The following is a 72089-nucleotide window of genomic DNA, read 5'->3' on the forward strand; positions in this document are numbered from 1 at the left end:
ATAATGACATGCCTACTGCTGAACCAGGGTCAGTGAGTTCCTCAGCCTTCTTGAGGTTCAGGTTGAGTGTGGCTTGGGAAAACTGGTCCTCTTTTTGTAGTTAGGGACAACATAAAGAAAACTGCTTAATATTTGTATTTTGATCACAGTGATTTAGTTGCATGTTTCTTGCAGTGGTCAAAAAACTTCTCTTACAACCCTTGACTATGAGAATAAATAGCTGCCACCCATGCAGTTGACAAGGCGCTTTCTCTCTCTCACCATCAGTGCAGCAAGCTCAAGGCCACATGCCCTTTTTCATTACTCCAAACAGGCCTGCTGTATTGTAACTACAACCAATTTCCTTGCAGTCTATAAAGCTGTCACTCAAAATCATACAGAACAGGGAGTGGAGGTGGGGGGTGCAGGGGCGGAGCTGGGTGGGCTGTTGGGGAGGGCTGCAGGGCTCCAGACCAGATGTCAGTTTTATTCTGCAGAACACAATGGAGGGAGGGAGTGAAGGTCATGTTTACCTGTAGCTATGCTTAATAGGAAATATTTTTACTTGTGTGGAGGTGATGTTTGGAGTGCCTGGCTATCACTAAAACAGCGTAAAACTATTTATTTAAATCAGAAGGTAAACAAATGGTTCCATATTTTTGGAAAATACGTGTATTCCCATTTTTGCAGTTAGATGAGAAGATAGTATGGTAAATATGAATACACTGCTGGCAGAGGGATGAAAGCGCATTTCCCAAAATGTTTAAGTATAAAGCACAAAACCCTTTTGAAACAATCAACTCACAGTCAGACCAAAGCAATCGTTTTAAGTTTCCATTTATTAAAGTTATGAACAAAGAGACAAATAAGTTATAATATTTTTATTTGTTAGAATTCTATCAGTGTTTGAACATTAATATTTAGAGAGCTAGTACAGTTTTCTACTTTCATGGCTAGCCTTTGACAAACCCATAGAAACAGCTGTCTCTCTCCAAGGATCGGAACATAATACTGAAGGGGAGGTGTCAATGTTGTCTCACAAGACAGTTAGCAGTGAAAGTGTGCACCTTAAGGTTTTTTCTGTTACGGTATGATATTACATATAAACTCTTTAAAAATATACTTCTGTCAAATACCTTGACAACTACTATGTACACTACAAAAATAAATTTTCATATAAATAAATTATATGGCATACATTTATCTTTGTAACTGAAAACAGCATACATCCACGCCAACCGAGACCAAAATGGCAGTCTGGAAGAACCACTGATTTTTTTTTCCTTTTAAAATCCTCTAAGAGCTATGATGAGACCTGTAGTGTAAAATGTTATATACTCTTTTTTTTCCTATTTAACATTAGTAAGCACTTTATACAGATCAAACTCAAATTAATGTAAAAACATTAAACTGTAATAGTGTTGTTTTTCAATAGACATAAAAATCCCTGCATTTGTTATCCACTGGCATCATGACAATAATGAAAGAAAAAAAAACATATTTTTGTATTACAAAAATATAAATATCGCAATTGAACGTTAAAAAACAAGAACAAACAAACAAAACATTTAAAAATGAATAAAATAGTTGCCAGCTATGATTCTCTCCGCTACTGCCAATGTGACATTTGGGAGAAAACTAAACGAAAAACACACAGAACAACCTATTTCATGCAAGCAGCTGACATGGTGGACAGGAGGAAAACTGCAAAGACTTCTGGGAAGAGCTATAGGTGTTCAACAGGAAGTGAGAGTGTGAAAAGGGAGGCAAACTGAGGTGTGGATGGGGTAAGTGACGGTGTCAAAGGGTCCTGGGTCTGGAACTGAGTGGGGTGGGGTGGGGGGGCTTACAAGTATGCATGCATTGACACACACACATGCAGATATAAACTGGCCATTGCTGGTGGAGAGAGGGGCTGGCAGTGTACACTCTGACCCCTGGGGCTCTGGGCTGTGCCATTTGGCAGTTGAGGGGGGACGTCCAATTAGTGTCATGGCGTTATGTTGTGTATTTTTATTAGCTGAGGTCAGTGGTGACGGCTGAGGCCAAATTGGGGCCAGTTGTCTTTTTACTGTCACAAGGAGAGCTAGGACAGAGCTGAGTGAGTGGACCAACACACACATACAGTAAATGTTTATACATACATATACATTGAGACACGCATAGAGCACATTGTCAGGCCATATAAGGGTTATCCCTTAGCAGGATGTGTGGGCTAGCTTATTGGTTGGCCAGAAATAAAGAGCTACTTGAGGCAAGATATTCCTGTGAATGAAGTTTAAATGCAGTCAAGTGCCATGTTGAATCGGGTCGTACAGTATACAGTATGAGTTTTAGCTTATCCACTAGACACAGAGTTAGTGCCCCGTGTTTGACCCTGTTCCAGAATCAGTAATGTGAATGTCCCTGTAATGGCAGAGTGAGTTTCTGAGGTGGGTTTACTGCTCGTATGTCAGTATACAAGACAGAACCTGTTTTGAGCCTGCTAGGGTTAAACAATACATAACCTCTTACAGTAAAATACAACCAGAGAACAACCTAACAGACAGTGATACAAAGCTGAGAGCAGAAACAGGTTCCAATGCAGAGGCGATAACTAAAAGAGCACAACAAAACAGCTTTTAAAATTTCTTCATATCTGCTCGTCTTAAATAGCACGCATAGCGTGTCAAGTTAAACAGTAATTGTTTCATAACTACCACAGGTTTGTGATAAAAAATTAATAGTTTAACATGCGTACCTTTATACAATAACAAACACACACACATAAACACGCACACACATATACCATAGCCCTGTTTGATAATTCTAACAATTCCCTCATGTTTTAAATGAGTGTAAATGTCAGTCTGTTCTGAATATGTATCTGCTGAATAAGCCATGGGGGTGTTTTACATCATACAGCCCTACACACAACTACTAGTACAAGCACACACATGCAAGCACACACATACACACACACATAGACAGATCACTTCTTTTGTTTAAAGAGACATTTGCATAGAGTTATAAATGTATATTATTTTAAAAAAATATTTTGAGCAGCCACAGTGAATGCTGACAGGTATTTTTTGTCTAGATGAAGCTTCCTAATGGCACAGATCCACAGATGAGTGAACAGTAATCAGAGATCTATCTCTCATACACACACACACACACACACACACACACACACACACACACACACACACACACACACACACACACACACACACACACACACACCATATAAAATGGCAGCCCCAGTCTGTTAACATGAGGAGTTGTACAGCTCCTAAAATTATAGCTACTTTTTGTTCATATTTACATATGTATACATCTTTTAAATATAGATAGAAATATCTAAGGCAATAGTCCACTGGGTTACAGTAAGAATGAGCACCATGACGGCAACACTGACGAGTTTCTCGCTGCTTAGGGCCGTGGGCGAGTCGGGCTGAGCCATGCTGGGCTGGGCTGGACTGTGCCAGGCCAAGTCAGCGGCTTAGTAATACAGAGGAATCCATCTTTGGCTGTTGTACTTCCGTTCACCACAACTGGAAACAAAAAGGAGATTATACTGTCAATACTTTACGATCAAACAGACTTTACTAAAAGGACAGTTGTACTACATATGGATCTACTGAAGTAGGTAAAAGCTCACCTCAGCTTGCCCGTCTACCACTGTTACTCTCAGCATCCTCAAACTCCAAATCTTGGAGCTCCATAGCCTCCATGTTGACTCCTCTGGCACCTGTGTCGGTGTCCAGTGGCACATGTGGGTCCTGAAAGGCAGGCTCTGGCCCCTCCGCCCCTGATGGGCAGTAACTGTCTGTTGCAGTGTATCCTGGGTAAGAGGAAGCAGGGGGGCCCTGGTTAGACAAGGGGGCTGGGTGCACGGCGACAGTGACGGAGGCTGACGCTGTTACCGTGGTGATGGGTTGGCAATATGGGGTGGGGTTGGGGTGATGGCGCGGGACATGGTGATTGGATTGTGGGTTGTGGGAAGAGCGGGCTCTGTGGCCTGTTGAGTGTTCTCTATGACCGTGTGAGCCATAATGCCCCCCAGCCTCAGTAGCAGTTTCAAAAGCGTCCATGCGCGGGCGGGCTGGGGGCAGGGCCTGCCAGTGCAGCTGGCTCTTGGGGTCCCTGCTGCTGTTACGCTGAGTAGTCCTGGGCTGGGGCCCAGAATCACAACCCTGAGAGGACTGTAGAGCAAGACAATGAGATATTTATTTCTTTAATGTGACAAACGAGAAAATCTACTACTAGAACTACATGCAAAACAATGGGGGGTATTTTCTTACCGAAGACACAGAATAGGCCGGAGGGTCAGGCTGCCTAGCTGAGCGCCTATGCCCTGATCCTGCTCTCCTTTCCTCATCTGTCCTGGCTGCTCTGCCCCTGTTGGGCTGGAGGTGGTACTGCTGCTCCTCTGCTCGAGTTTGTCCTCTTTGTGAGGGCAGGTTGTAGTTGTGCAGCTCCTGGCTAATACCGGACACCGTGGTGTTAGAGCTGTACTCCGTGTCTGACGAGTCAGAAGCTGCACCAGAGGTGGTGGTGGCCACGGTGGTGTGGTGAGGACGAACTGAGAAGTGGACCACGTGAGGGGCTTCTGGGGACGGGGTGGGTAACCTGCTACGACCATCGACTGGAGACACCTGAGAGGTGAGAGGAGAGAAGGTAAAGAGGCAACAGTGAGTATTCCACAAAAAAGGCTACTTTTTCTAGTTTCTAGTTAACTAAGATTAAATTTTTTGGGATCTTACCTCTGGATAGGGCCCAAAGTAGGACAGTAATACTGGAAGAAGGACCAGTCCATTCAGTACTCCAAGAACTGTTAGGATGGCCAACACGGCAAAGAAATACCTGCAACACACAAAAGTAGTTGAGCATAGGGCAAAAACTTTAATCCCAGGAATAATTAAACTAAACACAGCATGTAAGGATGAAACACCAAGCCCATAACCACTTAAAATTTTTGTTACTGGAACATAAAAAAATAGGTGCCCACGCTAACACAGACAAACAAGAACAGAAAGCGAAGAAAAAAAGAAAATACCCGTGCAAACCACAGAGTTTTAGACGTTGGGAGACACGTGCAAAATCAACCACTACACGCGTCCGAAATAATACTTCCACAAAGACACACACACACACACACACACACACACACACACACACACACATATATATATATAAACCCCCCCACAGACGGGCAGGCATGCACTGTGGTTTTGAGGAGCAAAACAGAAATGTACCTTGTGTGTTTCTAAGTCCTGCCAAACAGGGTTAGTCTTAAAGAAGCCCAGAGAAAAGAAAGGGGAAGCATAATTAGCCAGAGCTGGTTAATTCAAAGGTACAGGAGGAAGGGGGGTTATTGGGGGCGAGGGTACTCTCTCTTGGGTGTGTGGTGTATAAGCAAACATGGAGAAAACAAAGTAGTGAGGAATGTGAAGGGAGGCGGGAAGGGGTAAGGGAGGGTAAAGGGGGGGGGATGTTAGGGTGGGGGGCACCTCTCCTCTCGGCTCTAAAAAAGAGTGAGGGAGAAGCAAACAAATGAAGTGAAGGGTATAGAATTCAAACAATTTAGACTAGGAAGAAGAGAAGGGGACCCTCAGAGCGCCACCCCTCCCTGGACTCGCTCCCTCTCTTTTATTTCTTTCTCTCTCTTTTCTGCCTCGCTTCTCTCTCCCTTCTTTCCAGCTAAGCCCCTGTGAAATTCCCGGCCACTCCACAATCCCCTCCGTCTAATTAAATCTCCAATGTATCAGGTAAGACCCCCCGAACTCCACTCTAACCCCCCTCCTCCCTTGATTCTCCAGTGAAAGCTCTCAGGTTATCAGGGACACACTGATGAACCATGAACCCCTTCGCCTGACTCTTGACTATGACTTTGTGTGTGTGTGTGTGTGTGTGTGTGTGTGTGTGTGTGTGTGTGTCTGTAAGCTTAAAGTGGGCTAATTGAGGTGTAGATGCGCTGGTATGCTATGCAGCTGGGCCTCAAACTAAACGCACACTCATTACTAATCTGTGTGTGTGTGTGTGTGTGTGTGTGTGTGTGTGCGTTCGGGTAAGGTTTAAGTGAGCTAACTGCGGTGTAGATGCGCTGGTATGCTATGCAGCTGGGCCTCAAACTAAACGCACATTCATAACTAATCCGTGTGTGTTTGTGTTTGTGTGTGTGTGTGTGTGTGTGTGTGTGTGTGTGTGTGTGTGTGTGTATGCAGGAAGGCAGACATTGTACAATTGTACAGAGGAGCCACAAGTGAGGAGAGCTGGTTCTTGTCTACCCAGCATGGGTGGCCTCACCTTCACAATACTGGTACACTGTGTCTGACTGTGAAACAGGATGGAAGCTTATTAAATATGCAAAATGCCTTCATGACAATTTGGGAGTGTTTATATGGACACACACTTTGGCTGCTCCACACTAAACTATGCCATGTGAGTTATATTCCAAAACATAATACATTCAGTTTATAGAAATAATGTACCCTAAATGCATCATTATATACAATTGATAAGATCTAGCCTGTTTTATATAAGCCTTGGTATACTGTATGTTGCCTCCCATTCTCACATGCAGTTTCATACCACAGGCATCTGAATTCCCTCTCTCAGTACTTTCTCACTTCAGTTTACTCTCAGAGGGTAACGGAGAAGCTGAGTGAGAGAGTCAAAAAACCAGAGCAGAGCCAGATCTATCCTGCAGACAGACAAATGAAGTAACTTGGTGAAACACTTCCCATGAAGAACAATAAGACCAGCTAGAGTAATTTTTATTTAATATTGTTGCTGGTACATGAATGTGACCTGAGAACCGGGCTGCATGTTGTGAGCAGCAGTGCTAAGCTGGCAGCACATTGGTAAATTCAAGTGCAAACATTTTTTTTTCAAAAAGGTACCTGTGCTTTTGCATCTTTCAGGTAAATGTGGAAGGACAATTGATGTGTTAGGTTGATTTATTATGGCTGTACTTTTACATTTCCTGCTGACCCACTAAAGCGACAGAAAGCACCTGATCTGTAGGTGTACTTAGCACCTTTCAGGTTGGTTGGTTGGTTTAGGGAGGTGGTATTGGTAATCAATAGAAACCTTTAATAATCAAGTTTGACCTTAATCAAGGCTGATATTTACAATATTAAAAAAAATGTCAGCACATGAGCCAACACTGATGGGAGTCCTCTTAACATTAAACAAACGATTACATGAAGTACTTTTTTTCAATGCAAACTATTGCTTCTTAAACATATGATGGGTGGATAGGAGATAAATACCTATCTTCTAAATAAATAAATAAATATATATATATATATATATAGTATTTAAAGCCCACCTACCCATCCTTCATCTACCTACTGTCATCACTACAGTTAGCATATCCATAGGCACCCTGAGGGGTAAACGCCACGTCACCTTCGGATACACACATTTGCACACACATCTACACATGCACGCGTGCAGCCCACATACCAGGCTGAGTGCCCTGCCGGGGTGTTTAGAGTGAAAACATTCACAGGGCTGACAGGGAAAGCCAGGGAAACATTTCTTTCAGCGCAAGCAAAAAAATACGAGCTGGGCCTGTTGTTATTGCACCGTCTTGGGGCGCTGCTTTGTTTGCTCAGACAACAGCAGAAACTTTAAATGGAGGCCCGGGACGGGGCCAGAAACCAGAGCACACTACTGCAGGTGAGGAGAGACGCTCTATAGGCCTCCCTGTGTTTGTGTGTGTGTCTCTCTGAGTGTGTATCTGTGTGTGCTCTCACTGGCAGGCACGCCATCATTGACCCCCATGATTACAAGGTCAGGGAGCAGGTTGGTGTGTGTGTGTGTGTGTGTGTGTGTGTGTGTGTATGAGGGGGACCATGTGTGATTGTGTGTGTGTGCATGCATGCAGGGGTGTGCACATGACAGAGTTTGCGTGCTTACAGATCACATGGACTTCTTTCTGCGCTCCCTTTTCTTAAAGGAGCAGGTCAACCAAATTATACAGCTACCTCAGCTACTTTAAATTATTCAGTGAGCTCACTGGAAACTTCTCATAATACTCCAGGCTCAAGAATGTACAGAATCATTAATTTTCCTCTCTTGTATGGCGGCTGGTCGATACCTTGCTGTCTGATGCTTACAAGAGCGCGCACACACAAGGAGCCACCGATGCAGAGCCCCCACAGTGTGTCGGTTTTAATTTCCACTTCTCCTGTCTTTTCACAAATGCCCTGTAACCCCTCACCCCGTAACTCCTTCCCGTGCTTATAAATGTCTAGCGAGGGCAGTTAAACTAGCTGAAGGAGATTACAAAAGCCAGAGGACTTTCCTGCTTTCTCGCTCCCCCTCACTCTATTTTACTTTTTTTCCCTCTGCTTCTCCATCTACTCCCTCCAAGCCCCTGTCCTCCTCCTTCTGCTGACCTTCAACTCTCCATCCTTCCCCTGGTTTCCCCTAAAATGTCAGGCATGAGAGACACTAACCGGGAGAAGAGAAGGATGAAAGAAAAGACACAGGGGAGAGGAGGGTGAAGAAAGATAAATGCCTTGTTTATGAAGTTTTTTTGGAGCGCAAGCTCCCAGAAATTGACCAAAAAAAACAACCAGGTATGTCACTGGTAGCTGGAAAAAGGGATGAGGTTTACGGCAAGGGAATATGAAAGGGAGATGTGGGTGGAAGACGAGAAAGAGATTGAGGGAGGGAACAGAGGAAGAAAGTGAAGAGCCTTCATGCATGATTGGTGGCTCAGGAAGATTACTGTGTGACATACAGGTTGAGGCATGGTCTCAACGGTCTACTGATGCCACAGAGACACCATACGATAACCTTTGTACGTGCTTGTATATTTGTCTCAATGAATGTAGCATTTTCTCATAAGGCTTGATTTTTGTACTCACCTGACGATAAAGTCAAACTCAGAGCCAGCGAGCATTAGGACACCTAATAAGGTGGAAAAGGCTCCATCGAGTACTGGAGCAAACATGTGCTCCAATGCTAGCACTGCCCGCTTGTGACGATCCCCTATGGCTGTCAGGAACGCCTATAAAACACACACACACACACACACACACACACACACACACACACACACACACAAACATAATTTATGTCTCGTTCTCAAGGGGATCGCTGATTCCAAAACCATTAAACAAAAAAAAAAAATTTAGTTATTATTGACATAGTGACGACTGTTTGTTGCATTATGTGTATGCCTACCAAGGCTACATGGACGGTGAACTCCACTCCAATGCCTACAGAGGCGATGAGAATGACCACAGGGACAGCACTCAGCTTGATTCCCATCAGCCCCATGAAGCCAAACAGCTCCACAGTCATGAGAGAAAGCACCAACACCTGAAGGGGAGAAGAGGAGCTTCTGTTAAAAAGGAAGGTGCTTGCGGGCACCCAGATAGCTCAGTTGGTGGAGCGGGCGCCCATGTGTGGAGGTTTGCTCCTCGGCGCAGTGGGTTCGACTCCGACCTGTGGCCCTTTGCTGCATGTCATTCCCCCCTCTCTCTCCCCTTTCATGTCTTCAACTGTCAAAAATAGAGGCTGAAAGTGCCCAAAAAAAATAAAAAAAGGAAGACGCTTGATAAATATTTATGAAAAGTGACTTATGACTTTCTATACAGTATGTTTAACCAAACACAGGATAGGACAGAAATTGGTTAGATTCAGGTTGGAAGGCACCACATGGAGGATCCCAAATTTAAATATATATATAAATATTTAAATATATATTTAAATATATATATAAATATTTAAATATATATTTAAATATATATATATATATAAATATTTAAATATATATTTAAATATATATATATATATAAAATAATATCTTATATAATATAATATATAATATATAATATCTTATATCCAAAATGGTAAAAGAATGCTAATCAATATATTATTATAATGCACATTTCCCAAGTGACAGAGCTGAAAAATATATGCAGGCATAGCGGATCAAATGATCAAAAAAGCATAAACATTCTTCTACTTTATTGTTCTATAATAAATAAACTATTATTCACTGCATGTGATGTGTGAATTTACAGGCGACCTGGACTTTGAATGTAACCAAGACAGACAGGGGGCAATAATACACAAGGATGACATGTGTGAGTATCTATCTATAGGTGTTAAGTAGTAAGCATACATGTGCGGGACAGGAGCTGGGAATAAATGCTATTATAAGCTGACATGTGTCAGGTTACATGGGGCCCGAATCCTTTGAAGAGGTGGGCAGGGGAGGGAGCTGTGTGTATGTGCGCATACAGTGAGTTAGCACAGAGTATGTGAATGTGTGTCCAGGAGGGGATATTTGTGTGTGGTGTATGTGTGTGTCTGGCTCGGTTTTCAATTTAGACTGATCATAAGTGGAAAGATATATTAACAAAATATTGGTCATGATCACATTAAGAGACTTTCAGGGATCTTAACTTGCAACTACTCTATACTATTTTAGTCTTTTAAGATCTTAGTAGACTTAGTTCCTCTGAATATTTTATGACAGACAAAACTTAAGCAAAATGCTAAATTATCTACCTGTATTTTTTTCTTTTAAGTCAGTTTTCTCACAGATAAAATGTCAATTGAGAACATGGACAGGAAGCAACACCAGATCACAAGTGATCACTCTAGATGCGGTTGAGAACTATTCTTTTTTTTAAAGATTCTTTTTTTGGGCTTTTCCGCCTTTAATTTTTGATTTTTGTATAAACCAAAACACAAGGCATGTGTTTTAAAACAGGTTTGTCCATGTAGTTAAGATGGATTCCAATAGCTAAGAGGGGTTGAAAGGGCTTAAGGTTGAGTGTTTGATGTAGTAGGGCTGGTGGTGGTCTGGTCCTGGACAGAGCAAATGGTTAAGCTTGACGCCTCTCCATAACTTGTCTTTTGATCTTGCTAGTAAAGCCTGAAGGATGAGCATGAGGTCCCCTCCTCCCCTGTTTAAGGGCTCGGGTGGCCTGGCCACTGCCCGTCGTAAAATACAACCCACCAGAGAGAAAAACCAGAGCACTCTGTGTCTGTGTTTCTTGCGTGAATTATGTACCTGTGTGTTTACACGGTTATACTGTATGTGCGCAAGTATATACATGTCTGCATGTGTGCTCAAAGTGTGTGTCTGTGTGCCTGTGTATGTGAATGTGTTTGCGTGTATCCTTGGAAACTCCTTTTGTGAGAGGAGGGGAAGAGTAGGATGGAAATAAAATCTAACTTTTTATAGTTTGGAGTGGGAGCAAGTTGTCAGAGCAACTTTGTGCTCCTCTACACATTTATTTCAGCGGTGGTGTCTGGGAGTGTTGGACTAGACTAAACAGACGGGCCATAACAAAACAGCACAAGATAAACAGTAGTGACTGGGGCTACAATAACACACAGCACCCCTTCTCCTTTTTGACTCTGTTCTCTCTGAGATGCCTTCTGGACCACACATACAAACCAGGAAATAAAGGGTGGAGAACAGGAAAAAAGGATTTTTTAATAATTGAAGGTTGGGGGGTTATGCCTCTTTATGTTAAGAAGTGGGCCTGTTTGTAACATTATCCAAACCAGTGACATATTACGCTTTTGAAAAGTAGGTAACATGAGTACATGGGTATTTTTTCTTAACAATTATCTGACATCTGCTGTAGTGTATGAATATAATGTCTGTTTATCCGGCCATTATCATTATTTTGTCTATTTGTTTTCTCTAACACTTACTATGATGCCGGCGGTCCACGGGTTGAGCAGGAAGAGGGCACAGACCAGAAAGGTGCAGGCGAGCACGACACTGATGGACAGCAGGAGCCAGTGGCGCAGACTAACATATTGTTCCCAGAACAGGAAAGGGTATCCGTTGGGGTAGGAGGGTAGGCCTTGTCGGCTATAGTTGCTGCAGATAGCCCGCACGCTCTCGATGGCCTCCACAAACTGTGGCGTCTCCCGGAGCCCGTTGAGGTAGAAGGGGAACTGTGCGTATTCGATGGGCTCAGCAGCTGGGACTGGATGGAGAGACAATGAGAGGAAGGTCAACTTGTTGGAAGTAAAAAAGGAGCAGAACTATATTTAGTTGTAATCACCACATCATTTTTGTAAGAACCTATACAGCAATTGATGATGCACTTTGGGGCCTTGGAAGCAGGGGCCACACAGCCTTGCAAGATGATGACATTTTAATTCAGAGAAACATATTACTGAGGAACATTAAGAAAGTGATCATATAAATCAACGATGGCAACGATGACATCTGCAGATGATATTTGTCTATTCTGATTAACTAGCATTAGGTTCTGATAATTTTGTGTATCTGCAGAAATAATTTAAGACTCTTCAGCCAAACCACCAATATCAAGACTTTCCCTCCCTAATCCAACCTTGTTCCAAGAGCAGCTACATCTGTGGGCAAGTGTGTGTGTGTGTGTGTGTGTGTGTGTGTGTGTGTGTGTGTGTGTGTGTGTGTGTGTGTGTGTGTGTGTGTGGGTGTGGTGGGGGTGGGTGGAGCAGCGTGAAACAGAGCTCCATTGACTCAAACCCAGCCAGTCTGTGGCCCAGCCTGGCTAATGAGGGCCTATCAGTTCCAGACACAGCAGAGTGTCAGAGCTAACGTTGATTCACGGTAATTACAATGTCAGAATCATGGCCATTACCACACCCTAAACTTAGCACCGCCACATAAAGTGTAATATAGATGCATAAACACGCATACCTGTCTGTCACCCTGCTATGAAGTCATATTTAGTGCTGTCAAAACAGTGTGTTCATTCAGATTTTTGCTTGCAGTGTAATTAACAACACATTGCCGCATTCGGCAGATCGAAAAGACTTACTCTGCAACTATCAACCTTTTTTCTTATAAAAATACATATTTTTGGACTGCCTTGTGTTGGTGTGAGTGGGTATATATCCGACAGTGCCTGCAGGGTCAGACAGGAGCACTTGCTAACGAGTGATGAATGATTTGACCCGTTATAATCTCAACTATAAATTTCCATCAGGACACCAGTTGGCTCCCGCATAGCCACGTAAAGGACTTCCTGCTTGTTATCCAATTGTGCATCCCACTCAAACCAAGTATCTCCTTGTTAACTAATCACTTTCCTCCCCCGTGGAGCACTTCCTGACTTGTACCAAATCAAACAACAATATGACTATACTTTTTTATGTGAGTTACAGTCTGTGTGTGTGGCAGGAAAATGAGAACAGGGTGTGTGTAGTGTTTGGGGTCACTGAGTTTTAATAATAGTGTGTGTGTGTGTGTGTGTGTGTGTGTGTGTGTGTGTGTGTGTGTGTGTGTGTAATGTTCAGGCCCCATGGTAGCCAGGATTATAGCATTCACCACAGGCACCATTAGAAGAATCACAGTTAGCTGTGTCTTGGTCCTGAGCCTTGCAACCTGCGCTCACCCATACACAAACATACACACATCGCATTGGTACAGTAAAGTCTACAACCTCACTTAATGCTAAGAGGCAGACAAGGAGCAATAACTCAAACCACAAGAGGTAAACACTGGTCACATGCAGCCGAGTCCAATAAGCCCCACAAAAAACTGTACCGTGTAGAAGGTATGAACTTTTTATTTTAAATTAGCTTCATTTGTTGGAGCAAACATTATTATTATTATTATTATTATTATTATTATTATTATTATTACTATTATTATTATCATTATTTCCTTCCTTGTGTTGAAGCAAAGCTTCATTATATTACACTATAAGACTTCCTGCTTTTACTTTTAGCATATTTTGTGAGCATGCTGACTTACTGCTGAGGCGTGTCTCAGGCATGGAGTCAGTACGGTCGTGGAGCCACTCAGGAGGGTGTGGGCGAATGTTGGCCTGCGAGGCGGCATACGCCACTGGATCATTGCTGACCCAGGCGGTTAGGTAGATGTAGAAAGCCCCGGGGTTGATGATCCCATCTGCATCCACAAGCCTCTGACGAGTCAGCTACAAAACCCACAAAAGAGATGAATTAGTGATGGTACCATGATTATTAATTAGGACAAATAAGTTCTGTTCTATTGTATTCTCTTAAAACATTCAGACACATACTCGCATGCATCTAAATTAAATTAGGTCCTTTGGCTAAGCCAAATTTTAAATGTTAAATATGTAATATTTAGAAAATGGATAATGTGCAATTAAGGTTTTAAAAAATTAGGTGGAGCTTGCATAGGAAATCATATTTGTGGCTGTTAAGTATACATTGGACTAAAAAAGGTATTGTGGAAATAGGACATGTTTAACCAAAACATTCTACAGGTGAACTGACCACAGAAATGCTTACTTATACACATGCATGAGTGCAAGAGAACGGAGCAGCTTTCAAAATAGGAGTCAAATAGTAGTCCCTCTCTCTTTCCAACCAAAGAAAAATCAACAAGTCAAACACTGGTCGTCTTTCTGAAAATTCCCGTACTTCTCATCACAGCTTCCCAGAATTATCATGCCACATTAAAACATGGAAAATGTTGAATCAGCTTCTCCCTTTACATACAGTAGATATTGGCTGGCCCAACCTCAGGCCCAATGTCCTGACCACTCTGAATACATTTCTGAAGAAAGCCTGTAGCGCTTTTCTGTCAAGAAGCAGCTGTCGAAGATAAGTGTACTACCAAGTCTTAATTCTAATAGTGAGAAATGTACCAGTATATTGATATGTGTTGTATGAGACAAACTCTAATCTCGCATTATTATAGTATTATGATTTTGACTTTCGAACAGATGAGTGAAATGGTATGTCAGTAAGTCAGTCCACCATTTTGGTCCAGACTAATTATTATACAACTATTGGATGGATTGCCCTGAAATTGGTACAGACATTAATGGTGGTTAGAGGAAGAATCCTAATGACTTTGGTGAACACCTGACTTTTCTTCTAGTGCCACCATGAGGTTGACTTTTTTAGTTTTAAGTGATTGACATGACATTGGTACAGACATTCATGTCCCCCTAAGAATTAATTGTAATAACCTTAGTGATCCTTCGAGTTTCCTTCTACCACCATCATCAGCTCAAAATATGTGCCCTATACTTTGGTTTGTAACCAAATGCCTGCAAAAAAAATATAATTTCTAACATATTGCTAATTAGCAACATATAAAATGATGAACATGGTACACATAATTGCTGCTTACTGTAACATCAGCATATAAGCCTTGTCAATGTTAACATGTTGATGTTAGCTTTAGCTTAAAGCACTGCTGTGCCTAAGTAAATCCATGGCTATAGATTTTGTTTATGCATGCGATCATGCCCAACATTAGGGGTGTGCAAAAAAAAATCTATTCACATTCCAATCGTGATTCAAGCTCTACCGATTCAAAATCGAGTCATAGAATTCCAAAAATCGATTAATATTTTTGAATAAAAAAAATAAATAAATAAAACTTACAATTTTTTTTTATTGTATGTCTACTGCAATCACATGGGAAAAGTAACTACATTTACATACTGTGAATCGTTTTTTTAAATCGAGAATCGTTTTTGAATTGAAAATCGATTTTGAATCGCATCTTGAGCCTGAAAATCGATATCAAATCGAATCGTGACATTTTCTGAATCGTGCACCCCTACCCAACATATCATAACATTAATACCAAGGTACTTTGTCAAAACTATATTAACTCCAGCAACATTGCTTAGCTCAGGTTCCTTTACATTGTAGTTACCCTCAGTCTTAGAAACCAGAGCTAGAAGATAAAAGATAAACAAAGTCTCTATTAGCCTGTGGCTAACCTTCTGACATCCAGAATCAGACCAAACCCACAGTGTTTCTGTCTGGTTGCAGACTGTTCCCAAGCTGTTTCAGTCGGTGTCATTTGCTGTGGCAGCTGTGGTCAGTAGGAAGAATGGCTGGTTTACTCAGAGCCATTACTTTCGCCCTCCCATGTGGAACCAGAGGAGTGTAGCCTAGCATTGCTACCTCCTCCTGAGAGGTTAAACCATTACTGCACTCTGCTCTCCCTTCAAGGAACTATAAATTTCTAGTTCTGAGGCAGGGAGAGTTTTGGGGGTGAAGCTGGACTCATGGGGTTAGGTGGATGAGGAAAGGAGTAGTGTTTTTTTTTTTTTTTGTGATGGGGGGTGAGGAGAGAACAATTGCTTGAGTTAGCGTAACAATAAAGAAATTGGCTCAAGTCCCTGAGCGCGTCTGTGTGCAGTTAACCTGGTTGTTAACACTAAAGGAAATGCCACCCAGCAAATGGAGTAGAGCTATAAAAATAACACAACATCTGTACAAATGTTGCTCGCACTTGCTTCTTCTGACCCCTACAGGTACCCAGAATGCCCGGCGCCACAGACCAACCCAGCCCTGAGAAGAAAAGAACTCTTGATAACATTAGCATGGCCTCCCTGAACACTTGTAAACTTTCCACCTCCTCCTTCACTTCATACCCACCTCCTTATGTATCACTCTCCAAAGCTTTATCTTTCTATTGCCTTATTTTCAAACCACACACACACACACACACACACACACACACACACACACACACACACACACACACACACACACACACACACACACACACACACACACACACACACACACAGCTACCATATGACTCACAGACAATGTTTGCAGCAGCAGATCAAAGCCAGAACACCTCTGCACAGATCCATGGAGTGGCATATCAAAATAAAACATCTAGCTTTGCAATTTGCCAGGGATGGAAAAGATCTGGTCCTCATTTTGAGACACAAAAACAGCTACTGCCGTAAGTGCACGCACAACAGACAAAAACAGAACACACACTCAAAATATACAAATGCGCACACACAGAGCTGCCTCAAAGAAACCACGTGTTTCAGCTCCCCTCATTGAAAAAAGACACAGCAGTGAAGCACTGAGAGAGGGAAAGGGAGGGAGGAAGGGACTGAGAGAGAAAGAGCAAGAGTGGTAGTGTGAGCAGGATTGGGTGAAGGAGAGTTGCAGAGAGAGAGGGGGCAAGAAAGAGAGCCAGATTCCAGAGGATCTGGATTGAATTTAACAGCGGGATACACAACAACTGTATGTCTTTAAGCTGTCACGGGAAGCCCAGGCAAATACACTTCCCTCACAGGCAGAGGAAGTGATGTCACAGGGCCGCACACCAGGCCTGCCTCTGCTTCCTGCAGGTTAGTGTAAGGGATGGGAAGAGTAGTATGCTGTTGCAATGAAGCTCAATGGGTAAGATAAAAAGACAAAAACAAACAGCTAAGAGTAGAGGGGGGAAAATAGTTTTTGTGGACATGCACAACTTGAGCACAGACTCACACACAAATCGTAAACATAAATAAACACCAGACACAGCAGAGCTATATGTTAGTTAATTATCTCTAAGGGAAATTATCTCAGTGTTAAAAAGGACCTGGCTTGTTTGGAGTTTTCAGAAATCCTGGCCAAGAATTTTCTTTGTTTATTTCTCCAGTGCCTTATTTTCTGTTTTGCGCTGTTTCCTGCCAAAGAATGCAGCCATGTATCTATGTATGTTATTTTTTGGAGGTGGCACTAAACTCAAAAACAGCGTGCAATACCTAGTTGAAGCTGAGCAAGTTTCCTCTGGACATCCTTCTGAGACCTTAGCTGCTCATTAGATTGACTTGTGTCATTGTTGGATGTCAAACACTTCTCCAATTCCACACTGAACTGGTGCTTGTCAGAAGATTAAGATTACTACCTCTGTTGTATACTGGCATTTACAGCATTGTGTACAGAGTGATGAAATCTGGGTGCTTTTTTTACCCAAAAAGTCATTTGCTGCACTGAAAACACTGGACAGAAAAAAATGGTGCACAGTAGCCTCTCTCCCAAACCAGGGTACACAAATGACATGATGAGCAAATGACACAAGCAAATACATTTTCAGGCAATTTCCGTGTGTTTAATATAACATTTTGTTGTAATATATCACATAATACACACATTTTGTATGATGTGTGGACTCCTGAATTGAGCAGAGGGAAACGAAGGAGCTTTTCCTCTGCATTTGGTGGATGATATATTTGAACTTAAACCCCTTTTAAACTATCTCATTGCTTTTTTTGTCAAAGTAACTGTCACATTACTTTCAGCGGGCCCTGGTGTTTAAATGCAGCAAATAAGCATTTCTCTGACACACTAGTGAACCTAAAAAAGTTTAACTAATTTAGCTGCATAGTGAGGTCAATTAGCTCAATTTATCATTTGTCAAACATGCAACAAATATGCAAATATTTTGTAACACATTGTTTTAGACATCCGCTTCAGCTCATTTTCACAATTCTAATTATTTTTTACCACTGGGCTGCAGAATCCAGACACATTATTTATAGACCCATTGGGGCCTGCATTAGTTTCTCTGTTGTGGAATCACTAACAAAGTGTCAAACTCAAAAGGGACGACATCACACACACACACACACACACACACACACACACACACACACACACACACACACACACACACACACACACACTACCAAGTGTGGCAAATGGTTTAAATAAAGAGTTAATAGGTTTTTCAGAGGCAGGCTGCAGCCCCAGTGAGAGCTTTAAAAAAAAGTCATCACAGAGAGAAGATGGAGACAGACACAGGGAAAAAGAGGTAAAGACGGATAGAGAGACACAGTTTTTAAGCCGGGTGTGGCTCTTCCAACCCTCCAAACACATGACACAACACAGTGAACACATAGATATACATGTACAGCTTTGACACTGGTGTCAGTATCTCTCTCAAGTCTATCCTCAGATCGCCGTCCATGTAATACAGTTGTGTGTGTGTGTACAATTCCTCATATCTTAGCTTTGAATCACTTTTAATTGTGGGGAATAACTAAAATGTTCTTAAATCCTGAACATACCAGGTTGAAGTTGATGGGCTTGTCCCTGCGTCCCGTCTGCACCAAAAGCTTGTATGCCAGGACGCCATCATCAGAGCCATTCCTGTAGCTGTTGAGGGTGATGCGGCCGGCCTCCCAATCCTTGTCAAAAGCCTGCTGGAGACCTGCAGGTAACCACAACAAGACAAATTGGTTAGATGTGGATGTTTGAAAAGGTTACATGTCCTGTTATCTTCATTCTTCCTCTGCAACACAATCACAAAGCAGAGTTCAAAAGAAAACACAACACATAACCCAGCACGGTACAAGACAATATAACACAACACTGCAACCTAATAAGCCTGATTGATTTAATATGATAACTCGGTTCCATTCTCAACCACCAAAGAAGACTTCAAAAGCCTACAATCTTCTGCTTTTGATTCAAAGCCATCATTAGAGACTATATCAGTAACATATGTCTCCTTTTCTGTATTACTCTCTAATCCATATGTGTATCACTCCCCTCCTCTCGGCTCTCCCCCCAAGGCCCATGCTGTGGTCTGTCTGTGGGACATGTTGTTTTGGGTCTCGTTTTGGCCTGTCTGGCTCCAATTTGTCCCACCATTGCAGAGAGCAATATCAGACACAGTTCTCTCTCTCTCTCACCCACACACTCCCTGTGTGGTTTCTAGCCGGCTCACACACAGTCTCAGACAATGTGTTTTATCGTTACGGGCAAGTCAGTGAGTGTGCTTCCTCACTGAAAATGACCCATTTCCAGATTTGGGTTGATATATGAAAGATAATATACTGGTTCAGTGGCACTTTACAATTCTTGGGAGCTATCAGTGCTGGGTATACAACCAGCAACCCATCCAAAAGTGAATCCTGCCATCATACAAAATTAATTCAAGGCCCCATAAAACTTAAGATGTGGTTTCAGGTGCTTGTTATATATGCCAAATATTTCAGATATTCGAGTAATAGATTTTAATGAAAAATTACAAAACTAGCAGGAGCAGCACTAATATGAGTTGGATGAGTGTATTTCACTGTCAGTTTGCGCTGGCATCATCATTTGCAACTTTCCTTACTGCCAAAGGTTCTAACATTGTATATGTTGCCTGAGGCCAAGTATAAAAATATGACCTACCACTTCGTTCTCCTCTATCAACGCCACTAATGGATGACACGAGTGATTTTAATCAGGCTACTGTCAGTGTCCATTTTGCAATCCCACCTACATCTGAACTCAATGCCCAACATCTTGTTTCTTGCAGATTCATGTCAAAACACAGAAGAAAATTATGATCTCAAAACGGTTTCGTGAGAAAGTAAATTATTCCCATGCCTAAAGTATCTTGAATAGTGATGTTAAATGAAGCATTAATAACAAAATAATCTGGAACATCAGTATTAGGGTAAAATGTAAGTGATCTAACACGGAGTATGAATCATACTGCTACATCGGACCTAAAACAAGTTTTTTCCTTGGTGTGACCCAATCCACTTTTGGTCTGATTGGGATGGGAATTACTAGGGGTGTGCAACATTTTTTTTAAATTGTATGTCTACTGCAATCACATGGGAAAAGTAACTACATTTACATACTGTGAATAATTTTTTTAACCGAGAATCGTTTTTGAATCGGAAATCGATTTTGAATCGAATTTAGAGCCTAAAAATCGATATTGAATCGAATCGTGACATTTTCTTTACTGTATATATCAAGCTTAAATTTACCTTGCAGCCAGTCCCTGAAGTAGTTAAGCCACATGCGGGGCAGCTGTCCGTTGTCCTCCTTCAGCACGTAGCGAACAGTGTGGAACCTCTGGTGGAGTTGGTGCAGCAGAGGCTGTTTCTGGGCGTAATCAGCCCGCTGCGTCACCACATACATGTTGTAGAAGGAGAAGAACTTGAACTGGGCACCGATGAAGTCGTACTCGCTGGTGTCTCTAGGCACGATGTCTGTCAACTCCAGGCCATCCCTCACCTGGGTGGTCCCATACAGACTGACTCCCAGCAGGCAGAGGAACAGCACAATCACAACCACCTGGAAACAGAAGGACAAAGATGGAAGCTTTATCGGTCAATTCACTGCACAGAGCAATGGCAGGGCAGCTTCCGCTTGACCTAATTGCTCCCTAAACCATGTTGCATATTCTGAATGAGTGCGGAGCAAAAATGTGGATAAAGTACACAATCTAAGGTGTATGTTAGCAACATATTCCAAAAGTCTACATTTAAAATAGCACCAAGCAAGGCACTTACTTTAAATGAACTACAACAGTAACACTGCTTAAAAAAAAAAAAGCTTAGACAAGAAACACAAGCAGTCAGACTATTGTACAGATTTAAAATAAAATCCAAGGTTAGCCACATTTATTTTGAAGAAAAAATAAGACGCAGGTTGTGATCAACCAGGTTTTTTCTCAGGTCATTCAGCAATAAGGGGACTGTTGGATTAAGGCATCAGAGGAGTGCAAATTGGCAATATGGAAAAACATCTGACAGTGTGATGAAAAGACCAAGATTTTTTAATAATGTCAAGTACAGGGTACTGGATGATTTCAGTTCTGGAAGGCTTTTAGGACATGACCACAAACTCCACCCCAGATTTCCTCCTGCTATTTGCTCTAGTGACTAACCCTCTCTTTCAAATTATCACCACTATGAGTCAGCACAATCCCAGTCTTACCTCACACAGAAGCTTTTACCTCCCTTTCTCTACATCTCTTTTTTACAGAAATGCACAAAGAAACTAAACTCACCTTGGTAGTGGGCAGCAGAAGGAACGGAGCATAGTGCCTCTCAGCAAAAGAGGACAGGGTCCAGCGGGAGCAGGGAGGCTCGAGGCAGCGAAGGCCCAGTGAGCTTTCTCCGTACTGGGACAACAGGTCCCGTGTGGAGCTGTTGTTCTCCTGGCCCTGGCCAGTCGATGAGGCTGCATCACACTGAGGAACTGAGCTAGCACTTGAAGTTGGGGCAGCAGGAGGAGGTGCAGGATGATGATGGGAGAAGGTGGCAGAACCTCGAGATCCCCCATTGCTTCGGCTCCCGCTGTTGTTGTTGTTGAGATTGCCATGATTGCTGCTGCTGCTCCCGCTACCGCTTGCGTTGCTGCTGTAATAGTCGTTGTTAGGGTTGCTCCTAGTTGGAGCTGGGTTCATGGGCTGCACAGAGATCTGAGATCTGGGCTCAGCCGTGGTGTAGAAGGCCTGAGTCCGGGGGTCGTACTCTGTCCTGAGCTGCACCGTGGATTGCATGGTGATTTGGGTCTGTTGGGCAAAGCCATGGCTGCTGTAGGAAGGAGGGGGGCTGCTGTAGCTCGGGGGAGGCGTGTGGTATGAGGGTGGAGGGGTACGATAGGATGGTGGAGGGCTGTAGCGACTTCCGTCCGACCCATCCAGGTACGCATGAGGCTCGATCTGGATCACACGATTGGCACACGGACTGAAGACATAAAGACAGTGAAGACATGTCTGACTATGGACTGCTGGGAAAGAAAATATATGGAGGGACCAAACAGGGGAGCTTTTGACATCATATTTTTTTTTATATCAGATCAGATTTTGTAAAAAGGTTTCTATCATTGAAACTTTAAAGGTTATGGTATTCTAGAAAAGTCTCTGCAGAAAAATGTATACATTGTATAAGATTAACTGCATTAAATCTGTTAAAAACCTTTTATCAGCCCATGTTATTATTGTTATTATGAATCTTATCTTTCTCTTTGCTAACAGCATGAAATATAGAGCTGAGACCCAATGAGGGAATTTAATAGTCTGTGTGCACATCTGTATGATCGCTGGGCCAACAAGCATGTCCAGACTGGTTAAGTTTAATAAAGACTGTGACAGATAAACAGACAGTCAATCAGCACCCAGACAGAAACAGACAACTTAAGCAGTAATTAGGTTGTGACTAAGGGGGATTAAGGTGAAGCTATCTCAGAGATAACTGTGTTAAAGTTATTCATCGTCAGATCAGAGATCAGAGGAAAACATAAAAGGAAAAATTAATGAACAGGAGAGCAATAACCTTCATCAGAAATGAAATAACTGTATGTATGTATGTATGTGTGTGTGCACACACACCTGTAGAAGCAGCAGAAAATGTCAAAACGTCTGTCTTCTCGTCGGTAGAGGTCCATGCTGAGAATGGCGGGGAAGATGAGCAACACCATGGCAAAGTTAAACACCACCACCACTGCAGCCTGTAAGAAACACAGAAAACATGATGTTATTTTATGGGAAAAGTTGATTTTATCTCTTTGATTTATTTATTTTGAGTTGAGAAGTGATGGTGGAGACAGAGTACACACAGTCGACACAAAGTCTAAAACAACTGGGGTTTCAAAAACGTGGATTCATAAGATTAACATCCAACGAAAAGCCCTAAGGTAAAAATGTAATTGAGTGTAATAAAACTTATTTCCTATTAAATATCCCTGCATCTCCATTCATGCACAAGTTCCAAATTGCAGAATGATTGTGAAGATGTTGTCTCCGGCCTCAAAGAAGGATTGTCTCTTAACACAAACACTGGGAAGCTTTAAATATACCTTGAAATAACACAATCTGAATAAGCTGCCGTCAAGGCAAAAAATTGTCTTTCAACACATTTTCAATTCCTTTCAAGACAAAAACACTGAGTGTGCAGAAAAAAGCTAGGCTTGTGTATATGTGTGTGTGCATGTGTAATAGAAGCCAGTGCAGTGTTGTGGTTAAGTATTTGAAGGTGGTGCACTGGAGCAGAGGGTGGGGGTTGGGGTTAGGTTGGGGCCCTGCCCAGAGTACAATCTGGATCTTGCGTAGTTGCCAGATCACCACACACACACACACACACACACACACACACACACACACATCCTGTGTGTGTGCCAGACCACCCAAGGAGCCAGAGGCCTGTGGGGCCTGAGGTGATGAGCAGGCGCTGCGGCTGTACAGACAACACACACCCCTTACACACTCACACAAAAAATGCACATACACACACGTATCTACTGCCAGCTTAAAAAAACTGCACAGCCTCCTACTTAAACCACACCTTAACACTAACCACACAGACACACACACACACACAGACACACACACACACACACACACACACACGCACATGCGTGCACACACACACACACACACACACACACACACACACACACACACACTCCCCTCCCTCATTCCTCAGCTCACAACTCAGTCAACAAGAGAGAGAAATAATGTGAGAGAACAAGAGAGACGAAGCATCTGTAAGTAGAGTAGAACACAGACTTCTCAGTTGGTCCACTAACATCCAGACAGATACAGTGTGACTCCACTCACAATCACATGCACACATAGTGACTGCTAGCTGAGAGAGATTAATCATCGGCGCATGATTGTGTGTGTTCCTATGTGTGTCTGACATAAAGAGGAGGAAAGAGAGAAAGAGATAAATGGAGGTGTTGACCACAGGAAGTGCTTAATGCTGATAAAGAGACACACGTGCACATACTAACACACATCTTTACGAGGCTGAGAGATGAGTACCACTGATTGCGGTTGTGATTTGTGTGTGTGTGTATGTGTTCCATAATAAAGATGAGTATCAGTATGATTGTCTGCCTCACTGCAAGTCTGCCCTCCACCAGTCACAAAACCAGAAGTGTAAAGTATGCATGCTATGTGCGTGTGTTATGCATGTGTGTGTGTGCCTGTCTCCAAGTGTGCTTATTTGTGTGCATAAAACAAGGCTGCATGGATTAGACCCATGGGGTAAATGGATCATGTTTGACAGACTCGCTGTACTAAAGCCATCTATCCACACATGTTAATATTGTACTCACTGTGGTGACATCTTGCAGCCCTGTGTGTGTGTGTGTGTGTGTGTGTGTGTGTGTGTGTGTATTTGTGTGAGTAAGAAGAACAGGGGGTAGTGTATACAGTACTTACAGTACAATTTTATATAACTGTAAAATAATTGCATACATTGTATTGTGTATGTTTGTTCAACTAATATGTTAAATGAAGTTTGAATTTGCTGGAATCTGAAAAACTTCGCAAGCTTTTAATGTTTTCCCCAGAAGGTAATTAACAAAGAAAGCCTCTAAACTAGGACTAATTTACATGATATGTTTAGGTGTTGCTTCATACTTCTCTGCAGTCTGGTAATTAGGAAGGGACAAATCCTATTTAACTTCGGTCACACTGGCGCCGATTCTTTTTCGTAAGGCTACAGCTGCCCCCAAACAAGTGTACCTACTTTACACCTACTTAACATACATAACATAGGCTGAGGAGACAGAAAAAATCTAATGTGAAAAAAAAGGCTTAACACGGTTTAAGAAAAGTCTTTAGTATTTCACAAAAGCTATGATAAATTTAGTGAGAAACCCTGTTGGTGATGGCCCAATACTATAAGTCCAACATTGACCCAATCACCAAGCTAATATGTCTGTCAAATGTCTTTTGTGCAACCCTTACTTGCTTATATTTTATAGTTTATATAGTTTTTTTCTTGCTCTATCCTTCTATTTCATATACTGCTGTAAAGACTCTTCATACAGGCGCCGTCAAAAGTTTAAGCTCATATTGTCTTCTCCTTACAGTGTGTATTGCTGTGATTGAGTGAGCGTTTGTATGAATTAACAATTCAGTGATTATTAGAGGGATTTTGTCAGACTGAAGGATGTCTCTTTCTGTCCCAGTTTTTACTGTTCTGGTGACGTCTATAATTACTGACAGATGTTGGAGAAGTCAGCTCCCCTCTGGATTCCCCCCCACACCTTTAAACACACACACACACACACACACACACACAGCGAGACTATTGCTTTTCAAACCTCCCACACAGATACTACAACTACTACACTCACACATGTACATGAGCGTGAGGATATGGACGGACACACACACACACACGCAGAGGGATTCAGTTACATGGACCTCAGCAACAATCTGGACAGACACCGGGCCCACCACTAAACAGCCTCAAAGACGGAGGGAGAGGGTTGGATGGATTTAACAAAACACATTCTCGTCGTCGTCCTCCACACACACAGTTTGATGAAAGAAATCAATAAAACAACTGTCTGGAGAAATAAGGACTGGAACAGGACTATTAGTAAGAGAGGGGCCCCACACAACTGAACTCACACACACACACACACACACACACACACACACACACACACACACACACACACACACCTGTAGAGAAAAGGCTCTGAGTGCCGGGATGGGGATGAGGGCTGCCATGAAGAATGCTGTGACGTTACTGATGGAGGTGAGAGCCACGCTGGCCCCTGTCCTCTTCAGACACTCCCCCGTACGGTCCTGATAGAGACAGAGAGAGAGGTAGATGAAAGAAAAAGCAATGCAACTCAACTCTTTTGATCAGAATGTAGCCAAAGGCAAATGTATAATACTTGAGATTATGTACAATTATCGTAATACTGATATGACTGACAGTGATTGCAACATTTCAGCCCTGAAGCACTCTTAAATAATCCACCTGGGCCTGTCTACTTCTGTTTGAACAATAAAGGTAAAAGTAGAAATACAGAACATGCTGACCCTCTAAACAAATACATTGTTATTGTAATCATGACTGCTGATTTACTTCTTTTTTTTTTTTACTTTTAGTTTTTTTACCATTTAATGATAAGCATGCCAGACCCTCGGAAGGTTTGGCGGCAATTGTGTGAAGATTTGAGGACGTGCAGGACCACACAGGGAGTGTTTGCAGGTGTGTGCGTCTTTGTGTGCATCTGTGTGTGTGTTTTTCAGACAGGAGAGATCAGGTTCAGCTCTGTTTAGTTTTCAACTCAGCCACAAAAGGAAGTTGGGGGATGAGGGAAGCATAGCGACAAGGGCTAGAAGGGGAGGGAAGGAGGGGAAAACAAAAACAAGCAAATACATGCCTATGTTTTCCCCCCCTCTGGAGATGAAAAGTTATCCCGCTCCACAAAAACACACGTTTGTAAACTTTGGTTTCTGCCGGTTTTTTCTTTTGGTATGTTTAATTCTGTACGTGCCTTAATCTGCTCGTAGTGAATATTTTGGGTCTCTATCTAATATAGATCGCAACAGTCACCGTTCTGTTTTTAAAAAGGAACAGATTTAATATGGAGCATTGCTTAGATAAGCGGGCTGAGTGTGTGGCACATAGTTGTCAGATGCTACATCACAGGCACAGACAGGCTTTCACACATTCCTCTATGGATGAGATAAGTCAACAGAGGAGTAAGGAACATTGTGGATGTTTTCCTCACCTCGAATGGGATCCTCTTGTTCTGTCCAGTCTCACTGAAGGCATGAGCAAGGAGGAAAACGTCATCCACTCCAACACCCAGAGCTAAGAAGGGTAGCACCTGTGCGGAGCAGCCAAGTAGTCGAAGGATGACAATGATAAACATTTTATCTCATTGTTTTAATCATTTCAACATATCAATACGCGCCAGTGGCATGTGTGTGCGTTACCTGTGTGGTGGCAGCATTGAAGGAGATGCCCAGGAGAGAGCAGAGGCCCAGGCCAGCTGCCACAGACAGTGTCACCAGCAGGACACCTGCCAGCCCTACAGCCCCCTGAGACTTGGCACAGTCCCACCGCAGCATTGTCAGACACGCATAGGCCAGCTGGGCACAAACAGCAAACAATCCATTTATCAATTAACCTGTTGTGTGTGTGTAAGTCAAACATTAAATACAATATCTTCCCCCCTCTATTTACTTGTGTCTCCTTCAATCCAAGCATAGATTTTGGTAGCATAAAGCAGTTTACAAAATGCATTTCCCAAATAAAAACTCTCAAAAAAATGTATTTAGTCTTTTTTCTGGCTCTGCTCTCACCATCAGCAGGTATCCACTGGCCACACGGATGACACTGATGTCCGAGAAAGACTTGAGAATATCTTCTAGAGTGGTGGTGGTAAAAGACAAGACCTTCTGAGACGAATTTGCTGCCACACTCTGCAGCACCGCCTACAGAGAGAGAGAGAGAGGCAAACAAAGACAGATAGATAGAGAGAAAAGGCAACATTAAAGAATTTCCCATAAAAATTGTAAATTCCGCAGGAGCATTTACTCTCCCACAGTGCAGCAGCTGTCCAGTTAGTCATAACTACCTATTTTAAATGTTCAAATATTGTGTTAATTTATAATGAGCTACTGCTCTCTTGTTCCTTCTAAGAGGTTTAAGAGGAACTTAATCAGTGTAAGTCTCTCCAGAATAAAGGCCAATTAAATTTTCTTTTTTCCACCACATTCCTACCTTAATATACCAGCGTACATTTGCACCAATTTTCCACGCAAAACTGACCCTTGCAAACTGCCTGAGTTCCAGTAGCAATTAACCCATTCTTAATATAACTTAAATGCTTATTGCTGAATGCATTTGACTGATTCAATAAAAGCTGCCCCTTAGATGACAGCCAAACTGCGCTTCCAATCTGTTCTCGAGCCTGTTTGATAAAACATGTAATATACAGTATGTCTCAATGTATAGAAGAAGTAAAGCTCACTCTGTGTGTCTTTGAAAAACAAATGAACAAACAATTGCAGCCCTGAATAGCGAGCTCTGCCTCTGTAGTAGGAGGTATTTGGAAGAATCTGCAGACAGTACCATGACCCATCCTCTCACTATCTCAGGGTAGACAGATGGCTTCAACATTGAACTGCAGTTACTGCTCAGTGGGGAGCAATGCTGGCTGACACACATTAGGAAACACGCACTAGATCACACACACACACTCACACCCACGTGTGAACTCGCACATGTGTCAGGCAAATACAGACATGCATGCACATACTATTCTTGCAGACACGCCAAATCATGCATAATACACACCACAAACACACACACACACACACACACACACACACTAGGGCTATTTGGCAACTTTTTTTTATGATTGCCATTGATAAAAACACTATTCGAATAAACAATCACAGCTCTTTTTTTATATATTAGTGATCTCTGGGCCCAAAGATGAATGGTACACACACACACACACACACACACACACACACACACACACACACACACACACACACACACACACACACACACACACACACACACCAAGGTCACACCATGTCGAACAGAGGTTGGGGCCCCCAAAACAAAGACCAGATGATGTCACACATGAGCCACCAATGGGGCCACAGCTGGGAAAGCAATTGTGTGTGAACGTTTGAGTGTGTTTGCATGTGTGTTTGTACGTGAGTTAAAGAGAGAGAGCAAGAGCGCGGGAGAGAAAGAGATATCCAGCACTCCCTTAATGTATTCCAGACATGCTCACCCTGTTGCTCTATTGCTCTATCCTCTCTACTGAGCAGTGAAAGGAAAGCTTTAGCCCTTTACCACACACCAACAGTGGTTCTAGTGTCTATCAGGGGCATGGGCTTTGGATGGGGCCTTTCCATGTTCACCTGTATCCGGTCGGTGATTTACAATGTGGTTGTAGAGGATTTAAGCTCTCTCTCTCTCTCTCTCTCTCTCTCTCTCTCTCTCTCTCTCTGGCCCTTACCTCAGAATATCTCCTCTGCCAGGCTTCCAGTATAGCTGCAGCCTTTTCTTCATTCCAGTTGATGTGGGAAACCTCCTCGTAGCCTCGAAAGTGCTCAAACATCTGCTTGGGAGTCATCAGCTGGAACATGGTCTGTAAGGCCTGGGCACTGGAAAGGAGGGAAGAAGGGAGGGTGGCAGAGTGAGAGGGAGGAAGAGATGGAAAGGATAAAAGAGGGAGAACAAAAAGATGGAGGTCAATGAGGTGCAAGCATTCACTGACAACATAATTTATTTATACAAGAAGATCAGCATGGTGAGGAGCTGGCTTTCTGGATTGTGCAAATAACATCAAGGGTTGAAACTTGGATTTTGAAATGTACAAGACACACCAATCAGTATTTTGTTTGATTCCCACCATTGACTAGCATTAAAAGCTTAGGGGTTTTAAAACTTAGTCCATAGACAAGAAGTGCAAATACTGTATCTTAGGCAAGCTTTGAACCCAAAATACAGTATTTGCAGATTGGGTGACCACTTGCCAGCATATAGTTCACCTAGTATATGGAGTTTGCATTTACCTATTTACTAATCTGATACTGAACAATCATCATTATCATTGTTATCATCATCATAACAACAACAATCACATTTCTCATTGTTCTACTACCCATTAAAAAAGACACTAACAAAGACAAAATAAATGTGTTCTAACATATTTATTTGTCCGAAACAAACTATCCTACTCTAACCTGCTTTCCCTAAGATTCAAAGCTCTACTCCTGCAGCCAGCATCACTGCTAATATTCCTTGCAGTTATATGACATGGCAACGGAAGCCTTCTAAAGAAATATACAGTGACCTTGTTTTCCATCCAGTGTGCCCTTTTTGGACGACTGCAGTGCTGAACCAAGATGCCTCAGAAATACTAGATAATAGGTCCATATCTGATCTCGTCTTTATTCCAAACCAAACAAAGAAGTTGAATGGCACAAAAGATTAGTATTTCAGAAAAAGTATAGACTGGATTTGATAGTGACAAAGGAAGTGCCAGGGTATCTTCCTGATCATGTTCTGACACATTTTAAGAGGGCCATGGTATCCAGTATAATGAGAAAAACACTGTCTTGGTGCACATATTAGAAGGGTTATAAAGAAATAAAACATATTAGTCATTAAAAAGTGACTTTGGGATAAATTTCAACTTCAGTCTATAATTTCAAATCGTCAAATTTTATGAACAAAAGAAGCAGGCATTAGCTAGTCGTTCTCTTTATGAATGTGATCTCTGTAATATGGTGATAATCAGGGTAATGGTGGCAGTTAGTAAACAAGGTGTAGAAATTGAGTGCCAGCAGTAACAGCCCATTGGAAAGAGCAACTAAACCACACACACACACACACACACACACACACACACACACACACACACACACACACACACACACACACACACACACACACACACACACACACACAAACACAAACACACCCTAATGACCCAATCTTGCCAGGAAAAAACATAACCACAAAACAAACAACGCACCCCACTGTACTCTGGGGCAGTATGCGTGTGAATGTGCGTGTGGGGGGGTTTGCCTTTGTGTGTACATGCACGTGTATGAACCATCCAAACTGCAATTTCACATTAAAATAAGTGGTCCATTAACAAAATGTGGATAATTTGTGTAGCTTTCCCCTGTTAAAGGAAGCTACTTATTTATTGATAAAAATGTGCATGTTTTTAATTCCTGTGTACGTTTTATATTTACATAAACATCATGTATAAAATAGTAATTGACAATTATGGAGGGCATACAGCTTATTGCACTTTAAAATGTGTGTATTATATATCCATATGTATAGTACATAATCTTTAAGCTTTGTCATGGTCCTTGTGCTGGAATTAAGTCCATGTACCCCAAATCACTGTATATTTGGATAAACTAGCCAGGTAATAGATCACTCTGTGTGTGTGTGTGTGTGTGTGTGTGTGTGTGTGTGTGTGTGTGTGTGTGTGTGTGTGTGTGTGTGTGTGTGTGTGTGTGTGTGTGTGTGTGTATGTGCGTGTGTGTGTGTGTGTGTGTGTGTGTGTGTGTGTGTGTGTGTGTGTGTGTGTGTGTGTGTGTGTGTGTGTGTGTGTGTGTGTGTGTGTGTGTGTGTGTGTGTATGTGTGTATATGTGTGTGTGTGTATGTGTGTGTGTGTGTGTGCGTGTGTATGTGTGTATATGTGTGTGTGTGAGTGTGTGTGTGTGTATATGTGTATGTGTGTGTGTGTCTGTGTGTGTGTGTCTGTGTGTGCGTCTGTGTGTGCGTCTGTGTGTGCGTCTGTGTGTGCGTCTGTGTGTGCGTGTGTATGAGTGGGAAGTGTCCAAGCAGAGCGCCCGAGCTGAGCAGGAACAGCTGGAGCTCTAAGATTTCACTGGAATCTGCTAATGACTGCAAGATTTACAGCACACCACGCACACGCATGCATGCATGCGCCGTTTCGGAGAGCATAAAAGAAGAAAAAAAACACACACACACTCACTCAGAATAAGCCCTGCAGTGATCACAGCAGTGTTTATGAGGGTGTGTATGTGTAAGTGTGGGTATGTTACCTGAGCAGGGGTCCGCTGCCGTTCTTGGTGGTCCCTCCTACGATCAGTTCCTCCTGCCAGTGCATGTACTTCCTGGACAGACCATGGCAGCCGCCACTCAGGGCCCGCGCCACGTCGATTTGCTGGTGCAATAAAAGCAACAGGCAAGAAAATAACTGTCAGCAGCTAGTCTCAAACCAAAGACTTTATGTTTTACCAACACAAAGAAAGTTGTATATGTACACATATTACAAGCTCAAAGCTTGAGCCTATGTGTGTGCCTACCTTAGTTGAGTTCTTATTGGGCGCAGTAAGGGGGCAGTCAGGGTCAGCAGGGTTCAGACAAGGTCTATCTATGTAGCCGTGTCCAACATCTGCCTTTTCCAACATGTCCTCAAAGCCTTCCACGGGAAAGTTTGCCCGTCGCAAGTCCTCAAGGAACTCCTTAGGGTCAAAGTTGGTCCACTGCAGTGGGTCTTTACCTCTGCAAAGTTACAAATGTAAACAAGAATACTGTTTAACCATGACTTTAACCATGTTTTAAGTTGTTGTGTTTCTGGCCACTAACTAAATCTATTTTACTGAACTGTTTAATTGTACTTTTGGCCAACCTTTCTATTGGTAATGAGACTTATTTGAAAGAGAAAACCAAAGCAAACTGAAAACCAACCTCCTAGTTCCACTTTGACCTACCAAACTAACCATAGATTATTACCATTTTAGTTGCTCACTTTTAGTTTTACCTCTAAATAAAGTGGTTAAGGTAATCTGGCTTACGTTTGATTTGTTTACAACCTGTCAAATTGAACATTAGTGTTTCTTGTTAGTTAGTTAGTTAGTTAGTTAGTTATAAATAGATATTATAACTAATGGAAATTATGGCCAAAATTGTCAAAATATGCTGGAGCAAACACACTACAGTAGTAGTGTACTGTAGATGCAAGAACATCCTAATCAAAGCTAATTAAATGTTTAATAGTTTTATATACAGTATATGTGGTGTACAATTCCTTGGCTGATTAGATTTTAGACACTTGGACACTTGTTTTATTAGACGATCTATCTTGATGTAAGAATTTAAAGGGAGACAGTAACAGTGACATAACGTGTCCAAGGCTGGGTCGCATTTGTCAGATGTTTGGGTGTAATTACCTCCAACTTTTACCTCACAAAACAGATGTCACATGTCTATGAGCAGAAAATAATCTCTTTCTTGCTAGGTGAGAAAAAACAATAAATGGAGACTAATTTCCCATCATGCAATGGCACAGTGGTGAATTCCTGCTCCAAACCAGTCCTTGTCTCGCTATGCCTCACACATTCCTATCTCCCTTTCTCTGAATCTCTCTCTTGGTCATTCAGACTACATTGTATGTGCTTAACCAGGCTTCGGTAATTATTCCTAGCCTTCCAACCAGAACATAGTAAAAACCTTATTGACCATCTTAGACCAACAGGCAACACAAATATTCCCATACTCTGATGACATAGACTTAAGCTGATACACTTTCACACGTCCACAAAACACACATATGCACTGATGGCAATGGCACACACTATGTGCATGCACACACACATGAAGAGAAGGTCTGCTGAGTATTACTGTAGCAGCAGGCCATTAGCAACAGAAGGGGCAGACAATGGTGTGAGGCCCAGGGCTTGAGAGAAACTATCGCCAGCGATACGCATGCCAGCAACCACTACAATAGAGCCTTCAGAGGGGACGACAAACACACACAACACACACACACACACACGTTCCTCTGTGGTGTCTGTTTGGATGGGCTGTGGAGGGCAGCTTCTACTAAAGGGGTAAAAATAAGATCTAGAGATCCAGATCTCTCTCTCTCTCTCTCTCTCTCTCTCTAATCAGTTTGCCAACTGGCCTCACAGTGAGGAAAGCCCTATGTGTGCCCAATTAGAATTCTTTAAAAATAGCTTTTGATCATTTGACCGTATGCTTGCAAGGGATCAGTCAATCTAATGATATGCTGTGTTGGCATGTTTTGATTGTGCTGACACATCATAAAATACAGATTATGTCTAGTAAAAAGGAGTTTTGTGTACTTACGGGAGATAGACCATTCCGGACTGAAGCTTGGCTCCCTCCCAGAAACAGTCCAAAGGGGTGATAATGAGGCAGGGATGTAGCTTTTCTATGATCTAATTGAACAAAGACATGCCCACACACAGTAGGTTTGACACACATTGACAACAGGAAGTGTTTATAGGAAAAAGCATCAGAGACAATAATATATAGATTGTACTAGGCATGTTTCAATATGATCCAGAGAATAAAACTAAGTGAACCATACTAAAGCATTTGCATCTTACCTGATCCATAAAATGGGTTTCTGTGACTAGTTCTCCTGATTTGTAGCATAGGTTTTCTAATTTCCATTGTCTGAAAAGGAGAATAAAAGAGTTTCCATATAGAGAGGTCATATAACACCATGAGGCCCTTAGGCTAGACTGATCAAAGAATGATAATAGATGATAATAAATCTTTCATCATTATGAGGTACTGCTAGCCAAAACATAGCTGAATACAGATATGCAGGTATGCTGCATACATGGACAAAATATCAGAAAATATTATATAGAGCAATCTAATGCACCAGAAACTACGAATGTAACTTAAAGCTGCACATATTTGTTTCAGGGCTATTTTTATTTTATGGCATTAAATTGCCCTTCGAGACAACGTTTTGATTTATTATTTTGGGCAAATAAACTTTAATTGTCCAGAACTGGAAAATATGATGCTTAAAGATGTAAGAGGCAAAACTGGAACACAGGTAGACATGGAATAATTAGTTACCTGTTATAAAGGTAAACATGAACTCTGCTAGCACGGATAGCTGACTCCAGGTGCTGCAGGAGCGCATCCACCGTTAAAACATTGGCGCCGTCCTCCCGCGGCGTCTGGATCATAAGCTGAGGGTTAAACATGGCCTCCTCACCTATATTCTGCCGCGTGTACTTCAGTTCCTGGTTCACACGCCCACCAACTGGACAAAGGAGAGATAATGTGTTAAAACATGCATATTTAACACACTCTTACTGTATGTAGATGCATTTGTATTTGATCAATTAGACTGTTACTTTGCTAATTTATGTTGGTTAGTTTATCTGATGAGAGATGAAAAACAAGACCCAAGGTCACACACATCTGCTATATATATATATATATTAGAGCTGTCAAATGATTAATTTTTTTTAATCGCAATTAATCGATGAATTTCTATAGTGAATTGCGATTAATCGCATGTTTTATTCGCATTTTATCGCATTCTATTATTTTGCATTTCAGAACTGTATATAAGTACATATTAACAATGGAAAGCAATTCTTACCAGTGTATCTTGATTGGGAATCAAATGAATGCAAAGAAAGTGACTTTATGAACTTGATTTTAAGATTTGTATTTGTTTATTATTTATTTATTTATTTACTGTAAACAAAAGAAAAATGTGTGAATCTAGTCACACATTTGAATCTAGAGTCAATATAGATTTAGTAACTCCTAAATAATTTTGATTACTCACTGACGTCCAGTGATCACCTTGCATCACTTTGCAGCAGTTCCAGTTTAGCTGCTTTCTCCGTGTAGTACAGGCTGTGTATGCGTGAAACTACTGTCCCCCTCGACGGCAATGTATAAGACGGGTCAGAACATGCCAACCGTAGTCTTTAAGACCCGAGTCTTCTACGATGCTGACAGGTCTGCAGTTAGTTGCCACCCATTTTGCAAGAGCGGTAGTCATTTTTTGGGATTTGGTTTCATCCACAGGTCGGCGAGTAGCACTCTCCAAAATAGTGCTTTGCCTGAGCCTGCTAGCATCAACCTGAGTCACAGTAACTGTACTACTATGCTTAGCTCGTAGGTGGTAGCTCAAGCTTGACGTTCTTCAGTGATATTTTAATTCGGCTTTACACAACGTGCTTATGGCTTTCGACCCGTCCGAGAGTGTTGGAAAATAAAAAGCGCCATTCAGAATTGTGTTGCTGCTGTCTTTCTCCATCATGCCTGCAGCCTGCAGCAGCAGGATGTGTTACAAGGAAGTATGGCAAAGTGTGGCAAAGGGTCAAAATAGTAGCCTGTTAGGCACGACGCAAAACTGAGTAAAGTGAAAATGAATTCATAAATGGCGGCATGCGATTAAAAAAAATTTACGCATTATGCTCGGCCCTTAATCGCATCGTGATTAACGCGTTAATGCTGACAGCCCTAATATATATATATATATATATATATATATGATCTGATTTGCACATATATTTGTGCAAATCAAATGCAAAGACATCTCAGGCTGGCCAGGTCTTTATCACACTTGTATCTTTAACAAAAGCACTTTGCTTAAAGTGAGCGTGTATCACTACAAAGCCAAACATCCTAACTCCTTTGAATCCAGAGGAGTAACATCACTCCAACAAATCCACATTTTACAAAAAAAGTTCAATGTTTCTACTCAAATTTGCTAACAAGTCAGCGGTGCCAGACCACGTTGACTACAGTGTGTGACAGTATGTGTGTGTATGTGTCTGATAAAGAGAGAGGCTCTCTTCCAGGCTTTGCTCCCAGTATCGTGGTGGGACTAAGCCCTGTGCGTGCGCTCTGAGCTCTTAGCTAGATTGAGCTACAAAAGCAGCCTTTCAAGCCCTTTAGCTGCCCTGCTACACCCCAGTACAGCCAAGGCAAATCTGGCAAAGTCTCTCCCACAAACACACACACGAACAAATGCAGGCAATTGCAGTCATGAAAGAATGGGCAGAGTCCCAGATTTTCAGTCAAATGCAAGATTAAACAAATGATTTCACAAATTCTAAAGCTATATAAAAAATGTTTTTGTGCTTTTTTAATACTCAATTCAGCCTGAGATTTGTGTGTGTGCCTGCATGTGCATCCTTAAGTTCCGTGTATCTGTGTCTGATTTACGAGCAAAGGATTTCAGTGACCAAATGTTTAGTAAAAGCTCAGGCAATTTGTAGATCATCTTTTTTCACTTGCGCACACACACACACACACACACACACACACACACACACACACACACAAATGCTTAGTGAGAGAGCTGACTGTGTGAAAACTCTGTAACATTTTATTATGCCGTAATCCAATTTAACAATTCCGCTAGATTCGTGCAACAGCAGGCATAGATTGAATATTTTCAGCCCATTGTAATGGCATTAAAGTTGAACATAAGCATGCCTGTGCTGAGCTGGACCACCCAGTCAGACCAATGGAACAGGCAGGGAGGGGGCCATGTCTTGGGGCATTAGGAAAACACATTTGATTTCTTTTTTTCTGGACCCAAACAGCATTCCCATCTGATCCTGTCTGAAGGAATGTTTATAATACTCATCATTAATAGCAGGCCTAGGCTAACCAAAGCGACATGCTTTCCACTGCTAGGCCAGCTACACGGCTATGTTACACCAGCCTTCAGAAGAGCACGCATGGAACTCATTTAGACCCTACGCACACTGACAGTGCACTAACAAGTCGAGTTGTCTGGTACACTCAACGCTCAAAGGCAAAGCTAGCCCGAGGCTTGGTTAAGGTGCACTGCCAAGTTGGAATATTGGAACACAGGTATGGAGAAAAGAGGTCCATCTGCATTCAGTTTCTACATATGCAAGGAGATGAGGAAATGTCCGATTTAAAAAGATTTGAGGGACGAGCTTAGAAAAAAATCACTGTCTGTTTTGAAGACATTTCATGTTGTGGACTGCCACCCAAAGACCTTGAGTTTACAGCATGCAGTGAGGGACGGGACAAGTCAAAAGGAATGTACTCTCTCTCTACAGGAAACAGCACATCATGGCCTCGGGCTTAGAGAATTCCACACTTCATGAGGTTACAGCGTTTTGGGGTCAACACTCACACAGCCTTGGGATGAAATTAACACCCCAGCTGGACCAAGAAAATGTATGAGTGTGTGAGTGTGCACTGACATTCTGGCGAGCATGTGCGTGTGTGAGTGCGTGTACACACAGCTGTGTTTCTTCAATGACACATATTCCCATATTCATTCTCCTAAGAAAACTGGTTGACCCCAACATGTGTTAATATCTTGAAGGTGTCCTGCTCCAGGCTCAGCTGCTGTGACCTAAAACAAAGTGTCACTGACTTTCAAATGCTTCCCAAACCAGCGCCGTTTCTCACTCACTTCCTTTCTCTTCCTTGTTCTATCCTTCCGGCATCACTCTCTTTTCTTTCAACCAAATTTGCTTTAATTGTTGATTAATTATTAAGATAATACCCATCTGATGTTACCACAGCCCAAAGTCAGGCCTTAAACATGCTCAACATAATAAATGATTTGAATGATATCAATCGATTATTCATTAATTACATTTTCAAACTTCAAACGTCATCGACTGACAAACTGATTTACAGCTAGAACATCTGGTCTAATAACCGATTAGTCTATCAACAGCAAAGCACTCAGCATCAATTGAAGATAATCGGGAATTGTCGTTACAAGTTGTTCTTTAACCGTAAATTAGAAAATATCACTGGTTTCTCAAATGTGAACTTTTGCGGGTTTTCTTAATCTTCTGTGATAATTAACTAGGTACCTTGGACAACAAGCAATTTGAATATGTCAAGTTGGACATTTTATAGACCAATGAATCTGCAGGTTAATCAATGATAAAACGTTAAAAAAAAAAAAAAATGTAGTAGTTGCAGCCCTAAATAAATTATTTGACCAATCATGTCAGCACTGCTCTCCACGTAATTCACACGTAATATAAGAAGAAGAAGAAAAAAGGAGAGAAGAAGAAGAGAAGCAGGCCTATGTGGGTCACTGTATTGGAGTGCTCAGTGCGGGTATTCAGTGTGTTGCATAACATTAACCCCTGGTCCCCCCTATTCTCAAAGTAGGGGAACGGGGGGCGGTGGGGACGAAGGGAGAGAAAGTAGGTTTCTAAAGAACTGACATCACCCCCTCCCTCCTGAACTCCCCCTCATGTGTATACTCTCATTTCTCTCTCCCTTTGCTCTATTCAGCTCTAGTCTGTGATTGGCCAGATCATGGTGGCAATCAGCCCGGCCCCTCTGTCAAAGCCAGCCCACCCCCCTTTCCCCTTGCCAACTTTCTCTCTTTTCCATGCAACACACAACAGCATAGCCTCACCCCTTGCACACACTCTTACTCCTGACAACGGAAGCATCCCTCACTTTCAGGGAAAACATGCACCAGCGGCAAACAACTCCTACAACTGTGATGCTTGTAAGAAAACACACATACACACCTTGCTCATACTGTACATACAAACATTTTACCTCCCACCAACAGAAACAGGAATGACCTTTCAGCAGATCTAGAACCTTTTGTTTGAAGCCCCTGTTTGAAGACTTTCACCAGCACTTACAGAGGTCTGCTATAATATCTGACCTTGTTATAAGATGCTACATGGATCATTTATGTGTGTGCAGGACCGCATGCATGCATATATGAATATACTGTATGTATATGCTTGTGGCTAAACACATCTTTGTGTGTGTGTGTGTGTGTGTGTGTGTGTGTGTGCATAGAAAGGATTAGCTGGATTAGGCCCCCTCTCAGCAGGGACCCCCTGTGGTGAGGAGGAAGCCCACCAAAACCAGGTCAGCTCTCTGACACCAAGTCTATAGCGACCTCCCATACCCTGACTACACAGCTCTCTGTAGAACACCTACATGAGGGTGTGATCTGAAAAGAGGGTGTGATCTGAAAACCCATTCCCAAACACTGCAAAATAGCCAAAAGCTACTTGAAAAGATAGTTTAACAATGCTAATATGAAAATACATGTAAACTTTGAGGCAGATGTTTTTATACATTTATTATACGGAACAGGAATGGATAAAAAACAAACAAAAAAAACTGTTTATTAATGTGTGTTTTCATGTGACCATTTTCAGATAAGGTAATTGTTTAGATAGAAATGTCATCATATACATGATAAGCTCAAACACAGGGCTTTCATTTGGAAAATCTGACACAGCTGCTTATTTTCATCAATGAAAGACAAATGTACAGAAGGGATAACATTAGGTGTGTTTCCATCAACTGGTTTGGAGCGAATAAACTACGCTACAGCATAATTCCATCAGAAATTGCTCGAGGTTGCTAACCAGAAACAAAACAAGTCACCTTGGCCATCTAATCCATCTATGAGAGAAAAACGGAGAGAGGTCTTTAGGAATATGGTCAATTGGGCAAGTTTTAATTGTTCTTTCATGTCAGCTAGTATTGGCCATGTTTAATGCTGCCCGGAGATGAAGACGGTGTTATGGGAATATCCGGAAAGACGCAGACAGCGGAAACAGCTGATCATTCATGTGAGTTAAATGTTTGCTACGTCAGAACTTATTCGGCAAAGGTATTTCCATATACCATTTAGTGCATTAACTTTATTTCAACAAAAGCAAAAACTAACTCAAGCGAGTGTATAAAACTAGATTATGCAATTTAAAATGTTTTATCAAATTTTGCCGTTTCCATCCAGCTTTCCTATGCTATACTTCAAAATGTGCATAAAAATACATGAATAAAGACACGGCTATAGATGCATTTGTTACAAACAGTTCCATCATTTTCTCAAACATCTCTCATTTGACCTTGCTTAGTCACTGCTACAGGTCAGTCTGTTCAGGTAGAATTTCTCACCCCAACTCACGTCACCACCTCCTCTTTCCTCCTCCTTCCTGTTTAAGTCTCCTTCTCAGCTGCTAATGCCAATCCCCTGACAGCGCTTTGATCACCGAGAGGAACCCACCTGTTGTCTTCCTCCACCATTCGTCTGCTTCTATCTTCTACCATCTGCTGTCACTCCGTCTGTCTCTCACTCAATCTTTGTTTCTTGGATTTTCCTGCTGAGTAAATAACTTCTGCTTCATATTATTGCTGCTACTGTACATCTCGATAGACCCACTCAAAACTATTCTCTGCGCCCATGAGGCATGGCTGAAGATATCCTTATTATATTATGAAGATGAGATGTGCGAATTACTTCTAACAATGAATATATGTAACAATAGCTAGTTAACAAAATTCAATGTGCCACCGTTTCCTGTCAATGGAGCTGCAAAGATTAATAAATGAATCAATTAGTTATCAACTATTCAATTAATTGCCAACTATTTTGATAATCGATCATTCGGTTTGAGTAATTTTTTAAATTTTAAATGTGAATATTTTCTAGTTTCTTTACTCCTCTTTGGCAGTAAATGGAAGATTTTTTAGTATACAAAAAAGACATTTGAGGATGTCATCTTGGGCTTTGTGAAACACTGATATACAATTTCACCATTTTGACATTTTATAGACCAAACAACTCATCCAAAAATCGAGAAAATAATCGACAGATTAATCAACAACGAAAATAATCATTAGTTGCAGCCTAGTCTATATCCAGAACGTTCCACTTCTGGGATTGCTTCGGTGCTGCCGGAAATTCCATCAGATGTCCGTTATTTTCCACGTTCTTTGTGTTGTAATTTTAAACTCCGGTGGATTTATGAGGACTACGGTTAACTGGTCCTCAGATCTCTAAATCCAGACAGCTAATTAAGGTTCTGACACACCAACCCGACGGCGGCAGTCGGACTGACAGCCTCCCCGAGTTGGTCCAAAAAGTGCCTCAGAACACACCGAAGCGACGCCGACTTGAGCGTACGTTCTGCGCGAGACGTAATATGTCTCCATAATAGCAGGCAACGCTAATCTGTATTGTCGCCCAAAAAATGACAACCGGCAGCTGATTGGACGAACGCGTTATGTGGGTCTGGCTACTCCCGGATTTTACAACCGAGCATAATGGCGGCCTGATGGCGGCTCGTTCGGAATACGATCTCATACTTTACGAAGATAGTTCACCGAAACGTGTTTCTGAAAACATTTTAAGCGAGAAATAGTCCATGCAGTTGCTGAATCTGTCTTCATTTCAGATCGACAAAGGTCAGCTTAAAAGATTTTCGTCAGATTTTCAGAGGCGTTAGTCAGGCTCATCCCGCTCTTCATTTCCGGGTTAGCATTCCAACAATCAGATTGGCCATTGAGTCCGACTGCCCGCCTTCTGATTCAACATGTAAAATCGGCCCAAATGAAGGCCGACCGCTCCTCCGACTGACGAGGGCACGGAACAAACTGAATAGACTCGAGTCACTGACCTCGCCAGACTGTCCAACGGCCGATAATCGGGTTGGTGTGTCAGGGCCTTTACACTTTCTGTCCAATCTGAGTTTTCTGTTGCACGACTAAAACAACTTTTGTACAAGCACCAAAATGTTCCTTCCTGTGGCTATTTTGCAGCGGCACTGTGGCACCGTCTGACGTTTAGCATGGCAATAAACCAGAGCACGTTTTTCTCCCATCCGGGAATGCTGTGTGGACTAGCCAGACCCCCCTACGCAGCGCAACTTTTGAAAGAAACAATCAGCTTGTTTAAAAAATGTGTCTTCCAACTTGGTTTTACTCAGGTATAAAGCAATGTTCGCCTTTTCTCAGGAATCAGGATAATATCTTGAGCCTTTTATCGTATGCTGGATTGCATCGGTAGAAGAGCAAAAGTGTGACTACACCAACCACATCCACTATTCTTTGAGATTTTGAGGGTTCTGCCATGCTGGTGTTGCCTGGCTCCACCCTCCTACGTACTTCCGCTCAATTTTCATTTTCCTTTAGTACACCGTCTGGGTTTGCGGTATATTCTTGGGTTTTCTCTGGCCAAATCTTTACCGGTCCAATCAGCGAACAGAGGGAGTAGCTGAGAACGATGACGTTAAGGTTGTACGCTACTTTGAGTTGTAATTCCGTAATGGCGGTGGAGAAAGATGCGAGCGAAGCCATTCGGTCCGTTGTGGCAACGCTGCCGAATATCCAGAAGTTAAAGCCTGAGCAAGAACAGTCTTTCAGTTTTGTTGGTGGCCATGATGTTGTGGCCCTCCTCCCCACGGGGTTTGGGAAAAGTTTGATTTTCCAGCTGGCTCCGTTAGTGGTGAAGGAGTTAGCTAAGGCGAACGCTAGCGATGCTAAGCCGACGTCACGACCAAACGTTAGTGATTGGTTATGGCATATCCAGAGTGGCTCTGGGCAGATCCAATAGTTTAAAACTTCAACAGAGTACCCGCCTTCAAGGAAGTTAACACTTGTCAATGGACAAATGAAATGTACGAGAGTCTGGTAGGACCAGGCTAATGCTGGTGTGCACACACCCACAAATATGTGATGAAAGGCCTCACTGAGAGCAGAGACCCTATCTGACCCATGTTGAGCCCCCCTCTCTCTTGCTCCCCCTCACTCTCTCTTTCCCTCTCTCCTTTCAGCTTTCAAATAGGAGGGGACACACAGAAGAAGGGTAAAACAAGCAAGGTAGAGGGAGGGTGACCACAAAAGAAGAGGAAAAAAGTGAGAGGATGACAGAGAACAGAGAGGAAGAGATGATGAGAAACAGAGAGTGGAAGTGCTCTGACATGCAGCTGTAGCCGAGTCTCCCCTCATGCAGCTACACACCCCTGAGCACCCCGACCCGACATAAATGTGACACCCCAGCTGCCAACCCCTGCTCTCTGTCCGGACCCCCACCCATACCACCAACCCTCACCCTCACTCCAGCATTACCATATGTATGGCTCCCCTCGCCCCTGATTATGCTAATCACCTGTCCAGCCCCTGCAGCCCCTTAAATGGGTGTATTTAGCAGTCGGCTGGCTCCCAATGCAGCTTCCCCTGGGCCCGAGGTGTACATTCACACACTCCTCAATGGGCAGATTCTTCCACGTTGCTGCCTTCATTCAGGTTCCACTCTCCCCTCCCAACCCCCCACCTCCACCCCGGAAAAAAAAAAAAAAAATTCTGTGCCAATGGATTCACAGAGCAGTGGAAAGAGTAGTAGCACAAGAAAACGCTGACAGAAATTCTGTGTTTGTAGCATGTGCATGCACATGTGTAGTGGTTGTGGTTCAAGTAGAAATACCCAACACATTGGACAAATTATGTATTAATTGGTGTATTCGACCAAGAGGACATGCTATTGCCACTGTAAATGATGTAAAAGTTATCAAAACTCTCCACATAAAGTTCACTCTTTTAGTACACTTATTTAAGTAAAATAAGAGACATTAAAACAATAATTGTAAAAAGAAAACAACTATTCCATCAACTCCAGTTCTGTTAGGAAAAAATTCTCATCCTGTATCTCCTGTCAGTGCCTGTCCAATGCAAGCCAAGTGAGCGATCTCCCCCTGCTGCATTTACTCTCCTGTGATTGGCCCACAGCCCAGCCATAACAGTCTGTGACATGAGCCTGAACAGCCAATCTCAACCAGCCATCTCTCAGTCATTTCCTGGAAAGATGGCCCATGATTCCAGGTATCCCGAAATCACACATTCCAAAGTGTGGAATAAAAGACACAGAAACAGAGAGACTGTTAATGGAAGAAAGACAAAAATAAACAATATTTATTTTTCCAGTTACTTAATTCTTGGATATATCTTTTTATGGTTTCCTTTACACTTAAATAATGTTATGGTCACTAGGGCAGGCTATCATTTGAAATTTGAATTTGACAATTGGTCCCCATCTGAAAAAGACCTTAAAGCTCTGTTTTGTCTGGCTCTTTCGCTGCTAAATGCTCCACCATTTTCATCAGTTAGTCACAAACTTAATGTAGTGTACAGTGGGTTTATGAGAGTTTGTTTGCTTTAAACATCTGCCTGCTGCAGCCAAAAAATTACACTGATGACAGTAGTGAGAGTAAACCAAAACAATGAGCTGAAAGATGCTAAAACGCTCCGTAGAGCTGATGTGAACTACAGAGTTGGGTGATTATTCTCTGTGGTTTTATAACTTCAATTATTCTTTTCACATTACACAGACATTTGATCCACTGTTAATAAAAAAATATGGATAAGAGCAGCTTAAAATAAAAATACTGCTGAAAGATTCAGTAAACTAGCCTAACGATCTGACAAAGCCATACCAAAGCTCAATCTACTTTTGCCCAGCAGGAATATTTTAAACTTTCCTAATCAGCAAAGTTTTAGGATTTACATTTTTCTATCCAGTGTGCATGTTCATCATTTTTTTCCTCTGCAAATGTGTGATCCTGCATCTGGCCTAAATACAGCATGGGATGTTGTTCACACAACTACCGTTCTGTACTCGCTGTGAGCAGCCCCGGGCAAAAATGTCAGATGTAAATGTCTAAACAGAAAACCAGGGAGACAATGACAGAAAAAGAGTAATACCTATCAGGCGTTGCCACACTTAATAACACAACAGTCGGGTCACAAGTTACCAATGTCCTCATGCTTCAGTCAGACTTGCAGGGCGGTCTTAGTAAAGGAGACTATTTCACTCTGATGCATACTGATCTGGAGCTCCAAACCTCTCAATCATCTGAGAAAGGAAATGTTTTATATCACTTTATCTTTATGCCTTGCATGTGCATGTGTGGTACTTGTGTAATTGCTGTTGCTGCCAGATTCTATGACGGAATGCTGTAGGAATTGCAATGAACTATACTGCTACGTACGTAACCCATGTGTGCCAAAGGGGCTCAAAAACTCCAACGACACACAGAATTTGGTGATGTTTATAGAATGTGCATGAAAAATGATCTGCGCCGCAGTCTGAAAAGTATCAATCCACACCCCAACCTCTCTCCTGGTGTACGGTAGGCACTGCAGCCAAAACACAAACACACTACTGCTACTATACTCCTGCTTCTTCCCTCGCTTGGTCTCCTCCCCCCACCCCCCCAAAAAATAACACACACACACACACACACACACACACACACTCTGTGCTGTTTTGTACTTTCTCCACCCCTCTGGCAGTCAGCGCTGTGAGGGAGGAAAGAGAGGAAAGGGGAAGAGGGAGGGAGGGATAGGAGAGTAGGGGAGGGGAGGGGAGGGAAGGAGGGAGGCCAGACCACCCTGCTCTCATGGCAGGCCTGAGTGTTTACATTGCCGTGGCTCACTCTGTAATACATCTGGCATTCTGAGGCCACTCTCTCCAGCCAGGGACGGGGGAGTGGTGGTGGTGGAGGGGGGGTAGGAGGGGGAAGGAGGCTTGGGTAAAGAGAGAGACCTTTCTGGCAGAAAGGAAAAGAAGAGAGAGAGAGACAGACAGACACAGAGAGAGAGAGAGAGAGAGCGAGAGAGAGAGAGAGAGAGAAGGAGGTAGAGGGGGAGGGTAATTCTCTCCGCAGTCTCCTGTGGTCGGTCATTCGCAGGGCTCTGGTTTTTGAATAAGAGCGCCTGAAAGAATGCAAAATGTAAACAGAGAGCTTGGAGGCATCTCAGGATGTCGTTTGTGAATGGAAGTGCAGTTGCCTTGAGAGCAACACACACACACACACACACACACCAAATTTATAAGTTATTTCAAATTTACTTTCGCCAGGTAGGGGTAATATACACAAAACTGCTTTCAAATGAGGGAGAGCTAGCTTGAGAAAACAGCGCTGTAAGTCTGTGTACAGTACCAGAGGCGCAATGTTTCCCTACACTAAATCCCTCACCAGCAAGCCTGCACTTTTCATCAACTCGTAAAGTTTAACACAACAAGCTGGAATGTTATTCCTTCTATAGAGGTTTAATCCTGTTTGTAGTGAACTGATAAACACAAACTTAATTAATTCCAGTTTGGAAAATGTCAAAAGTGTGCATATGTGCACGCTCACAGTTGTGTTTGACTGAAAGATAGATGACTCTATGTGGTGTATTCTGTGCAAACCAGCAAAAAATATTGGGTGTGGGCGCATTTGTGTGTTTCATTGCCTGCGGCTGCTGAATGAAAGCAGTTGGAGATGGAGTGTGAGGGACAGGGTGAAAGAATGAGAGAAAAAAAGAGAAAAACAGATGAATAAAGAAGAGAAAATAGCAAAGAGAGGCACATCGAAATAGCCTGCCATGCCAGTACTGGTCAACCACCTACTGACTCACAGAACCATAATGTGTGTGTGTGTGTGTGTGTGTGTGTGTGTGTGTGTGTGTGTGTGTGTGTGTGTGTGTGTGTGTGTGTGTGTGTGTGTGTGTATAAGTGCGCGTGCATCCATGCATGTATCAATGCTACCATACACATCAAAAGCTGGATAATTCAATCATGCAAACCACAATCCTCTCAAAGGAGACGCCACATTCAGGGCACTCTTCTTCCTCCTTCTCATCTTCGTCCACAAGAAAGGATGTCAAGACTTCTTCCGCATGCACTTAACATTGTACCGCTCCCTTCTCCGCTGCCATTACCAGCAAAACAACAAAACAACCACCAACTCTGTCAACTAAGCTCTTAATCACACTAGATAAAAAACAGACATGGGAGGGAGTTGCTTTAAAAACAAATTAGGTTGGTCCTATCAGAGTGAATTCTGAAACCATAAATTAGGCTGAGGATGCACACAAACATGGATTGGCACCATTTTAACCATTTGACATCAGGAACAAGCTGAAGGCAGAGGGACAATAAATAATGAACATTCAGGGAGTATGACTTTGAAATGCCCCCTCTTTGTCGTGTCATTCCTCAACATATATTCTGTCGTTACAGCAGGAGTGATGGTATGCATTAATGTGGAAGTTGGATATTTGTTTGAGTTTGAATTATTATACAGTAGATCAGAGATCCGATTCACTGCCCTCTGCTGGAGGACAGATGTCAAAAGGTTAAACACAAATTCATAAAATTAAATACCGATACAGGAGAACAATGCATAGTCTCCAAACAACATCTGGCTCATGAGATGCACTCCTACAGGCATACACAGGAAAGCACACACATGAACATATACAGGACACAAACAATGCCTTGTGACAGCTGTGACTTCTGCTGGATTTCTTCCACCCCTCCCAATCCATCCCCCCCAACCAACACACACACACACACACACACACACACACACACACACACACACACACACACACACACACACACACACACACACACACTCTGCTGTGAGTCTTCACTCTGCACCCAGGCCACAGGGTGAGTATCAGGTGAGGTTTTAAATAGCGGGGCCTCTACAAGATGACCTCAGGGTCCCAGGGGTCTTCCCCCGTGGCCCCTGCCCTCTACACTTATGTCCCCTAAGAAAGCGCTCTGGGACCTGGGGCCTCCCCTCAGTCTGTAGCCTTACAATCCATAGCCCTATGCTCCAGTCCAGGCCATAAATCTGGGGACTAAAAACTCATTTCAACTTGAATCACTCACACATATCTCTGTGTCCATGCTGAAAACAGAAGACATCCTCTAAATGCTGCAAGCCCCATCCTCTCTTTAGTTGATGCTAAAACTATAGGCTAACCATAACTCAGCCCAGATTACAGTACAGCTCATCTCCTCTGCTTAACCCCCAGTTTCAACTTCAACCCTTGCCCGGAGCTTTGGCTTCAAAAGCCCTACTTCCAAATGTTCTCCTGCCGGCACCCTCTCTCACCCATCAGCCCATCCACTTAACCACAGCCACATATCCAGCTCCAGCTCCTCTCTCAGAACAGAAACAGAGCGAAAGAGTGAAGGGGCTGTCTAACAGGAAGGCCAATGTTTACGCGATACTGTTTTAATTAGAAGCAAGCGGCGCTGCTATTTTCTTTACAATTTGGCCTATGTTTGCCTAAACCCAGAATGCCAAGGGATGGCTCCATTTTCCATGTGTGGCCAGGAGGAACTCTAAAGGGGTCTTACTCCTCTCTTCTATGCCTCTGCTCCCTAAACGTGGCTTATAGGCAATCATCGCAAGATAATCTGGAATCATCTGCCATTTGAAACTGAGGCTGTATCTGAAGTCGAACAGAGGCCAATAGGCATGTGTTCTGACATTGAAGAAAGCACACAGAGGGTGGCAAGCCACATTTGTGTGTGGGGAGAGCAAGATAGGAGACCACAATACTACAACTTCCTGTTAGAGCCAATCATTTCCTGTGAGCGCCACAGTGGACATAAACACAGCATTTATCTGCAGTGTGGATGCAGTCTACCCTGAATACATGCCACTATCATTTGTATGTGGTCCTTGTAGGAAAAAAAATAATAAAAAAAAGTATGAGTAAAACTAATTACTGAGTAAAAGTATCATTCCCTAAATGTTTAGCAAAACACTGACCCCCCATACATCCTCATTGGTTTTACACAATCAGCTCTTTGTGCAGGCATGCGTCTTACTCACAATTGGTCTCTGTCGCTTTGTCTAATAAACAGAACTTCCTGTGTCTGAGTGTTTATAAACAGTGCTGAGTGAGCACTGTGTGAGAAGAAGCAATCGCTGCGAAAGCTGCGGCACGTGACAGTGTGTAGAATAAACACACTAGCCATCTCCGGTACGCAGCTAATGGTGTTCTGCTGTAGAACTCAGCGCTAGCAGAAAGCAGGTGACGACAGACACGACATGAGATCACAAACGTAAAAAAACGCGGCTCCAGTCAATTATAGAGGAATTGAGAGATCTAATATGAGCTGGGTGTATTGTGTGTGAATGTGTGCGTCCACAGGCCACACAGCTTCCAGGCGGGGTCGTCCATGGGTCGCCTGCGGAGGGGCAGTTCCAAATGAAACATAAACAGCCGCTCTGTCCTCTCTCCTCTTTTTCCTCTCAGACGATGGGCCAGTCCCCCAGCACGGCCCAGCACAGCGTTCCACTGGCCAGGCAGAACTAATCTATCCCTCAGCTGTGCAGTCTAATCTAAACAAACAGATCTCTCCCCATCAACATCTGGAACCCCTCACATACCGGGACCTAGAAAACCACCACAGCCCAGTCTCTTTCTCAGTGTGAGTATGAGCCAGTGTGAGACCATGTTGTAGATGTCTACCAAAGGTCACTAGACTTGGTTCAACTGTCAAAGCTAGCCTGTTCTGACAATACCAAAACTATTTAGTGTAACTTCAGTGAAAGACAAAATAGGAGAGGATGCCCAAAAGAAAAGCTAACAATTTAATCATCAGTCATGTGCCAGTGAATTTGATGTAATGCCAATTGTGTCACAGCTAACTTTACAATCGGGCTTTACAAAAAAGGTATTTTTCATGATACGAAACTCAGAGAAAAGCAACAAATCTTCACATTTGAGAAGCTACAACAAGGCTTCTCAATAAATAACTTCCTAAAGATCCATCCACCAAATTATATATTCTTGAGTAAGAGACATTTCATCCCTAGACTTTAAAGACTTTAAATTTGGCTGTAAAAAGGTTTGCAGTTTGCTGCTTTATGAAGCAAAGCAGCTGCAGTCAGCTTGAATTCATAACCGTTATAATGTATTTCACTGGCGAAATGTTTTCAAAGTGCATCCATAGAAACTCAAAATAACTGCAGTATAATGTACTTCTCTGCTGTCCTGTATGCTTAAATTCTCCAATTAATGTTTGCCAAAATATGGCTAAATACACTACTTCCGAAAGAGTTCTCAGAAGGCTAATAGTGTGACATGACAGAGTAAATAAAGAGAAATATGAATCACAAGTTGCCAGAGCTCAAAAGAGATGTCCTTGAATTTCTTATTTTGTTGTCAAAAAGATATTTACAATGATATGAAACAGGAAACACTGACAACTATCACAAGGAAGCTTTTCCCAGTAAATGGTAGATTTCTTGACAATTTCAGCACTTAAGGCCAGTCTGTAGCAACTTACTAGTAAAGCATGCATTATCAAGTCTGTAATAACATTCAGGTTCATATGGTGCCCCTCACCGTAGTACACATGACTATGATCTGACATGTGAATAGGGTGTCAAAACAAAGTGTTCCTCTGGCTACAATCAGGAGTCCTGTACTGAAGAGCCACCCCTCTGCCTAAACTGCTGCCAACTGCGCCTGCGCCACAGATTAGAGGAACACGCTGTCTGTCAGACCCCTGCAGCAGCACGCAAGGAGAGAACAGCCAACCCGGGGAGGAGGTGGGGTGTTTGATCTGTGCAGGAATCAAGTCTGCTTTAATGTTTGATCTCATGAGCTATACATTTTTTTAATTTGAGGGAGGTTAGTTAAAATGGGATGAAACCAGAAAAGGTACTATTTTTGTTTCTTTTCTCATGAGCAAAAAAAACCTTCAGTTTCTCAGCAGCAAAATCTGCTCCTCCATTCATGACTCCTACAGCCAACTCTAGCCCTAAGTGCAGGAATGCAGATCAAAGGAAAGGAAAAAAAGTGCAGCCCCTTCCTCTTACCCCCCAAGCACCATTCATACGCACAGTCCCTTTTTTCCTTAAAAATGTTCATTCTTCATAAGTTGTTTCTGAAAAACAACAACAAGTGAGTGGCCTATCCACTCCACAAACACGAGTTCCGGTCCTCACTCCGCTTTTTCCCTGCAGCCGGAGACAAATCTTTTTGGAAAGTTGAGAGCTGTCCAAAACGGGACCACACACAGTCTCTGAGCATTCAACTGCTGGGGGCAGGCAGGCAGACACACACTCACACACACTCACACACTCTCACAAAATGGCGGCTTTGACAAAAATGTTCTCGACCCCAAAAGCTGCTTATGAACTTAATTACAACCTTACTTTTGAGTGCAGTTACAGTCACCTCTTACAACAGCTTGTGAGTGCATCTAACATAGTTTGAGAAGCTGCAAGTACGTGAGGATTTGTTTTCCAAGTTTCACTTGGCCACTTGCCAGGGCCTAAACAATAAACAATCCCCCTGGCTTGTTTAGTGGCACCCACCAACCCTATCTTCTTCCGATGTAAACCACCCCATGCCGTTCCAAACATGCAATATCAAAATGTATAGCTTCAAAAGCATTGAAATTATGAATAATCCCAGCATCTTACATTAAGATTGAATAATACATCAGAATGTCTTACCTTCTACCCAGAGTTTCTCCACGTCCGTCTCCAAATTAGCTGCCCTTAAGCCCACAGCAAAAGCTCCGAAAATCATGAGGCCCACAACCAAAAACTTTCCGCAGTTCTTTTGTATGTAACAGCCCAGCCTAAATAAAAGTCTCTGGAACTTCGCTCTCAGCCATAGAGGTGCTTTCCTCCCAGTTGCCTTCCCCTACAATGAGACAAGAGTCTTAATGTTACTGTCAATTCAAACACAAAACACTGTACTTACCTGGACAGCTATATCTGTAGGGTTTAAGAGAAAAGGTTTGACGTTAAACAGGCAAAGAAATGACTACCACAGGGGGTCCCAAATGTGTTCCGAGTCAAAGACACAAACTACGGGCCCCAATTTGACCCAAGGAACCTCATCCGAGATTACTAGTTGTTATGATTCACTTGAAGACTGCAAATATGAAGGCTCTGGGGGAAATGGGAGCTGTGATCAAAATACTAAAACCCATTCACTGTCTCACTCTGATAACCTGTGCTGATTGAAATACACACATCTGCTGAGGACAGTCTAGAAACCACTAAGCGCTCCCCAGAGTGAGAGCCACAAGTTCTGTCATATCAGTAACACATAAACTGTAACCTTAGCAGGAGACATGCAAAAAGAAGCCATCTTCATCCCATATAGGTCACCAACACACACAGCCTGATCCATTTCTGTCATTTGGCTACTACAGCGATGACTTATGGAGATGCTAATACAGACAGACTGACATTAGGTGTCACAGGTTTGTGTTGTTATGTTTCAAAATAGGTTTGCAGCTGGACCTCCAGAGCGGATGGAAGTAAATACAAATGAGATAGCTGTCAAGACACAATTATACAGTAGGTAACCTTTTGATAATAAGCCTCCCCTGTGTCTTTATTTCACACAGAGATGCAAAATATAGCCTACAGGGTCTTACAAATCCAGCATTGGATGCATAATATCAGACTGAAAGAAGTGTAATAAAGGAGAAGGTAATCTATTTTGGGAGTAGTGTAATTTGTCATTGAAGTAGCGTACTGTAACACTCACGCCCACACATCAAACTTTGTGGGCGAATACCGTGAAAATGTGCATGTGGTAAAACCCACAAATACCACCACACACAACTCCACTCCCCGTCCAGCAGCCCGTGTGTTCCGGCCTGCACGGGGAGTGGAGGAGCCATCACAGGGGGACTCACAATATTTGTGAACGGAAGAGGGCAGCCACATGGATTTTTTTTTTCCTCTCTCTCTTTACGCTAGTCTCACAAGTGTAGATGTAGGCTACTGTCATACAAACCTTCAAATTAGCCACCAACACTTTTTACGCAGCTCATTAGCAGAGAAACGTCACACTGGCTGTGATGAAACAGTCAATGGTAGTGTTGACTGTGAGTGAAAGCTGCATGTTTTGCCTTGTCTGAGACCGTTATAGGTTGGGATGTTGTGAACAATCGAGTGGTTGCATTTGCAAATGCAACTTGTTTCACAGCCTAACATCCTAACAGCCGGTTGCAAGAAGAGTTTAAATGTTGCACGAAATAAAACAAAACAACCCTCTGCTCACTACAACCTTGCCTTACCCCTGTGCCCCCCTGCCCAGCCCGTCCCGTTACCTAGCAGCCACTGGACATAGTTTGGCCACTTTTTTCGGAGAATACAATAAAACTAAGACCATAAAGCTCTCTCCCGGTTAAGATGAGAAATAAGCACCTCGGTTATTTGCTCCAAAGCAAAGCCCGCATCGCAGTAACTCGGCCGCTGCAAATACTCCAAATCCAGCGGTGTGTTGCGGGTATAGTCCCCCCTGTTCCTCCGCGTTATCCTCGGCCGATCGGGGTCTCTGTTTTCCTGCTCGGAGGGCGCATTAGCAGCCGAGGCCATGTTGCCTGGACTGCGAGACCGTTTCCCACTTTATACTATTTCCCCGAAAGCGTGTAGCGATATCCCAAGGCAACAAAGTTTCAATCTCGGAGATCTCACACCCGTGAAGTAGGACTTCATACTCCTGTTGGAGACGGCGAGTCAAAGTCTGCGCCTTCCATCCCAACATTTCGCGATCCGGAGGTCTCCACCGCTTTCACCGCATTCACCGTGTCTCTTAAAAAAGTAAGTTTCTCTCAAAAAGCGAGGTCCGCAAAGTGATTCCCATACACAAGCATTGCGGTGAGATCTATGTGGTCTTCCCATGGGCCGCGCGTCACGGCCAGCTCTGAGATTCAATAGAAGAGGGGAAAAAGACCTCTCTCCATTTGGAGGCAGAGAAGGAGGAGGGGTGAAAAGAAGAAAAAAAAAACTCGAGATCCCGCCTCTGGGGCTGTCAGATTGCAGGACTTTCTTGCATCTGATTGGTTCCAGAAGGGCAAAAATTACTCAGCAAACACGACTATTATTAGCTGCTTAGCAACAGCTCACTAAAGTAGAGAGACCACCCAGGCAGGGAGACCTCATGTGTGTGCATCTCCAGCTTCAGGGGAGGCTCGCTGAGAGCCAAACCCGCTTGGTGCGTTTAGTGTTTTGGGTTTCCACACAGCGCCCGGTCGCTAAAAAAGAAGCATTTCCAAGAGAGGACCTGAAGTCTGAGGCAAGCTACACGGTCTGTGCGATGGAAGGGGGCCGAGGAATGTCAGAACTGCAGTTTTTAACTTAATTTTTTGTTTCGCCTACCACCACGATGGTGGTAGTTCAGCCTCAAATTACAGCGGTTCAAGGGGAGGTCCTTCACTATGTTGTCGCTATGTCAGCCCCACTATAACACGTAGGCTCGTCTTTATAGTGTGCAATTTAAACTTTTGAGGCATGCTATTCATGTATTAAGCTGTCTGTGCAAATAACAGGAATTAATCCAAAACTTTAATATTTTTGGATTTTAATGAATAATGTTTTGTCCATCTCCAACTACATCTCAATATGTAGACACAAGTTAACAACATAGGCTACAGTATAAGATAAAAGCTTTAAAAACAATTATTAAACACCAATAACTGGGTGAAATGTTTTTTTGTTTGTTTTTAAATCACAGTGTATTAAAGAAATGTGATTTACGCGCTTTTTCTCGTGTAAATGCTTATTTATCTTCTTTATCAATTGTAGTATCCCCTTTATTAATAAAGCTTGTTGTTATTCACTGTTACAATATCAGAATAGTGCGTTTATGTAGCCTAGCCTAGATCTAGTTTAAAAAAAAACAAAAAAAACCTCGTAATTCGCATAGACGAGCTGCAGAGAAAAATGCCCAAGATGTAATTTTTTGCCAATAACGCATGCGATGTTAAACGATCTGACATCTGAAATGAAGCCACACGGTCCAAATGGCTACTTTGTGGATTTCATCAACATCTTCACCATTACTCGTCTATATCGGACAATAGGCGATATTGTCTGATAATGTCTCCTTATGCACCTATTATCAGATAACCACACTTAGCGATTGTCGTGCTGTAGACTTAAACTGTATTGCCTGTGTCAGAATATGCGTAACATTTGGCAAATTGTAGACAGAATAAGCGCATGACCAAGAATTTAAAGGCTTGTCGGGTTAAAGAAATAGACATCAACATTAATATGTTCAAAACAACATCTGTTTCCCCAAATGTCACCTCAAATAAAAACCGTCATGACGTAGAACCAATGGGAGAAAATGAGCTAAAAAAGAACTATGAAATATTCTAGCCATGACTTCAACTTCTCTTTGTAAATAATGCAAATATTACTTCATTTAACTCTGCTAAACTGTCTTGATGAATGTGAAGAATAAAACACGATTAACAAAACAAATGTAGCCGTGTAGCCACTTGACGGACCATATAGTATCAGTCTATCAGGAGCCCACACCTCACACCTGAGCCATCCGAGCTCAGCAGCGGCTCGTCTAGCTACCAGCCGCGCACTTACCATCTTCAGTGCAGGTGGAGAGAGCTTTCAGAAGAAATCCTTGATATACGCCCCCCGTGGAGTCCGAAACGTGTCAGTTATGATGATGACAAAAATAACTGCTTTATCGTTTTGAGGAGAGGAAAAAAAGGCGCACCGTAATCCGTCTTGGTCGCAGGCATCCTGCTCTGCTTCGAAAAAAGGTTTACTCACAATTACATGGCAGTTCCTTTTTGGCCACGTGGGTGGTCCCGTTCGCTCCATAGGCAGGACTCTGACTGTCACGTCATTAGCCCAAAATTGTAAACAGTACCAACCCATGCACAGCAGCATCCCGTGTCTCAGTCACTCAATAAGACATGCGCGCGCACGCACGCACACACACACACACACACACACACACACACACACACACACACACACACACAAATTGCATTCCCTAGCCCCTTACCCTAACCTTAACCATCACTAAACTAAATGCCTAACCTTAACCCTTACCCTCACCCTAACCTAACCCTAATCCTAAAACCTAGTCTTAACCCTCAAACAGCCCTTTAACCTTGTGGGGTCTAGCATTTTGGGCCCCACAAGGCTGTGCAGACCCCACAAGTATACTGTATGCCCCGGTTTTTGGACCCCACGAATATAGTAAAACAAGCACACACACACACACACACACACACACACACACACACACACACACACACACACACACTCAGAGAGAAAGAGAGCACAGCTTTACATGGTGTCCAACAATACTTCACACACCTGTACATGCACAGGTGCACACAAATACAGTTGTACAGAAATGAGTGTATGGAAACATTTAGACACACGCATGGAAATATTAACACATTTGCATACTTTTGAAGACATGCACACATGGCTCAGACATACAACATTTGTGTTAATACTGGAAGTATGTGCATACAAAAGTACATTACAAGCATGATGAAGCTTGCAGACATAGGCACACACATGCACACTCAATCGCATATCCAATTCACATATTTAATATAAATTAAATCTGTTAAATCTTTTTTTTCTGTCCTCTGTATTCCTTCTTTGGATTGACTCCACCCTGTTTTCTTTTAGAAAAGCTTAGATGATAAAAGCAAAGGTGTTTATCTAAACAAGCATATCCATTCAGTCCCATCAACATTTAGATTTTTCTTTGGAATCAGTAGGTAGGTTGGCTTCATCAATAATCATTTCACTGGCATCAGATATCCCTGGTGTGGTGTCTGAGTGGGAAAAAGTATCTAAAGGGGGACAAAGTTAGGCTGTGATGCCCCCTAATGCCCCTGAATAGAACCAGGCATGTTCCATTACAGCAAGAGTCATAACTGCTGCACCATATCTGTGCTAGACATGTTCAAGTTGTTGTCATGACAGTAACGCTGCAGGACTCCATCAAAGTGCCGTAGGTCAGTGTGGAAAATGGTCCTCCCCTTCACTGTAGTGTGGAGGCTGTAAAGATAAGCCAGTAAAAATGCTCTGGGAGATTATATTGCAAGCATCTGTGTGAACTAATGAAATACATATGCACATAAGATGTCAAAACACCCTTGACCAAACATGAGCATATTTCCTTTTTTTTCATGTACCATCATGTGCTAATATGGATCAGATGGACTAATTGTCACCTCAAACTATTGAGACTTTTAAAAAAGGACTAAAAATGAGTTTTAACTAACCCTGCAAGTCGCACTGTCTATTTGTATTTTATATTGATATTTTTTACCATGCTTTTATGATCTTAACTGTAGCACTTTGAGATTTGCTCCAAATGTAAAGTGCATTACAAATAAAATCTATTATTATTATTATTATTATTATTATTATTATTATTATTATTATTATTAATTGTTCAATTTAGGAATTATAGAGAAATGTATTCTAAATCAGCTTCTTTTATTTTTGTGATTGCAGGCAATGGTTTGGATTTCTATGCAAGAAACATCTCATGGATGCACTGGGACGCTTCCTCAGTGATGTATCCTGGGATCATTGGGTGTTTCGGGTCTCGCAACATCATACACCCTCGCCCAGGCGACCCAGCCAGGGTTGATCAAGCCCCGACTAGCATCCCAGTAGCAGTCCACGGATCAGCCCTCTTAATCCAAAGCCACCTTGTGGCCTTCTCTGCGGCTCCGCTTGCGGATTGAATGGCCCTCTTCTTGGCCGCCCCTGTCACGCCCAAACAACTGAGGACTTTGCAAAGTGAACGTCCTGCAAAGCCTCTGCAGCCGACTTTTATAGGCTCATAGAAGGTTTTCCAGCCTCTCTCCCTGCACTCCTCCACCAGTTCCTGGTACTTAGCGCGTTTCCTCTCATTGGCTTCCTCAATACGCTCTTCCCAGGGCACCGTAAGTTCCAGCATGATCAGATGTTTTGAAGCCTCGGAGGTAACTATGATGTCTGGACGGAGTCTTGTTGTTGCAATATGCTGAGGGAACCTCAGCTGTTTTTCCAGGTCAACCTGCAGCAGCCAGTCAGATGCTTTGTGGAGGAGGCCTGTTGTTAATTGTGAGCGTACCCGGGGTTTCTCTCCAGCTTTAATGAAGGGGACTGCCTTCTTTGGAACACGATGGTGTTTGCTGGTGTTGATGGCTGAGGCTAAGCTCTCAGCAATTGCCTTAAGCACCTGGTCGTGGCGCCAACGATAGCGACCATCAGCCAGAGCCTTCAGGCAACTGCTGAGGAGATGTTCTAAAGAGCCTCTTCCAGAGCAAAGAAGGCAGGAAGGTGTCTTACTCTTCCACCAGACATGGAGGTTAGCTGGACTTGGCAGGGCATCATAGACAGCTTGTACCAGGAAACGGACCCGATGGAAATCTGCCTGTAAGATATTTGCCCAAGTGATCCTATGCTGCATTGTACTCTCCCACCTTGTCCACGCCCCCTGCTGCCGGAGTCCCACAGCCCTGCTCACTCGTTCTTCCTCCACGCCTGCTCAAATCTCTTCCGGGAGTAGATGGTGTCTTTCTTTGCCATGAGCCTGGCTGACCAGCGTCTTTGGGAAATAGCCCAAACCCACTCTGCCTGTCGCCACGGTGCCCACCAATGCCTTTTGTCTGAGGCGTGACTCTGCCACCTCCACTGCTTTCCCAGCCTTCCATTTCCTTCCTCATCTCAGTGCCGGCTGATGACACCTTACAGTCCCTGGAATCCCTATACTGTAGGACTTCTCTGGTGCGTACCACCATGAATTCTTCAGTGAGGCCGCTGAAGGGCAGCTGCAGGTTACTTGTCCCATACAGTGCAGTGCTGGTAAGACTGCGTGGAAGGCCCAGCCACTTCCAAAGAAAGCCACTGATCTTCCTTTCTAGGGACTCAACTGTTGTCATTGGGACTGCATAGACCAGCAGGGGCCACAGGACTCAGGGCAAGATGGAATGCTGGTAGATCCAGGCTTTAAATCTACCAGGCAGACCGGACTTGTCAACCTTGGTGAGCCAAACTCCAAGTTCTTTGTTGGACTTCTGGATGGCGACAGAGTCTTTCAGGCTGGAGTCAAAAAGCTTCCCCAAACTCTTGACAGGTTGCTCCGTGATGGTTGGGATGACAGTTCCTGAGATGGAAAAACGGAACTTGCCAATCACTTTCCCCTTCTTCAGCGCCATGGACCTTGACTTGGAGGGCTTAAAACTCATCTTTGCCCAGGTGATGAGTCTCTCAAGTCCTTGTAGGATCCACCTGCTCCCTCGGACCGATGTTGTTGTGATGGTAAGGTCATCCATATAGGCTCTTATAGGGGGCTGTCGTACGCCTGACTTGGTTAAGGGTCCTCTGCATTCCACCTCGGTTGACTTGACCACCATGTTCATGGCAAGAGCAAAAAGAATAACAGAGATGGTACAGCCTGTTATTATTCCTTTCCCAATGCGATGCCAGTCTGATGTTCCTGACCCAGAAGTGACCCGCATCCTGAAATTATTGTAGTAATCCAGGATCAGGTCCTTGATCTTACTGGGAACATGATGGAGGTGTAGAGCGAACTCGACCAGTTTGTGCGGTATGGACCCATAGGCGTTGGCCAGGTCCAACCACAAGACAACTATGTCGCCTCCGTTCTCATGGGCCTCTCTGATGAGCTGTGTAACTACACCAGTGTGTTCCAAGTAACCGGGAGCTCCAGGAATCCCCCCCTTCTGCACTGAGGGGTCGATGTAGTTGTTCTTGAGGAGAAACTCTGTCAGTCTTCGTGACACGATGCTGAAAAACACCTTCCCTTCAACACTCAATAGTGAAATAGTTAGAAACTAGTTGATGTTTTTTGAGTTCTCTTCTTTGGGGATCCACACTCCCTCCGCCCATCTCCACTGGTCAGCAACTCTTCCTCTTCGCCAAATCACCTTCAAGATCTTCCACAGGTGCTGGAGAAGCTCTGGGCAGCGCTTGTAGACCAAATAAGGTACTTGCTCTCTCATTGAATCGCTCACTGTATCCTGGAGGAAGCAATTCACTTCCTCTTTTGAGCACTCAAGCTGGCCACTGCGCTTGTCTTCAAGCAGTTGTTTTGTGAAGCCGAAGGGATTGGCGATGAAGGCCGCTCGCTTCCTGACTCTCTTTCTTCCCCATCTCCGGTGCCACTCTGCTCTGCGGATGATCATCAGCTTTCTTGTACTGTTTCTTGAGGGTGCGAATCTCCTGACGCAGGTGATGTATCCTGGTAGCCCTGCGGTTCATGGTGTAGGAGGTGGGCTTGGTTTTTCCCTTCTCTACCTGACCAAATCTTTCTGAGGCATAGCTGAAGATGATGGTAGTCATTGTTTGGAGTCGGCTGTCAGCATCTCCTTTGGCTGTGGCTTGGATGATATTGGACACATCCTCATCGAACTGCAGCCACTCACTCCGTTTGCTGGCTGGGGGGCATTTAATCCGTTGCTGCAGAACTACTCTGCTGGGATTGGGAGGCTCTGGTACGTGGAGGGACTGGGCTCTGTGGGTTGCCTCCTGGCCGGGCTCCTCCTGCGTCTCACCAGGTTCAAAACCTGTGTGTTGCACCTCACTCTCCTGCTCCAGGCATTTCATTCTGGCCTGATGGATTTTAAGGCCACGATGATTCTTGCACAGCTTTCCGCAAATGCATGTCACATTCGTTGTCTGTCCATTTGCATGGGTTGTTAACCTTTGATCCGTCCGATTGGAGAGCTCATCCTCCCCCCCTCTCAGGATCTCCTGGGGGTATCTTTCTGTAGGGCTTTCCGTTGCTTGTTTTGGGTTCTTTCTCGCGAAAGACACAGGCTGGGGTGCTAACCCATACTGTCCCAGGTGCCGTCTTTTCTGTGCCGTCAACTGTCTCTCCAGTAGTCGACCAAACTATTCTTGGTTGTCACCTAGTCTATTCCTAGGGGTCACTGGCTGAGCCAGACATTAACTATGCAAGAAACATCTCATGGATGCACTGGGACGCTTCCTCAGTGATGTATCCTGGGATCATTGGGTGTTTCGGGTCTCGCAACATCATACACCCTCGCCCAGGCGACCCAGCTGGGGTTGATCAAGCCCCGACTTGCGTCCCAGTAGCAGTCCACCGATCAGTTCTCTTTATCCAAAGCCACCTTGTGGCCTTCTCTGCGGCTTCGCTTGCGGATTGAATGGCCCTCTTCTTGGCCGCCCCTGTCACGCCCTAACGACTGAGGACTTTGCAAAGTGAACGTCCTGCGAAGCCTCTGCAGCCGACTTTTATAGGCTCATAGAAGGTTTTCCAGCCTCTCTCCCTGCACTCCTCCACCAGTTCCTGGTACTTAGCGCGTTTCCTCTCATTGGCTTCCTCAATACGCTCTTCCCAGGGCACCGTAAGTTCCAGCATGATCAGATGTTTTGAAGCCTCGGAGGTAACTATGATGTCTGGACGGAGTCTTGTTGTTGTAATATGCTGAGGGAACCTCAGCTGTTTTTCCAGGTCAACCTGCAGCAGCCAGTCAGATGCTTTGTGGAGGAGGCCTGTTGTTAATTGTGAGCGTACCCGGGGTTTCTCTCCAGCTTTAATGAAGGGGACAGACTATTGTAAGCAAGAAGAGCAACAAGTCTATTTAGGCCTGTAAGTTATTGTCCTTTAAATAAAAGCAGTAATATATAACGATTCAGTAGCTGCCCTTGCATGTTTGTCATGACTGTCTTAGCTTTTTGGGATAGAAATATGTACACAACATACAATAGTCATACAATCATTGATTAAAATAATAAAAAAAAATATTGTAGCAGAGTAACTTGTCAGTCATTTCAACGGCTGTGTTATATCTTTTAAACCTCTGACTGTACAAATATGCCACCGTGCACTGTAGAACTGAAAGCATTAGTGTCAGGATTAGAAGGATTAGACTGATTTTGTAAGCAATAATGCCAAACATTCCCCAGTTCCAGCCTCTCCATGGTGAGTATATACTGTTTTTCTTTTTGCAATGCATATAGCTATCAACTCGATTAGTCCGTCTTGTCCAACACTTTGATTAAGAGCAAAGATATCCTGACAGCAGTTGATTGCTATGACAATGGGTGTAGCTTTATCCATAACTTCCGGAAGATGAACCATTTGATTTAATGACCCTATGACCTTTCCTCTAGCGCCACCTTCAGGTAAATCCTAACATTTAAACTCAACTATTCTTAAAGCTCTAAAAAATCAAAAAAAAAAAATCTTCAGTATTTTGTTTGATCCTTTGACCTGAGTGATAAACTTAAAGGCCTCTTGGTGCTGCTAGCAAGGATATAAGACAATCTAATTTGATGATTTTCACTGTTGTGTGTGGTTGGTTACAGGTGCAAAACCACATAGTGACAGAGGTAAAACAGCCTTGAAATGTTCAACCGGATAGGGCAGCAAAACAATGCTTTTCAGCCTAGTGTTGAGCTACTCTTTATAAGTTAAAACATAGTTGTTATATCCTCTGCTTTTCTTTGATCATTCAGATTTATCATGTCTTCTTCCTGATTCATATGGAATCTTCGATGAGGAAAGGAGATGATGTGTTTATTTAGGAGCTGGAGGAATTGGGCATCAATCCTGCAATGACTTAATCAACCAATCACCATCTCTGACCCCAGGCATGGCCCCTTAGACCCTTTAAGGCTGGTATAGAGGCCATGGGAAAAAGCTTGTTTAGTGCACATTTAGTGCATATTACCACTTGCCAGTCAAAGCAGAGGTTTGACAACACACTAATATCCTTAAGTTAAAACCTGAGTCTCCTTCTAGGCTAGTTCATTGTTAGGATATATGGAGAATTCTAATACATTTTTTATTATTAGAAATTATCAGCCTTTAACTTCCATTTCTCATTTTGATAATGTATTCTAACAACTACATACCAATTCAATTATTATTCAATTAATATTTAATTATTCTCTGTTGCCACAGTGAACTGCAACAGTATCAACCCATGCATAGTTAAAAATAAGTCTCTTGTGCATGAAGCACTGTCAAAATCAGCAAGCTTAAATGAATGGAAGGAGCGATGCAGGGTGATCAGACAGCCACTCACATTTAAAGCCAGTTTCAGAGAATAGCGTGGAAAAAAAGGAAAAAAAGACAGCAGAAAAAGGGGGTGAGATAATGCAAACAAAGCGTCACTCTTTATTGAAAACAAATGCACTCAAGATCCTGATTAATTAAGTAAGAATGTCCTCTCGCTCTCTCTCTCTCTCTCTCTCTCTCTCTCTCTCTCTCTCTCTCTCTCTCTCTCTCTCTCTCCTTCATCCCTAAGGTTCTTGGTGCTTAAAGGATCATGTAATTTGTCCCATTCATTGAGCGGTAGGCCACAGACTGCTTAGCACACATGGCTTTAGCTGCACAGTACTGATATTAAGAAATATGCATTGCACCAGAGGTGTCAAAAGTATTCACATTCATTACTCAAGTAGAAGTATAGATACTAGGGTTTGAAAAGACTTCTGTAAAAGTTAAAGTATCAACTCAAGCTTTTTACTCAAGTAAAAGTGTAAAAGTACTGGTTTCAAAACTACTTAAAGTATAAAAGTAAAAGGGGGAAAAAATGCCATTAAGGACAAAAGCTTAGCCCCCACAGAGGCCTATAGTGCACTACCCCACCTCCACAAAAAAAAAGGAGCACCTTGTTCAATTGTATTTGTCTGTTCTGTATGTTCAAAAATATAAAACAATAAAAAGTTGATCTTAAAAAAAGAAAAAAGGAGCACAAGGCTACATTAAAGAACGGCTTGTGTATTGCTAAGGCCACAGGGTCAAAATTAAATGATTTATTAAAAATGTAATAACAATAACTTATAACAATAACTTATTTCAGGCTGAGTCTGTGTTTTTCAGACAACGGCAGCTACAGTCTGGTGTTACAATCCTCTACAGTGAAATACAGACACTTTTACACTGTTTAGCTGTCAGCATTTTAACCATGTTCAATCCAGCTACTAGCTAGCGGTAGGCTAACGTTACCTGCTGCCAACTGTAGTGTTAACTAGCGTCCTATGCGGCGATGTTTCAGTTCCCTCCAACGTCCGTTTTTGGAGCATCAGAGAGAAGTGCAGGTATGTAAGTTGCACCTAACAAGGCACCGAAATCCGCATTGCTATTCAGTCCGGTCGTTAACGGTCGTTAAGGCACCGGTGCCGTATTAGGTCTGTGCAGGTACGATGGATCGCATACAAACCAATAGGGTGTCGGAATGGTATATATTTATACTTCTCATCCAACCACAATCAAATTCACTCTATCCGGATGGCACGATATATCTGGATAGGTTTTTTTTTTGTGTGTTTTTTTGAACGATGACAAGCTGGAATGAAAACAAGCCAAACTGAAATAGGAGTAACGAGGCTATTTTTAAAATGTAAGGAGTAGAAAGTACAGATAATTGCGTGAAAATGTAAGGAGTAAGAAGAAGTAAAAAGTCTGCTGTAAAATAATTACTGCAGTAAAGTATAGATACCCAAAATTTCTACTTAAGTAAGGTAACAAAGTATTTGTACTTCGTTACTTGACACCTCTGCATTGCACTACCTTGTTTTCCCACGCGTGTGACTACACTGTTCCCTAGTGTATGTGTACTTGGTTAGATGAGTGTTTGTAAGCATGTGTGTCTTGTGCAGATAGAGACCGTGTGTGTAAATGTACCACACCATTTGAACATTGAAGAATAATCTTGATTTATCACAACTTGTTTTGTCAGTTTTGACTAGCATTTCTAATAACAACATTGTACTGACCTAGTGGTTAGATCTGGAAACATGGCAACATTGCTGAAAAGAGGTCAGATAGGGCAAGAAACACAAACATTCAGACAATCATGCAGGATATATACAAACATTAAGGTTAGCCAAACCTATTTGAAAGCGAAAACAAAGGAAAAAAGGTAAAATTATTAACCAAACTGCCCTTTGTAAACATGGTTCAGCTTCGACCTACTGTGCTTAATGAAGCTTGGCAAAAGTTAAATCTTTACGTTTACTTTATTTATTTAGATTTTTCCACCACTTCCACCTCAGCCAGCTGACTGAGAACTTTCACATTTTCACACTTTAACAAATCAGATTTTTCCACAAGCTCTTTGAGACAATCATTGCTTTAAAACAACTTTTTAAAACAGTTTATTTCTTTGCAGCTTTCAGCTGTCATTTCAGTGTCAAATGAATGCAACCCACCTACATTCCCCTCCGGTTTTCATTACAACTCGTGAGCTCATCAGAAGTTCCGCTTCATGCCACCATCCATCCAGATCTTCATCTGGCTGCTCTTTATTCCCTCACCACCACCAGTGTCTCGACTGCATATTCCTGCACCCCTTACAGCGTGACTTTCCTTTTAAAATGTCCTGATGAGGTCTTTTGCCAAAGGCTCCTCACATACCTCTTCAATTTTTCCTGTTGTGCACATAATTTATGTCAAATAAATGAATGTATTACTCTTTACGCCCTTCTTTCATTTAGTCTGTCCTGACATAAATGTAGTTGTGCTCTAATTTACTGTTTTCTGTGGCTTTTGGCTTGTTTACCACGTGTCTGATTATCTGACCACTCGTGTTTCTTGCCCTGATGGACTACGTTGTCGCAATGTTGCCGTGTTCCCAGATCTTCGCAATTACTTTGATGAATACAATGTTATCATAAGTAACAGAAATGATTGCCAAAACTATGAAAATAAGTTCTTCTAACTCAAGTTCTATTAAACTGGAATAATCCTTCAAGATGTGTGTTTCTATCTGCACTGATGCACATTCATATTCACCAGAAAATCTCCTTGTCAGTGCACCTCCACAAAATTTCTCTTTGGAAGCCCCATTCAGGTACCATTTCCAATATGTCTGCCAAGTCATAAAACCATCTCCTCCTACTCCATCTTGACCCAGCTGCTGGCTCCCCCTTGTCCATCATGGCTGCCTGTGAATCAGTAGGGGTTGAGTGCACGTTGAGAGCCTGCAGGGATGTTTATGTTCGAGCTCAAAGTTGTCTTCAATCATACACAGAGCTGTTTGACAGCTTGCAGCACCGCCTGGCCTCTGTTTACCTCTCCCAATTTCTGACTGGCTTTGTATGCACAATCAGAGCAGCTCAATGAGGATCTGAGACGGCAATTGCACCATTCTCCATCTAAGCAGCAACACAGAGAAGTGGCCCAAATGCATCATAATGTGATACAGAAAATGCTCATGTTTGGCTGGCTTAATCAGAATAGGTAAACTATCCAGTGAAATAAAAGCAATACATGTTTGAAATAACTAAAGTTGTTGTTTCTTGTGGTCCTCAAGATAGTGAAGATTGTTCACTTGAATACATGACTCCATGCAATCATATGGCAAAGGGATTAGTATTTACTGAAAGTGTGCACATTATTCTAAGATTTAAAGAATTTGATTTGTCAGGTCCTCAGATGGTATGTGTGTGTGTGTGTGTGTGTGTGTGTTTCATACTATATATTGTAACATATGTTGATACCCACACATTATTGTCATGTTTCACAAAAAAGTTGGCAGGATGTTTGAAAATGGCAAAATTAGAAGAAAAGTGTGCCTGACAGAAAGTGAGTGAATCTCAGATGAATATTGATTTTGATTTGAGGGCATTTAAGCAATTTTAAGTCCTGTTAGTCTCATTTGGACTCCGTGAAGCAGTCCACTTTGCCTTTTGGCCAACATTTACTTTGAGATCTGGGATAGACAATGTTGGAGCGGGCTGATATTTAGACAAGGCAGTGGTTTGTTCTGCAGAACTGGCCTGAGAAGCTGTAATTTTTGGAAGTGAGTTTAGCCTCCAATGTTAACAGGAAACGTGTGCTGCTCTGAATGTATACACATGGCCTTAACAAATAAGCAGGATAATACAATATCAACGCTGTGGCTCCACAGAAAGAAGGGGTTTAAAGAAAGAAGCAAAGTGAGACAACCTAAAATAGGCAGAGAGAGCAGTCAAGCAGATGAAGCTGGTCTCTCAACAAATTCATTTTTCATAAATTGTGTAAAAGAAAATAAAAATGTTGACTCAGACACACACTCCCAAACAAATATATTTGTTATAAATGCTAACATCTGCAGTCTTGCACATTTTGAACACATTCACCTTGGTAGAAGGTTTGCTTACTTCCACTTGAGCTGAGATGGGTCTCTGTGGGAGGCCCACTGGAAAAAGTGACACATTTAAAGGTAAGAACCTCATAAGGTGTCCAGACTCACTTACTCACCCAGACCTCCTGTTCAGTTGAGAACAGCGGGAACTGTTACCTTCCTCAATGGAATTCAGGCTCATAAACAACCTTCATTAAGAGAAATTATTCCAACAGCACAGAGCATGAATGCATTTGTTTGTGTTCCTTAATGAATCTACAAAATAACAAGTACACGTAATATTAATGTTCCAAATTAAAATATAATTTATCATAACTTTTTTAGGTATTAAAACAAAGACAGTCTGTGGTGTGTTGGTGACTGCTTCTTTTCATGGGCAAATGTTTGGGAATAAGACCTGTATTAATGAGGATAAAATGGTGTTAAGCAATGTTTGGAATATCAGAGCTAGTCTGAGGTGTGCCTAATAAACCTGGAATTACAGGATTTTGTGTCTGTTTAATAATTAGAAATTCCACCCATGTGGTACTTTGAATCGCTCAATAGAGAGGACATGTCATTATATTGTTGTGATATTATATAAAGGCCTGATATCTAAGGAGCAAAAACAATATATTTACCATGTCTTTCTGTATTTACCAATGCTTTTGTTTTACAATACAAAAGTAGCATTATTATTAAATTAGATACAAAGCATATCTAAAGAGTAAAAACAAAAATATATTTCATTAAGTACTTAGAAACAAGGCTATTCACAGGGGACTAAATTAGACAGCATGCAGTGTAAAGCTCCCCTGACAAACACTGTCATTACAGAGATTGGGATGTTCTTAAAACTTTAAATTATGCTATTTGCATCAGGAAATTTGGGCATCCTGACAGAATGACAATATTTCTGCTGAAAAATAAACTTGTTCAGCCACAGTGGACCATTTCAAGGATATGACAGCTCTTTTCAAAGTCATGTTAGAGGCTCATTTTTACAAATCCATTGTCCCCTATTGGAGGGGAGAAGAAAAGGGAATGAATAAGTAGAAGACGGATAGAGAAAGTGGGTGGAAAAGGTTTCATTCATTTCAATATCTTTGCTCAAGATGTAGTGCTGACCCCCTGCAGCCAAACCACTGTCTGCATTAACTCTCTTCTGGCTCATCAATGCACCATCACAGTCATAATCTGCTTGTTTTCCCCACAGTGCCATGAGGTCATAGTTTAAATGGCCAATTAGCCCAAACAGTTCAGTCTGTGGCATCTCCAGAGATAGCAAGAGCAGGATGAGGAAGGGAATTTATGGCACCAGAATTAATGCATATTGGTCAAGATGTGGACCCTCTCTCTAACCCTCTCAGTCTAGCCAAAATTGTTGGTGAATATTCAACTGTAATCACTTCTGGAAAAAACTATACATGAGGCCACAAGTGGATGTGCAACAGCATTTTTGTGTTCTTCAGTCTCCAAGCCAGGTGTGCATGAATGTGTGAATAGGAGATAAAATAAGATTAAAGGTTTGAAGTGGTGAAAGAAAATAAAGTCAGTATATGGAGAAAGAGAGAGAGACTGACATTTTCAAATGGAATGGTTGAATGTAAACACAGCTGGATGTAATAGAAAAGCATTTTTTGGCTGCATTTTAGTTATTTCTTTGACTTTCCATAGACTGCCAAGGACTGTTGTGTATACACAGAATGTGCCGGTGACAGCTTATCTGAATCTAGCATCGCTTTTCGCAGAGAAGGTGCTAGTTCAGAAGTCTTGGCAATGCTGAAAAAAACAAAACAGCGATCGGCTCAATTCAAAAGCAGCATTGTGTGGGATTACTGTAGTGATGTCAGGTGCGATGCAACCATCTCTTGATAGGCAGGAAAAATAATGAGACTGAATATGAGTGGAAGGGGAGGAAAGGTTGGATTTCAAAAGCAGTCATTGGAGATTACTGAAATATGGACTATGAGTGATGCAGTCAAATCTGTTTCAGAGTTAGTATAACAGGCATAGTTAGGCTAGATGTTGTGCATCGGCAGGCATCAGATACACACACATCCATTTTTCCTCTCACCACCATGCCGGTGTGTAGCACAGAAATGTCAATCTGAAACAAAGTTAATGTGTTTGTAATATAGCATGGTCATCAGTTAGAAAAAAGCATCGGCTCAATTCAAAAGCAGCATTGTGTGGGATTACTGTAGTGATGTCAGGTGCGATGCAACCATCTCTTGATAGGCAGGAAAAATAATGAGACTGAATATGAGTGGAGGGAGGAAAGGTTGGATTTCAAAGAACGAAGTCATTGAAAATTATGAAATATGGACTATGAAGTGATGCAGTCCAAATCTGTTTCAGAGTTAATATAACAGGCATAGTTAGGCTAGTGTTTGCATCGGCAGGCATCAGATACACACACATCCATTTTTCCTCTCACCACCATGCCGGTGTGTAGCACAGAAATGTCAATCTGAAACAAAGTTAATGTGTTTGTATATAGATGGTCTCTTTTCAATAAAAAAAATCACCTTGCTTTGGGGAAAATGAAAACCTCACTTTTATAGTGAGGGACATGGCAGAGCACAAACCCAAAACATTACAGAAATCCATTTTAGGAACTTTAGTTACTTCATCCAAATTAGTGGAGCTGCCCTGATCCTGACATACACTGTGGAGCTGTGTGTGTAAAAAGGATTTAAAGACCCAAACCCAGTAATATTTTTTAAGACATTAGTCAAATCCAAACCAAGTAGAATGGTTTCCCTTAAGCATCTTGTCACATTTCAGCTGGAATTAGCGAGGCTTGGACCCAAATGCAGTTCAAAACAAAATTCAAAATGTATTAACAAAACTACAAACAAGAGTACAAAGGTAGGCAAAACTTACTCGACAAATAAATACAAGGTGAGCGTACCAGGAAGCAGGACAAGAGTAGCCACGACAGGTCAGGTCAGAACAGGACAGGACAGGACAGGACAGGACAGGACAGGACAGGAAGACAAAGGACAGCACTAACAAGCAACAGAATAAACAGTGATCCAACAACAGACAAAGCCAGAACAGGAACTAAATACACCAGGTAATCAACACTAACACTGGACAGGTGACACAACAGGTGAAACAAATCAGGGTGGGGCAGAACAATCAAAAAAGGCGGGAAACAAACAAAGACAGGAAGTAAGCTAGACAAGACAAGGGAGACAAGACAGACTACAAAATAAAACAGGAAACAAAACATAACAGAAAAACAAGACTACCACAATAAGATGGAACAAAATACCAAAACCGTGACACATCTAGACATAAAACACAATTGTCAACATTAAAAATACTAAAATCTGCTGATATGCTAGTTCACCAAAACAAGTGAAAGATGGAGATGTATAGCGTGGTTGTTGATGATCTAGACTGAGCTGTAAACAGAAATACAGTATGTGTTTTGCATGTTAGTGTGGCAATGTAACTGTATAGGTTTATTAAATATACACAAAAATACCATCAGAGACTTTTTTTCCCCCCAAAACGCGGTTTGTTCAAGCTATAATTAGAACCCATATTTACGTTTATAGTGGCAACATCTTCTAGTGGCCATAGTAATTATGATAGGTAGTTTTAAATACAGAAAAAAAAATTCTCTGGGGTACCACAAGGGTCAGTCCTTGGACCGTTACTCTTTAATCTGTACATGCTCCCGCTTGGTATTATTATTAAGAAACACAATATATCCTACCAGTCATATGCCGATGACACACAGTTGTACATTTCACTTTCCTCCGATGATCTCAGCTCTGTTAGCAAACTCTATTAACTGCAGTTAACTCTATTAACGATACTAATTGCTGGATGTCCAAAAATGTTTTACAGCTAACTACAGACAAGACTGAGATCCATTCTCTTGGTTGGTCCTAAAAATCATAGACAAAAGATGTATTCACACCTGGAATAAATCTCTGAAATACAGTGAGCAAGTCAGAAACCTTGGCATTATTTTTGATACTGATCTCAATTTTGAAAATCACATCACCAATATCACCAAAACAGCATTTTATCACTTAAAAAATATATCAAAACTTAGAGCATTCATTTCTTAAACTGACTCTGAGAAACAGGTGCATGCATTAATCTCAAGCAGGTTAGACTACTGTAACACTTTATTTGCAGGATAATCCAAAAGATGCCTCCAACTCATACAAAATGCAGTCCTTACACGTATACGTAAATGTGAACACATTACTCCGGTACTCAAATCACTTCATTGGCTCCCGGTACAATACAGAATCACTTTCAATATCCTGCTAATAGTCTATGAAGCACTTAATGGTTTAGCTCCTCAGTATATCTCTGACTTGCTCACTGATCACAACCCCATCAGGCAGAGGCCTTCTAGCAGTACCCTGAATTAGATCCAGGTCTGGTGAGGGAGTCTTCAGTTACTGTGCATGTAATGTATGATTTACCAGCAAGATACAAGGTGAATTATAATGAAAGGAAACACTACCCTAATTTCCAATGCTCAACAAGTCTTCACTAGCAGTCAGTCACACAAAGTTACACAAATGTACAAAGACACACATGAGAGAGGAGAAAAAAGGGCACAACCTCTCTGAAGAAGGGGTCTTCCAGTGACTATCGTGACATCTGAATGAAGGAAGTGGCCTCACTCTGTTATTGTTTTCAGTGGTCATTCCAACAGAGGTCATGCATCACTTTAAAGGAAACCCCAGAAGGCCTAATCACACACACAAAACACATACACCTCTAGAGATAGATGATCAAAAGTGTACTTATGTCTCCACCTGCCCAAGTGGACACACACACACACACACACACACACACACACACACACACACACACAGTGTTTTTTTTTTCAGACATTCCTGACATACCACAGAATCTCTTACACAAACATGATTCACTCAAACTGTCACCTCTGACAATTGATCTGAGACTGCCCTCACCATTTATTTCAAGCACACACACTCTGACTCCCCTATAACTCCACTGACCTTTGCCATGCCAGCTACCATGTGGGCAACATCATATGGGTTACATCCTTTTAGTGCCGCGCTCGCCTGAGCTTCACTCCTTCAGGATC

General features: G+C 42.5%; 1 protein-coding gene and 1 pseudogene across 2 annotated transcripts; both read right to left on the reverse strand.

Annotated features, from left to right (window-relative positions):
- Window positions 1-800: 800 nt before the first annotated feature.
- ptch1 (patched 1) lies at window positions 801-55678 on the reverse strand. Of its 2 annotated transcripts, none has more exons than XM_078250954.1 (24): window positions 55497-55678; window positions 51600-51792; window positions 34618-34807; window positions 34131-34200; window positions 33868-33959; window positions 32082-32280; window positions 31818-31939; window positions 29239-29386; window positions 27560-27691; window positions 27191-27346; window positions 26983-27081; window positions 25919-26044; window positions 22826-22944; window positions 21500-22181; window positions 20472-20781; window positions 18768-18910; window positions 13706-13889; window positions 11662-11942; window positions 9166-9303; window positions 8847-8989; window positions 4728-4827; window positions 4266-4619; window positions 3623-4166; window positions 801-3515 (listed from the first exon to the last, which is right to left on the reverse strand). In XM_078250954.1, the coding sequence occupies exons 1-23, from the start codon at window positions 55497-55499 to the stop codon at window positions 3624-3626; spliced, it is 4527 nt and encodes a 1508-aa protein (XP_078107080.1). In that variant the 5' UTR covers window positions 55500-55678; the 3' UTR covers window positions 801-3515; window position 3623. The 2 variants fall into 2 exon arrangements, with proteins under 2 accessions (XP_078107080.1, XP_078107079.1); XM_078250953.1 differs by lacking the exon at window positions 55497-55678 and adding an exon at window positions 53316-53968.
- Window positions 55679-57523: 1845 nt separating this feature from the next.
- LOC144517640 (uncharacterized) lies at window positions 57524-60248 on the reverse strand (annotated as a pseudogene).
- Window positions 60249-72089: the final 11841 nt, after the last annotated feature.

This window comes from Sander vitreus, chromosome 5 (assembly GCF_031162955.1).
Source record: "Sander vitreus isolate 19-12246 chromosome 5, sanVit1, whole genome shotgun sequence".
NCBI lineage: Eukaryota > Metazoa > Chordata > Actinopteri > Perciformes > Percidae > Sander > Sander vitreus.

What these genes read in the sequence shown, in the direction of transcription:
- ptch1 (XM_078250953.1), bottom strand. Translation starts at nt 53,486, where the DNA reads ATGGCCTCGGCTGCTAATGCGCCCTCCGAGCAGGAAAACAGAGACCCC. An exon ending in GGAGAAACTCTGGGTAGAAG is followed by an intron (nt 34,808 to 51,599) that starts GTAAGACATTCT and finishes TCCTTTGTCCAG; the next exon opens with TTGGTGGGCGTGTGAACCAG. An exon ending in GAGTTTGACTTTATCGTCAG is followed by an intron (nt 4,828 to 8,846) that starts GTGAGTACAAAA and finishes TGTGTGTTGCAG; the next exon opens with GTATTTCTTTGCCGTGTTGG.